A 72,089-nucleotide genomic window follows, 5' to 3' on the forward strand; every position below is an offset into this window, starting at 1 on the left:
TGCTATTGGAATTTGAAAATATCCGAAAAATCCATCTACAAAACAATAGTAACTATTTCCGGCTAATCTTTCCAACATTTGATCAATGAAAGGTAAGGGAAAGTGATCTTTTCTGGTGGCGTCATTTAATTTTCTATAATCAATACATACACGCCATCCTGTTACAGTCCTAGTAGGAATAAGCTCATTTTTCTCATTTGTAATGACAGTCATGCCACCCTTCTTAGGCACGCATTGAACTGGGCTTACCCATGGACTATCAGAAATTGGATAAATTAAACCTGCATCTAGCAGTTTAATAATCTCTTTCTTAACTACATCTTGCATATTAGGATTTAGTCTTCGTTGGCGTTACACATACGTTTTATGACCTTCTTCCATAAGGATTTTATGTGTGCAATACGAAGGACTTATTCCTTTAATATCATGAATCTTCCATGCAATGGCTGGTTTATGAGCTTTCAACACAGAAATGAGTTGTGATTTCTCATTTTCAGTAAGAGAAGACGATATTATTACAGGTAATTCAGATTCACCATGTAAATAAGCGTATTCCAAATGGTTTGGAAGTGGCTTTAACTCTAATTTCGGTGGTTCTTCTATCGATGATTTTTATCGATATCTGTCTTCTTCTTTTAGCATTTGAATTTCTTCTGTTGTTGGTTCATATCCATTAGCTATAAGTGTAGCTAACATTTCAACTTCATCAATTGGTTCATTACCTTCTCCTAAAGAACATTCTCCTGTTCCTTGTAATTTTGGAAATTCTTCTAATAATTCTGCATGTGAATCTATAGTTTGAATATAATAGCATGTATCATCTGCAGATTGAGGTTGTTGCATTGCTCTATCAACTGAAAAGGTAACACTCTCATCCTCTATACTTAGGGTCAATTTCTTACCGAACACGTCTATCATTGCTTTATCCGTGTTTAAGAATGGTCTTCCTAATATGAGAGGAACTTGAGAATCTTCTTCCATGTCCAGAACAACAAAATCTACTGGAAATACTAAAGTACCAACTTTAACTAGCATGTTCTCCATTATCCCTCTAGGATATTTTATTGATCTATCGGCTAGTTGTATGCTTATTCTGGTTGGTTTCAATTCTCCAAGGTCTAGTTTAGCGTATAGTGAATATGGCATTAGATTTATACTAGCACCTAAATCTGCCAATGCTTCTATTGAACTAAGACTACCCAGAAAACATGGAATTGTGAAACTTCCTGGATCAGATAGTTTTTCTGGTATCTTATTCAACAGCACTGCTGAACAATTAGCATTCATGGTAACAGCCGAGAGTTCTTTCATTTTCTTTCTATTTGAGATTAGATCTTTCAAGAATTTAGCATATCTAGGCATTCCTGAAATCACATCAATGAAAGGAAGATTTACATTTATCTGTTTAAACATATCCAAGAATTTGGATTGCTCGGCTTCAAGTTTCTCTTTCTTCATTTTACTCGGGTAAGGAAGTGGTGGTTGGTATGGTTTAACATAAGGTTTAGCCTTAACTGTGTTATCTTCATTAACCTTTTCAACTACCAGTTCTTTTTCCTTATCTTTATTAGGTTGTGGTTCTTGTGGAGTAGGAATAGCTTCATCAGAAGTTACAAGTATTTCAGGTGGTTTAAGTGTTGTACCACTTCTTGTGGTAATTTCTTTAGCTGTTTCATTCCGGGGGTTAGCATTTGTATCACTAGGTAGACTTCCCGGTTTTCTTTCACCTATTAACCTTGCTAGGTTACTTACTTCTTGTTCCAGATTTTGAATAGAAGCTTGTTGATTTCTAAATGCTTGAGCATTTTGTTCATTGGTTTGTTTTTGAGATGTGAAAAACTGCGTTTGAGTTTCAACTAGCTTCGTCATCATATCTTCTAAATTCGGCTTTTTATCATCAGTTTGTTGTGGTGGTTTGTTTTGAAAATTAGGTCTTTGCTGATTGTAATTATTATTGGATACTTGTTGATTGCTAGGACCTTGTTGGTTGTTGTATGGAATATTTCGGTCATAATTCTGGTTTTGATTGTAAATATGTCTTGGCGGTTGATAATTATTCTGATAATTATTTCCAGGCCTTTGGTTTATGTATGAAATATTCTCTCTTTGTTCCATTGTTAATTCAATACTGAGACAATCTTTTGTCAAATGTGGTCCTCCACACTGCTCACAACTAATTCGTATTGAGTGAATATCCTTAGTCATCTTTTCCATTCGTCTCTCCACAGCATCTATCTTTGCGGAAATGGAATCTAAGTCATGGCTAGAATCGGCTCTAGCTGTTTTAGATGATCTAACAATATCTTTTTCTTGGTGCCACTCATGTGAGTGGGAAGCAGTGTTATCAATAATTTTGTAAGCATCAGTTTCATTTTTCTTCATAATAGAACCACCAGCTGCTATATCTATGTCTTTCCTTGTAGTGATGTCGCATCCTTGGTAGAATATTTGTACTATTTGATAGGTATCTAAACCATGTTGCGGACATCCTCTCAATAACTTTCCAAATCTAGTCCACGCCTCATATAGAGTTTCATTCGGCTTCTGTGTGAATGTAACAATTTCTCCTTGAAGTCTTACGGCTTTAGATGCAGAAAAGAATTGTTTAAGAAATTTTTCAACTAAAACGTCCCATGTATCAATCGCCCCTTCAGGTAACGATTCCAACCAATCTTTGGCTTCTCCCTTTAAAGTCCTGGGAAATAACATGAGATATATCTGTTCATCCTCTACTTCTCGGATTTTAAATAGTGTGCAGATCCTATTAAAGGTACGTAAATGTTCATTTGGATCTTCCTTCGGCGCACCACTAAATTGGCATTGATTAGTCACCATGTGTAGAATTTGTCCTTTGATTTCATAATCTGGCGCATTAATGTCTGGATGAGTAATTGCGTGACCTTGGCCAGTGCGTTTAGCTCTCATTCGGTCTTCCATACTTAATGGTTCTGTTACTTCCATAATTGAATTTGTTGAATCGGAATCACTAGAGGATTCTGATTTAATGGTTCGTTCCTCAACAATCTCTGTTTGAATGATTGGTGGTTCCGGAGGAAAGTTTAGTGGTTCAGGATCTACGAATCGTCCCTGAATATTCTCCGGATTCTCAATTGTGAGGTCGGGTTCAAAAAATGGATTATCGAAAATTTGAACTGGAGTACTTGGTCGACTGGATGACGATTCTAAAGAAAAATCAACGGCGGTAATATTTGCTAAATGTCTTGATCTAGTTACAGGTGGTGAACGTACAAAAGGTGGTGAACGTCTTGCTCGGTGCATTCACTGAATATCCTATTAGTTTTTAAAAGGAAAGAAAAATTATAATAAGTTATCCAATCAATAGACTTTTCTGATTTTGCCCACGTTTCGAATAGCCAAAAGATGCAGCAGAGGGGCAGGATTCATTTGGTCTCAATATAATTGAGGACTGTTTGGCTCCAATAACCCGATCCACGTACAAATCCAACTATTACTACGAACCAGAAAATTTTGATGTCTATCAATTTAACCACTTAAAATAAATTTTCGTAATTTTAAGAAATTTAGATAAGAAGTAGAATAAAAACCTATGTCCTAAAAACTAGAATAGCGAGAAATAAGAAAGAAAAAGAGCGTCGAAAAAGGTCGAAAAATAAAAATAAGAAAGAAAAAGAGTGACTTATAGAACTTAAAAACACTAGACTAACCCAACCTTATTACTACCACTAACTTAAAATTATAATCGCAAATTGAGATTACTAATTGGAATGATAATTGATACATAGTAAAAGGTGTCTAAAAATATTAAAGCTTACAAGAAAAACTATATCCCAAATGGCAATAACTTAAAAAGAAACTAAAACTTAAAAAGGTGTCGCAAAATTCTAAAGTACCTAAATCTTAGTCTAAAGAAAAACACTTAAGGGATTTGATGGCAAAGCCTAGAAATCTATAAATAAAAATAACTATGGCAAAAACTATGAATTAAAACTAAATACGAGCGAAAAATACAAATATTACGCTAAAACGATTAAAAAGGGACAAAATATAAAAATATACAAAAAGTTGTAAAAAGTACAATTTTTATAAAAATATTATTTTTATATTAATTATTTATTAAAACTATTAATTTTATATTTTATTAAACTAATTAAAACAAAATAAACTAATAAAAACTAAATATTATAATAAATATACCCTAATTAGGGTTTAAGATTAAATATAATTAATAAAAACCCGTAATTAATGCTGCTACGGCTTCTGTGTACCCGTGTCAGACTGTCTCCGCGAGTCGCGGTATTCGAGGCTGCAAACTCCGCGAGTCGCGGGGTTCCAAAATTCAACTCTGGTACAGTTTTTTAATTCGACATTTTTTTTTCTTTTTTTTCTTTTTAATCTGTTTTCTGTTTTAAAATCTAAAATATTTATATAATAAAAACTTATATTTTTATAAAATAAAAAGAAAGAAACTTTATAAAACTTAAATATTTAATAAAATCTTTAAAATATATAAATTTTTTTTGTTTTTCTTTTTATATTTTCGAATAACTAAAAACGTATTTTTACAAAAGTGAATTTTAATAAAAGTAAACTAAAAATAAAAATCTTTTTTTTTATATATTAGCGTTGCGCTTCCGGCTTTTAAGCAAATCCCCGGCAGCGGCGCCAAAAATACTTGATAGTTATGCGAGGGGTATATAAAATACTATTAATTTTTAGCATAAAATACTATTAAATACGATACAATTTTACACAAGATATTTATTTATTTAGAGAATGAATATACTTAAACCTTGCTACAACACTTATAGGCAGTGTACCTAATCGTACAGTAGTGTAGTTTTTAGTAAGTCCGGTTCGTTCCACAGGGAAAATCTTTAAACAAAGCTTAACGCTAGATTATTTTACTTTTATAAAAATACAAATATATATATAAGTAATATTATTATTATAAAGGGGGGTTTTTACCGTTTAATGACCGGTTTGTCGATTTTAAAACTTTAGTCGCAGTTAAAACCAAATGTAAAATAATAAATGAATACAAGACTTTATTTAAAGCGTAAAGTAAATAACGATAATAAAATTGCGAATAATAAAAGTGCGATAAAATAAACTTGCGATAATTAAAAAGTACGATAATTAAAAGTGCAATTAAATACAATAACAATAAAAATGCGATAATTAGAAGTGCAATTAAGTATAAAATAAAGGAAATTAAATATGAAATAAAAGAATTATGCTTACTTAAACTTCCGTAACCATGATGTTTGACGTGTTGATTTTAGTTTTATGCTCATGGGTTAATTGTCCTTTGTCCTGAATTATTTAATATGTCCGTCTGGTTTTTGTCCATAACAGTCCATCAGTCATAAATATAAAGTGCGAGTGTCCTCATCAAATTATCCTTATACCCGAAGTTAAATATTCCAACTAATTGGGGACTTAAACTGTAACAAGATTTTAATACTTTGTTTAATAATTACACCAGGATGTCGACTGAGTGTAACCCAAGGTTTTAATATTTTGTTATCAATTATACCAAGTGTCCTTGTACATAATTTCACCCCTGTTTTAATTATTCTAGTGGCTATTAATCCATTCCCGTGTCCGGTTAAATGAACGATTATTCGTACATATAAATACCCCGCCCATCGTGTCCGATCGAGTGTATATGGTAATTTATAGGGACGCCTAATTGTAAATCTTTATATTAACATTAACAAACTATCATTTAGTTTAACAAATATAAAGCCCATTAATAGCCCATAGTCTAATTTCCACAAGTGTCGTTCTTTTGTCCAAACCCCAATTATGGTACAAAGCCCAATTACCCAATTTTAGTAATTAGCCTAACATCATGATTACTTCGGATTAAATAAGCATAATAATAACTTAGCTACGAGACATTAAATTAAAAAGGTTGAACATAACTTACAATGATTAAAAATAGCGTAGCGTTACACGGACAGAATTTCGACTTACACCCTTACAACATTTGCTAACATACCCTTATTATTAGAATTTAAAATTAAAATTAAAATTAAAATATAAATTATATATATATATATTTACGTATATATTGAGAGAGAGATAGATTATGGATTATGAAAATGATCAGAATTCGTTTGCTTTTATAGGAATTTTCGTCCAGGTAATCTCCGCGACTCGCGGTACATTTGGCCTTCGAACTCCGCGAGTCGCGGAGTTCGTTTTTACAGCTCATTCATCCTTGGATCTTTGTTTGCCGACGATTTTAAATATTAATATAATATATATATAATTTTTAAGAATTATTTATATATTATATTATATTCATGTGCATAGTTTGAAATGTCCCGTTCTTATTGATTAAAAACGTTCCATATTAATTGATTTCGTTGCGAGGTTTTGACCTCTATATGAGACGTTTTTCAAAGACTGCATTCATTTTAAAACAAACCATAACCTTTATTTCATCAATAAAGGTTTAAAAAGCTTTACGTAGATTATCAAATAATGATAATCTAAAATATCCTGTTTGCACACGACCATTACATAATGGTTTACAATACAAATATGTTACAACAAAATAAGTTTCTTGAATGCAGTTTTTACACAATATCATACAAGCATGGACTCCAAATCTCGTCCTTATTTAAGTATGCGACAGAGGATGCTCTTAATAATCACCTGAGAATAAACATGCTTAAAACGTCAACAAAAATGTTGGTGAGTTATAGGTTTAACCTATATATATCAAATCATAATAATAGACCACAAGATTTCATATTTCAATACACATCCCATACATAGAGATAAAAATCATTCATATGGTGAACACCTGGTAACCGACATTAACAAGATGCATATATAAGAATATCCCCATCATTCCGGGACACCCTTCGGATATGATATAAATTTCGAAGTACTAAAGCATCCGGTACTTTGAATGGGGTTTGTTAGGCCCAATAGATCTATCTTTAGGATTCGCGTCAATTAGGGTGTCTGTTCCCTAATTCTTAGATTACCAGACTTAATAAAAAGGGGCATATTCGATTTCGATAATTCAACCATAGAATTTAGTTTCACGTACTTGTGTCTATTTTGTAAATCATTTATAAAACCTGCATGTATTCTCATCCCAAAAATATTAGATTTTAAAAGTGGGACTATAACTCACTTTCACAGATTTTTACTTCGTCGGGAAGTAAGACTTGGCCACTGGTTGATTCACGAACCTATAACAATATATACATATATATCAAAGTATGTTCAAAATATATTTACAACACTTTTAATATATTTTGATGTTTTAAGTTTATTAAGTCAGCTGTCCTCGTTAGTAACCAGTGGCCAACTAGTTGTAGGTTACTAACGAGGACAGCTGACTTAATAAACTTAAAACATCAAAATATATTAAAAGTGTTGTAAATATATTTTGAACATACTTTGATATACATGTATATATTGTTATAGGTTCGTGAATCAACCAGTGGCCAAGTCTTACTTCCCGACGAAGTAAAACTCTGTGAAAGTGAGTTATAGTCCCACTTTTAAAATCTAATATTTTTGGGATGAGAATACATGCAGGTTTTATAAATGATTTACAAAATAGACACAAGTACGTGAAACTACATTCTATGGTTGAATTATCGAAATCGAATATGCCCCTTTTTATTAAGTCTGGTAATCTAAGAATTAGGGAACAGACACCCTAATTGACGCGAATCCTAAAGATAGATCTATTGGGCCTAACAAACCCCATCCAAAGTACCGGATGCTTTAGTACTTCGAAATTTATATCATATCCGAAGGGTGTCCCGGAATGATGGGGATATTCTTATATATGCATCTTGTTAATGTCGGTTACCAGGTTTTCACCATATGAATGATTTTTATCTCTATGTATGGGATGTGTATTGAAATATGAAATCTTGTGGTCTATTATTATGATTTGATATATATAGGTTAAACCTATAACTCACCAACATTTTTGTTGACGTTTTAAGCATGTTTATTCTCAAGTGATTATTAAGAGCTTCCGCTGTCGCATACTTAAATAAGGACGAGATTTGGAGTCCATACTTGTATGATATTGTGTAAAAACTGCATTCAAGAAACTTATTTTGTTGTAACATATTTGTATTGTAAACCATTATGTAATGGTCGTGTGTAAACAGGATATTTTAGATTATCATTATTTGATAATCTACGTAAAGCTTTTTAAAACCTTTATCTATGAAATAAAGGTTATGGTTTGTTTTAAAAATGAATGCAGTCTTTGAAAAACGTCTCATATAGAGGTCAAAACCTCGCAACGAAATAAATTAATATGGAACGTTTTTAATCAATAAGAACGGGACATTTCAGGTGGTATCCGAGCGTTGGTCTTAGAGAACCAGAATTTTTCATTAGTGTGTCTTATCGAGTTTGTTAGGATGCATTAGTGAGTCTGGACTTCGACCGTGTTTACTTGAAAAATGATTGCTTAACAAATTTTGTTGGAAACTATATATTTTTAACATGTGAATATTATGTGATATATTAATCTCTTAACGCGTTTGATATTATGTGATAGATGTCTACCTCTAGAACAAGTCCCATTGACTCACCTAATAATAATGAAGAGTCAAATGTAAATTGGAATGATTCGTGGACTGATTCACAAGTTCCCGAAGAGGAACCGGAAGAAGAGTCGGAACCGGAAGAAGAATCGGAACCGGAAGAAGAATCGGAACCGGATGAAGAAATAGAACCGGTGGGGGAAATAATAAAACGGTTAAGTAAAAGAAAATCCTCAACCAACCGACCAAGGTTAATTATGGTCAATGGTGTTTCCGCCAAGGAAGCAAAATATTGGGAGGATTACCAATTCTCCGATGAATCGGATTCCGACGAGAATTCCGATGATGTTATAGAAATTACCCCAACTGAATTTAAAAAGGCAAAAGAAAATAATAAGGGAAATGGCATAAAAATAGAGAAATCTAATTCCAACCCCGATGAACTTTATATGTATCGTCAACCCCCGAAGTCCTTAAGTTGTAACAATGACCCGGGAACCTCTAAACCACCAGGTTTTTCTAAACCAATGTGGATCACGACGGCTCGTATTAGAGGAACATCATATATCCCTAGAAACTTGGCAAAACGAACCAAAACCGAAGAAGAAGAAACAAGCGAGTCGGAATAAGATAGTTGTATTCGTGTGGTGTAATATATGTAATATAGTGTGCTTATGCTTTATGATATATGTAAAAATTGCTTGTATTAATAAGTATTTTTTTTTATGAATCTAACTCTTGTCTATTTTACAGTATAAAAACACAAAATGGATAGACAACCCAATATTTTAAGAGACCTACCCGGAGACATGATTGATGAAATCTTGTCTAGAGTCGGTCAGAATTCTTCGGCACAACTATTTAAGGCAAGATCAGTTTGTAAGACATTCGAAGAACGTTCCAAGAATGCCTTGGTTTATAAAAGGCTTTCGTTCGAAAGATGGGGGATATCACATTGGGAAATCCATAAGTTACGATGTGTTTACTTTGACGCATATATTGCGGGGAACCCAAATGCTATTTTACGCAATGGGTTAAGAAATTATTTTGACTCAATTTATCCGAATATTGGACTTCGTGATTTAGAAAAAGCGGCTAACATGCAACATAAAGAAGCATGTTATGCTTACGGATTAGTAATGTTCGCTTCTCACCAAAGTGAGAACAAGAACATCGGGCTACAACTATTAAACAAAACGTTCCCACAAGTGACGGAGTCGGTAATTGGGGTAAGAAATGAGGTATTTAGATTGTTACGGGACTGTTGGACATTACGTAACCCTCGTCCCTTTGACGACGTTACAACACGCTGTCTTATCAACGGCCATAACGGTTATGTTCCACAAGACCAAGGATGGGAAGTAATCCTAGTAAAACAAGAATGCATGACTTGTTTCTGGACGTATGAATTACGTGTCTTTATTGCCTTTGCTGAACGACTTGTGTACTAGCTAGAATTATCTTCACAACCATCTTGTATCAAATTTATTGTGTGATATATTTCATGCTATATGTAAAATAAGCGGTATTGTAAGTTTGTAAAATATTGTGTAAAAGTTTGAACGCGAAATATTATTATAATCAGTTTTTCATATAGAATTGTAGTAGTTGAATTGTATATTAGCTACTAAGTATGAACTTAACGGGTAGGTACTACCCGAATTTAAACTTATAAAACGCTAATATGAAGAAAAAGCTTTTATAAATGAGTTCATATTATGCTACGAAATACTATTAACTACTCTTAATATTCTGTATGATTAACTTGTTCCATTTAACTATTTTGAAGGAAATGGCACCGACTACTCGACACACCATGAATATGAATGAAGAGGAATTCCGTACTTTTCTAGCTTCAAACATAGCCGCAGTACAGGCTGCGCTACATACCAACAATAACCTTGGATCTAGCAGTACAGGAAATCGTGTAGGATACACCTACAAAGAATTCACTGCCTGCAAACCTTTGGAATTTGATGGAACCGAAGGACCGATCGGAATGAAACGGTGGACCGAGAAGGTCGAATCGGTGTTTGCCATAAGTAAGTGTACTGAAGAGGACAAAGTAAAGTACGCTATGCATACCTTCACAGGTTCTGCGTTAACATGGTGGAATACCTATCTAGAGCAAGTGGGACAAGACGATGCGTACGCACTACCGTGGTCAGCATTCAAGCACTTGATGAACGAGAAGTACCGTCCCAGAACCGAGGTCAATAAGCTCAAGACAGAACTTAGAGGGTTACGAACCCAAGGATTTGATATTACCACGTACGAAAGACGATTCACAGAATTGTGCCTATTGTGTCCGGGAGCATTCGAAGATGAGGAAGAGAAGATCGACGCGTTTGTGAAAGGATTACCGGAAAGAATCCAAGAAGATATAAGTTCACACGAGCCCGCCTCCATACAACAGGCATGTAGAATGGCTCACAAACTCGTGAACCAGATTGAAGAAAGAATTAAAGAACAGACTGCTGAAGAGGCCAATGTGAAGCAAGTTAAAAGAAAGTGGGAGGAAAACAGTGATAAGAATCACCAATACAACAACAACAGCAATTACAACAATAATCGCAAAAATTATCCCAACAATCGCAACATCAATCGCAACTACAACAAACGGCCCAACAACAACAACAACAACAACAACAACAACAACAACAACAACAACAACAGCAACTACAACAATCATCCCAACAATAATAATAACCGCAACAACAACAACAACAATCAGAAGCAGCTATGCCAAAGGTGTGAAAAGAATCACTCGGGGTTCTGCACCAAATTTTGCAACAAGTGTAAAAGAAATGGTCATAGCGCGGCGAAGTGTGAGGTCTACGGACCAGGGGTTAATAGAACGAAAGGAACAAATGGTGTCGGAACGAGTAATGGCGGAGCAAGTAGTGTCGGAGCAAGTTATGCCAATGTAGTTTGTTATAAATGTGGAAAACCGGGCCACATTATTAGAAATTGCCCGAACCAGGAGAACACGAATGGACAAGGCCGTGGAAGAGTTTTCAATATTAATGCGGCAGAGGCACAGGAAGACCCAGAGCTTGTTACGGGTACGTTTCTTATTGACAATAAATCTGCTTACGTTTTATTTGATTCGGGTGCGGATAGAAGCTATATGAGTAGAGATTTTTGTGCTAAATTAAGTTGTCCATTGACGCCTTTGGATAGTAAATTTTTACTCGAATTAGCAAATGGTAAATTAATTTCAGCAGATAATATATGTCGGAATCGAGAAATTAAACTGGTTAGCGAAACATTTAAGATTGATTTGATACCAGTAGAGTTAGGGAGTTTTGATGTGATAATCGGTATGGACTGGTTGAAAGAAGTGAAAGCGGAGATCGTTTGTTACAAAAATGCAATTCGCATTATACGAGAAAAAGGAAAACCCTTAATGGTGTACGGAGAAAAGGGCAACACGAAGCTACATCTTATTAGTAATTTGAAGGCACAAAAACTAATAAGAAAAGGTTGCTATGCTGTTCTAGCACACGTCGAGAAAGTACAAACTGAAGAAAAGAGCATCAATGATGTTCCCGTCGCAAAAGAATTTCCTGATGTATTTCCGAAAGAATTACCGGGATTACCCCCACATCGATCCGTTGAATTTCAAATAGATCTTGTACCAGGAGCTGCACCAATAGCTCGTGCTCCTTACAGACTCGCACCCAGCTAGATGAAAGAACTACAAAGCCAATTACAAGAACTTTTAGAGCGTGGTTTCATTCGACCAAGCACATCACCGTGGGGAGCTCCTGTTTTGTTTGTCAAGAAGAAAGATGGTACATTCAGGTTGTGTATCGACTACCGAGAGTTGAACAAACTTACCATCAAGAACCGCTACCCACTACCGAGAATCGATGACTTATTTGATCAACTACAAGGCTCGTCTGTTTATTCAAAGATTGACTTACGTTCCGGGTATCATCAAATGAGGGTGAAAGAAGATGATATTCCAAAGACTGCTTTCAGAACACGTTACGGTCATTACGAGTTTATGGTCATGCCGTTTGGTTTAACTAATGCACCAGCTGTGTTCATGGACCTTATGAACCGAGTGTGTGGACCATACCTTGACAATTTTGTCATTGTTTTCATTGATGACATACTTATTTACTCAAAGAATGACCAAGAACACGGTGAACATTTGAGAAAGGTGTTAGAAGTATTGAGGAAGGAAAAATTGTACGCTAAGTTTTCAAAGTGTGCATTTTGGTTGGAAGAAGTTCAATTCCTCGGTCACATAGTGAACAAAGAAGGTATTAAGGTGGATCCGGCAAAGATAGAAACTGTTGAAAAGTGGGAAACCCCAAAAAAACTCCGAAACACATACGCCAGTTTTTAGGACTAGCTGGTTACTACAGAAGGTTCATCCAAGACTTTTCCAGAATAGCAAAACCCTTGACTGCATTAACGCATAAAGGGAAGAAATTTGAATGGAATGATGAACAAGAGAAAGCGTTTCAGTTATTGAAGAAAAAGCTAACTACGGCACCTATATTGTCATTGCCTGAAGGGAATAATGATTTTGTGATTTATTGTGATGTATCAAAGCAAGGTCTCAGTTGTGTATTAATGCAACGAACGAAGGTGATTGCTTATGCGTCTAGACAATTGAAGATTCATGAACAAAATTATACGACGCATGATTTGGAATTAGGCGCGGTTGTTTTTGCATTAAAGACTTGGAGGCACTACTTATATGGGGTCAAAAGTATTATATATACCGACCACAAAAGTCTTCAACACATATTTAATCAGAAACAACTGAATATGAGGCAGCGTAGGTGGATTGAATTATTGAATGATTACGACTTTGAGATTCGTTACCACCCGGGGAAGGCAAATGTGGTAGCCGATGCCTTGAGCAGGAAGGACAGAGAACCCATTCGAGTAAAATCTATGAATATAATGATTCATAATAACATTACTACTCAAATAAAGGAGGCGCAACAAGGAGTTTTAAAAGAGGGAAATTTAAAGGATGAAATACCCAAAGGATCGGAGAAGCATCTTAATATTCGGGAAGACGGAACCCGGTATAGGGCTGAAAGGATTTGGGTACCAAAATTTGGAGATATGAGAGAAATGGTACTTAGAGAAGCTCATAAAACCAGATACTCAATACATCCTGGAACGGGGAAGATGTACAAGGATCTCAAGAAACATTTTTGGTGGCCGGGTATGAAAGCCGATGTTGCTAAATATGTAGGAGAATGTTTGACGTGTTCTAAGGTCAAAGCTGAGCATCAGAAACCATCAGGTCTACTTCAACAACCCGAAATCCCGGAATGGAAATGGGAAAACATTACCATGGATTTCATCACTAAATTGCCAAGGACTGCAAGTGGTTTTGATACTATTTGGGTAATAGTTGATCGTCTCACCAAATCAGCACACTTCCTACCAATAAGAGAAGATGACAAGATGGAGAAGTTAGCAAGACTGTATTTGAAGGAAGTCGTCTCCAGACATGGAATACCAATCTCTATTATCTCTGATAGGGATGGCAGATTTATTTCAAGATTCTGGCAGACATTACAGCAAGCATTAGGAACACGTCTAGACATGAGTACTGCCTATCATCCACAAACTGATGGGCAGAGCGAAAGGACGATACAAACACTTGAAGACATGCTACGAGCATGTGTTATTGATTTCGGAAACAGTTGGGATCGACATCTACCGTTAGCAGAATTTTCCTACAACAACAGCTACCATTCAAGCATTGAGATGGCGCCGTTTGAAGCACTTTATGGTAGAAAGTGCAGGTCTTCGATTTGTTGGAGTGAAGTGGGGGATAGACAGATTACGGGTCCGGAGATTATACAAGAAACTACCGAGAAGATCATCCAAATTCAACAACGGTTGAAAACCGCCCAAAGTCGACAAAAGAGCTACGCTGACATTAAAAGAAAAGATATAGAATTTGAAATTGGAGAGATGGTCATGCTTAAAGTTGCACCTTGGAAAGGTGTTGTTCGATTTGGTAAACGAGGGAAATTAAATCCAAGGTATATTGGACCATTCAAGATTATTGATCGTGTCGGACCAGTAGCTTACCGACTAGAGTTACCTCAATAACTCGCGGCTGTACATAACACTTTCCACGTCTCGAATTTGAAGAAATGTTTTGCTAAAGAAGATCTCACTATTTCGTTAGATGAAATCCAAATCAACGAAAAACTTCAATTCATCGAAGAACCCATCGAAATAATGGATCGTGAGGTTAAAAGACTTAAGCAAAACAAGATACCAATTGTTAAGGTTCAATGGAATGCTCGTAGAGGACCCGAGTTCACCTGGGAGCGTGAAGATCAGATGAAGAAGAAATACCCGCATCTATTTCTAGAAGATTCGTCAACACCTTCAACAGCTTAAAATTTCGGGATGAAATTTATTTAACGGGTAGGTACTGTAGTGACCCGAACTTTTCCATGTTTATATATATTAATTGAGATTGATATTTACATGATTAAACGTTTCCAACATGTTAAGCAATCAAACTTATTAAGACTTGATTAATTGAAATATGTTTCATATAGACAATTGACCACCCAAGTTGACCGGTGATTCACGAACGTTAAAACTTGTAAAAACTATATGATGACATATATATGGATATATATATAGTTAACATGATACTATGATAAGTAAACATATCATTAAGTATATTAACAATGAACTACATATGTAAAAACAAGACTACTAACTTAATGATTTTTAAACGAGACATATATGTAACGATTATCATTGTAAAGACATTTAATGTATATATATCATATTAAGAGATATTCATACATGATAATATCATGATAATATAATAATTTAAAATCTCATTTGATATTATAAACATTGGGTTAACAACATTTAACAAGATCGTTAACCTAAAGGTTTGAAAACAACACTTACATGTAACGACTAACGATGACTTAACGACTCAGTTAAAATGTATATACATGTAGTGTTTTAATATGTATTTATACACTTTTGAAAGACTTCAATACACTTATCAAAATACTTCTACTTAACAAAAATGCTTACAATTACATCCTCGTTCAGTTTCATCAACAATTCTACTCGTATGCACCCGTATTCGTACTCGTACAATACACAGCTTTTAGATGTATGTACTATTGGTATATACACTCCAATGATCAGCTCTTAGCAGCCCATGTGAGTCACCTAACACATGTGGGAACCATCATTTGGCAACTAGCATGAAATATCTCATAAAATTACAAAAATATGAGTAATCATTCATGACTTATTTACATGAAAACAAAATTACATATCCTTTATATCTAATCCATACACCAACGACCAAAAACACCTACAAACACTTTCATTCTTCAATTTTCTTCATCTAATTGATCTCTCTCAAGTTCTATCTTCAAGTTCTAAGTGTTCTTCATAAATTCCAAAAGTTCTAGTTTCATAAAATCAAGAATACTTTCAAGTTTGCTAGCTCACTTCCAATCTTGTAAGGTAATCATCCAACCTCAAGAAATCTTTGTTTCTTACAGTAGGTTATCATTATAATACAAGGTAATAATCATATTCAAACTTTGGTTCAATTTCTATAACTATAACAATCTTATTTCAAGTGATGATCTTACTTGAACTTGTTTTCGTGTCATGATTCTGCTTCAAGAACTTCGAGCCATCCAAGGATCCATTGAAGCTAGATCCATTTTTATCTTTTCCAGTAGGTTTATCCATGGAACTTAAGGTAGTAATTATGTTCATAACATCATTCGATTCATACATATAAAGCTATCTTATTCGAAGGTTTAAACTTGTAATCACTAGAACATAGTTTAGTTAATTCTAAACTTGTTCGCAAACAAAAGTTAATCCTTCTAACTTGACTTTTAAAATCAACTAAACACATGTTCTATATCTATATGATATGCTAACTTAATGATTTAAAACCTGGAAACACGAAAAACACCGTAAAACCGGATTTACGCCGTCGTAGTAACACCGCGGGCTGTTTTGGGTTAGTTAATTAAAAACTATGATAAAATTTGATTTAAAAGTTGTTATTCTGAGTAAATGATTTTTATTATGAACATGAAACTATATCCAAAAATTATGGTTAAACTCAAAGTGGAAGTATGTTTTCTAAAATGGTCATCTAGACGTCGTTCTTTCGACTGAAATGACTACCTTTACAAAAACGACAAGTAACTTATTTTTCCGACTATAAACCTATACTTTTTCTGTTTAGATTCATAAAATAGAGTTCAATATGAAACCATAGCAATTGGATTCACTCAAAACGGATTTAAAATGAAGAAGTTATGGGTAAAACAAGATTGGATAATTTTTCTCATTTTAGCTACGTGAAAATTGGTAACAAATCTATTCCAACCATAACTTAATCAACTTGTATTGTATATTATGTAATCTTGAGATACCATAGACACGTATACAATGTTTCGACCTATCATGTCGACACATCTATATATATTTCGGAACAACCATAGACACTCTATATGTGAATGTTGGAGTTAGCTATACAGGGTTGAGGTTGATTCCAAAATATATATAGTTTGAGTTGTGATCAATACTGAGATACGTATACACTGGGTCGTGGATTGATTCAAGATAATATTTATCGATTTATTTCTGTACATCTAACTGTGGACAACTAGTTGTAGGTTACTAACGAGGACAGCTGACTTAATAAACTTAAAACATCAAAATATATTAAAAGTGTTGTAAATATATTTTGAACATACTTTGATATACATGTATATATTGTTATAGGTTCGTGAATCAACCAGTGGCCAAGTCTTACTTCCCGACGAAGTAAAACTCTGTGAAAGTGAGTTATAGTCCCACTTTTAAAATCTAATATTTTTGGGATGAGAATACATGCAGGTTTTATAAATGATTTACAAAATAGACACAAGTACGTGAAACTACATTCTATGGTTGAATTATCGAAATCGAATATGCCCCTTTTTATTAAGTCTGGTAATCTAAGAATTAGGGAACAGACACCCTAATTGACGCGAATCCTAAAGATAGATCTATTGGGCCTAACAAACCCCATCCAAAGTACCGGATGCTTTAGTACTTCGAAATTTATATCATATCCGAAGGGTGTCCCGGAATGATGGGGATATTCTTATATATGCATCTTGTTAATGTCGGTTACCAGGTTTTCACCATATGAATGATTTTTATCTCTATGTATGGGATGTGTATTGAAATATGAAATCTTGTGGTCTATTATTATGATTTGATATATATAGGTTAAACCTATAACTCACCAACATTTTTGTTGACGTTTTAAGCATGTTTATTCTCAGGTGATTATTAAGAGCTTCCGCTGTCGCATACTTAAATAAGGACGAGATTTGGAGTCCATACTTTTATGATATTGTGTAAAAACTGCATTCAAGAAACTTATTTTGTTGTAACATATTTGTATTGTAAACCATTATGTAATGGTCGTGTGTAAACAGGATATTTTAGATTATCATTATTTGATAATCTACGTAAAGCTTTTTAAAACCTTTATCTATGAAATAAAGGTTATGGTTTGTTTTAAAAATGAATGCAGTCTTTGAAAAACGTCTCATATAGAGGTCAAAACCTCGCAACGAAATAAATTAATATGGAACATTTTTAATCAATAAGAACGGGACATTTCAGCTGGTGAATTAGTTAAACCAAACGGCATGACCATAAACTCGTAATGACCGTAACGTGTTCTGAAAGCAGTCTTTGGAATATCATCTTCTTTCACCCGCATTTGATGATACCCGGAACGTAAGTCAATCTTTGAATAAACAGACGAGCCTTGTAGTTGATCAAATAAGTCGTCGATTCTCGGTAGTGGGTAGCGGTTCTTGATGGTAAGTTTGTTCAACTCTCGGTAGTCGATACACAACCTGAATGTACCATCTTTCTTCTTGACAAACAAAACAGGAGCTCCCCACGGTGATGTGCTTGGTCGAATGAAACCACGCTCTAAAAGTTCTTGTAATTGGCTTTGCAGTTCTTTCATCTCGCTGGGTGCGAGTCTGTAAGGAGCACGAGCTATTGGTGCAGCTCCTGGTACAAGATCTATTTGAAATTCAACGGATCGATGTGGGGGTAATCCCGGTAATTCTTTCGGAAATACATCGGGAAATTCTTTTGCAATGGGAACATCATTGATGCTCTTTTCTTCAGTTTGTACTTTCTCGACGTGTGCTAGAACAGCATAGCAACCTTTTCTTATTAGTTTTTGTGCCTTCAAATTACTAATAAGATGTAGCTTCGTGTTGCCCTTTTCTCCGTACACCATTAAGGGTTTTCCTTTTTCTCGTATAATGCGAATTGCATTTTTGTAACAAACGATCTCTACTTTCACTTCTTTCAACCAGTCCATACCGATTATCACATCAAAACTCCCTAACTCTACTGGTATCAAATCAATCTTAAATGTTTCGCTAGCCAGTTTAATTTCTCGATTCCGACATATATTATCTGCTGAAATTAATTTACCATTTGCTAATTCGAGTAAAAATTTACTATCCAAAGGCGTCAATGGACAACTTAATTTAGCACAAAAATCTCTACTCATATAGCTTCTATCCGCACCCGAATCAAATAAAACGTAAGCAGATTTATTGTCAATAAGAAACGTACCCGTAACAAGCTCCGGGTCTTCCTGTGCCTCTGCCGCATTAATATTGAAAACTCTTCCGCGGCCTTGTCCATTCGTGTTCTCCTGGTTCTGGCAATTTCTAATAATGTGGCCCGGTTTTCCACATTTATAACAAACTACATTGGCATAACTTGCTCCGACACTACTTGCTCCGCCATTACTCGTTCTGACACCATTTGTTCCTTTCGTTCTATTAACCCCTGGTCCGTAGACCTCACACTTCGCTGCGCTATGACCATTTCTTTTACACTTGTTGCAAAATTTGGTACAGAACCCCGAGTGATACTTTTCACACCTTTGGCATAGCTGCTTCTGATTGTTGTTGTTGTTGCAGTTATTATTGTTGTTGGGATGATTGTTGTAGTTGCTGCTGTTGTTGTTGTTGTTGTTGTTGTTGTTGTTGTTGTTGTTGTTGTTGTTGGGCCATTTGTTGTAGTTGCGATTGATGTTGCGATTGTTGGGATAATTGTTGCGATTATTGTTGTAATTGCTGTTGTTGTTGTATTGGTGATTCTTATCACCGTTTTCCTCCCACTTTCTTTTGACTTGCTTCACATTGGCCTCTTCAGCAGTCTGTTCTTTAATTCTTTCTTCAATCTAGTTCACTAGTTTGTGAGCCATTCTACATGCCTGTTGTATGGAGGCGGGCTCGTGTGAACTTATATCTTCTTGGATTCTTTCCGGTAATCCTTTCACAAACGTGTCGATCTTTTCTTCCTCATCTTCGAATGCTCCCGGACACAATAGGCACAATTCTGTGAATCGTCTTTCGTACGTGGTAATATCAAATCCTTGGGTTCGTAACCCTCTAAGTTCTGTCTTGAGCTTATTGACCTCTGTTCTGGGATGGTACTTCTCGTTCATCAAGTGCTTGAATGCTGACCACGGTAGTGCGTACGCATCGTCTTGTCCCACTTGCTCTAGATAGGTATTCCACCATGTTAACGCAGAACCTGTGAAGGTATGCGTAGCGTACTTCACTTTGTCCTCTTCAGTACACTTACTTATGGCAAACACCGATTCGACCTTCTCAGTCCACCGTTTCAATCCGATCGGTCCTTCGGTTCCATCAAATTCCAAAGGTTTGCAGGCAGTGAATTCTTTGTAGGTGCATCCTACACGATTTCCTGTTCTGCTAGATCCAAGGTTATTGTTGGTATGTAGCGCAGCCTGTACTGCGGCTATGTTTGAAGCTAGAAAAGTACGGAATTCCTCTTCATTCATATTCACGGTGTGTCGAGTAGTCGGTGCCATTTCCTTCAAAATAGTCAAATGGAACAAGTTAATCATACAGAATATTAAGAGTAGTTAATAGTATTTCGTAGCATAATATGAACTCATTTATAAAATCTTTTTCTTCATATTAGCGTTTTATAAGTTTAAATTCGGGTAGTACCTACCCGTTAAGTTCATACTTAGTAGCTAATATACAATTCAACTACTACAATTCTATATGAAAAACTGATTATAATAATATTTCGCGTTCAAACTTTTACACAATATTTTACAAACTTATAATACCACTTATTTTACATATAGCATGAAATATAGCACACAATAAATTTAATACAAGATGGTTGTGAAGATAATTCTAGCTAGTACACAAGTCGTTCAGCAAAGGCAATAAAGACACGTAATTCATACGTCCAGAAACAAGTCATGCATTCTGGTTTTACTAGGATTACTTCCCATCCTTGGTCTTGTGGAACATAACCGTTATGGCCGTTGATAAGACAGCGTGTTGTAACGTCGTCAAAGGGACGAGGGTTACGTAATGTCCAACAGTCCCGTAACAATATAAAAACCTCATTTCTTACCCCAATTACCGACTCCGTCACTTGTGGGAACGTTTTGTTTAATAGTTGTAGCCCGATGTTCTTGTTCTCACTTTGGTGAGAAGCGAACATTACTAATCCGTAAGCATAACATGCTTCTTTATGTTGCATGTTAGCCGCTTTTTCTAAATCACGAAGTCCAATATTCGGATATATTGACTCAAAATAATTTCTTAACCCATTGCGTAAAATAGCATTTGGGTTCCCCGCAATATATGCGTCAAAGTAAACACATCATAACTTATGGATTTCCCAATGTGATATCCCCCATCTTTCGAACGAAAGCCTTTTATAAACCAAGGCATTCTTGGAACGTTCTTCGAATGTCTTACAAACTGATCTCGCCTTAAATAGTTGTGCCGAAGAATTCTGACCGACTCTAGACAAGATTTTATCAATCATGTCTCCGGGTAGGTCTCTTAAAATATTGGGTTGTCTATCCATTTTGTGTTTTTATACTGTAAAATAGACAAGAGTTAGATTCATAAAAAAAATACTTATTAATACAAGCAATTTTTACATATATCATAAAGCATAAGCACACTATATTACATATATTACACCACACGAATACAACTATCTTATTCCGACTCGCTTGTTTCTTCTTCTTCGGTTTTGGTTCGTTTTGCCAAGTTTCTAGGGATATATGATGTTCCCCTAATACGAGCCGTCATTTTCCACATTGGTTTAGAAAAACCTGGTGGTTTAGAGGTTCCCGGGTCATTGTTACAACTTAAGGACTTCGGGGGTTGATGATACATATAAAGTTCATCGGGGTTGGAATTAGATTTTTCTATTTTTATGCCATTTCCCTTATTATTTTCTTTTGACTTTTTAAATTCAGTTGGGGTAATTCCTATAACATCATCGGAATTCTCGTCGGAATCCGATTCATCGGAGAATTGGTAATCCTCCCAATATTTTGCTTCCTTGGCGGAAACACCATTGACCATAATTAACCTTGGTCAGTTGGTTGAGGATTTTCTTTTACTTAACCGTTTTATTATTTCCCCCACCGGTTCTATTTCTTCATCCGGTTCCGATTCTTCTTCCGGTTCCGATTCTTCTTCCGGTTCCGACTCTTCTTCCGGTTCCTCTTCGGGAACTTGTGAATCAGTCCACGAATCATTCCAATTTACATTTGACTCTTTATTATTATTAGGTGAGTCAATGGGACTTGTTCTAGAGGTAGACATCTATCACATAATATCAAACGCGTTAAGAGATTAATATATCACATAATATTCACATGTTAAAAATATATAGTTTCCAACAAAATTTGTTAAGCAATCATTTTTCAAGTAAACACGGTCGAAGTCCAGACTCACTAATGCATCCTAACAAACTCGATAAGACACACTAATGCAAAATTCTGGTTCTCTAAGACCAACGCTCTGATACCAACTGAAATGTCCCGTTCTTATTGATTAAAAATGTTCCATATTAATTGATTTCGTTGCGAGGTTTTGACCTCTATATGAGATGTTTTTCAAAGACTGCATTCATTTTAAAACAAACCATAACCTTTATTTCATCAATAAAGGTTTAAAAAGCTTTACGTAGATTATCAAATAATGATAATCTAAAATATCCTGTTTACACACGACCATTACATAATGGTTTACAATATAAATATGTTACAACAAAATAAGTTTCTTGAATGCAGTTTTTACACAATATCATACAAGCATGGACTCCAAATCTCGTCCTTATTTAAGTATGCGATAGCGGAAGCTCTTAATATAGATCTATCTTTAGGATTCGCATCAATTAGGGTGTCTGTTCCCTAATTCTTAGATTACCAGACTTAATAAAAAGGGGCATATTCGATTTCGATAATTCAACCATAGAATGTAGTTTCACGTACTTGTGTCTATTTTGTAAATCATTTATAAAACCTGCATGTATTCTCATCCCAAAAATATTAGATTTTAAAAGTGGGACTATAACTCACTTTCACAGATTTTTACTTCGTCGGGAAGTAAGACTTGGCCACTGGTTGATTCACGAACCTATTACAATATATACATATATATCAAAGTATGTTCAAAATATATTTACAACACTTTTAATATATTTTGATGTTTTAAGTTTATTAAGTCAGCTGTCCTCGTTAGTAACCTACAACTAGTTGTCCACAGTTAGATGTACAGAAATAAATCGATAAATATTATCTTGAATCAATCCACGACCCAGTGTATACGTATCTCAGTATTGATCACAACTCAAACTATATATATTTTGGAATCAACCTCAACCCTGTATAGCTAACTCCAACATTCACATATAGAGTGTCTATGGTTGTTCCGAAATATATATAGATGTGTCGACATGATAGGTCGAAACATTGTATACGTGTCTATGGTATCTCAAGATTACATAATATACAATACAAGTTGATTAAGTTATGGTTGGAATAGATTAGTTACCAATTTTCACGTAGCTAAAATGAGAAAAATTATCCAATCTTGTTTTACCCATAACTTCTTCATTTTAAATCCGTTTTGAGTGAATCAAATTGCTATGGTTTCATATTGAACTCTATTTTATGAATCTAAACAGAAAAAGTATAGGTTTATAGTCGGAAAAATAAGTTACAAGTCATTTTTGTAAAGGTAGTCATTTCAGTCGAAAGAACGACGTCTAGATGACCATTTTAGAAAACATACTTCCACTTTGAGTTTAACCATAATTTTTGGATATAGTTTCATGTTCATAATAAAAATAATTTTCTCAGAATAACAACTTTTAAATCAAAGTTTATCATAGTTTTTAATTAACTAACCCAAAACAGCCCGCGGTGTTACTACGACGGCGTAAATCCGGTTTTACGGTGTTTTTCGTGTTTCCAGGTTTTAAATCATTAAGTTAGAATATCATATAGATATAGAACATGTGTTTAGTTGATTTTAAAAGTCAAGTTATAAGGATTAACTTTTGTTTGCGAACAAGTTTAGAATTAACTAAACTATGTTCTAGTGATTACAAGTTTAAACCTTCGAATAAGTTAGCTTTATATGTATGAATCGAATGATGTTATGAACATCATTACTACCTTAAGATCCTTGGATAAACCTACTGGAAAAGAGAAAAATGGATCTAGCTTCAACGGATCCTTGGATGTCTCAAAGTTCTTGAAGCAGAATCATGACACGAAAACAAGTTCAAGTAAGATCATCACTTGAAATAAGATTGTTATAGTTATAGAAATTGAACCAAAGTTCGAATATGATTATTACCTTGTATTAGAATGATAACCTACTGTAATAAACAAAGATTTCTTGTGGTTGGATGATCACCTTACAAGATTGGAAGTGAGCTAGCAAACTTGAAAGTATTCTTGATTTTATGTAACTAGAACTTGTAGAATTTATGAAGAACACTTAGAACTTAAAGATAGAACTTGAGAGAGATCAATTAGATGAAGAAAATTGAAGAATGAAAGCGTTTGTAGGTGTTTTTGATCGTTGGTGTATGGATTAGATATAAAGGATATGTAATTTTGTTTTCATGTAAATAAGTCATGAATGATTACTCATATTTTTGTAATTTTATGAGATATTTCATGCTAGTTGCCAAATGATGGTTCCTACATGTGTTAGGTGACTCACATGGGCTGCTAAGAGCTGATCATTGGAGTGTATATACCAATAGTACATACATCTAAAAGCTGTGTATTGTACGAGTACGAATACGGGTGCATACGAGTAGAATTGTTGATGAAACTGAACGAGGATGTAATTGTAAGCATTTTTGTTAAGTAGAAGTATTTTGATAATTGTATTGAAGTCTTTCAAAAGTGAATAAATACATATTAAAACACTACATGTATATACATTTTAACTGAGTCGTTAAGTCATCGTTAGTCGTTACATGTAAGTGTTGTTTTGAAACCTTTAGGTTAACGATCTTGTTAAATGTTGTTAACCCAATGTTTATAATATCAAATGAGATTTTAAATTATTATATTATCATGATATTATCATGTATGAATATCTCTTAATATGATATATATACATTAAATGTCTTTACAACGATAATCGTTACATATATGTCTCGTTTAAAAATCATTAAGTTAGTAGTCTTGTTTTTACATATGTAGTTCATTGTTAATATACTTAATGATATGTTTACTTATCATAGTATCATGTTAACTATATATATATCCATATATATGTCATCATATAGTTTTTACAAGTTTTAACGTTCGTGAATCACCGGTCAACTTGGGTGGTCAATTGTCTATATGAAACATATTTCAATTAATCAAGTCTTAACAAGTTTGATTGCTTAACATGTTGGAAACATTTAATCATGTAAATATCAATCTCAATTAATATATATAAACATGGAAAAGTTCGGGTCACTACATAGTTGACTTGTAATTTTTAGTCCGTTGCGTCGAGCGTTGAGAGTTGACTCTGGTCCCGGTTCCGGATTTTCGAACGTCCTTGCGTACAATTTAATATCTTGTACTTTGAATTTTGAATCTTGTACTCTTGTAATTTCGAGACGTTTCTTATCAATAATTGGAACCTCTTTGATTGTATTTTGTACTTTTGAGCTTTTTGGTCGTTTGCGTCTTCAATTCGTCGAATCTGTCTTTTGTCTTTACCTTTTAATATTTAAATGAATATCACTTGTAAATAGAACAATTGCAACTAAAAGCTTGTCTTTCTTGAGGAATAATGCTATGAAATATATGTTCGTTTTTAGAATTATCAGAGGTGTATACGCTTGATAAACGATTTATACTAAACCTTGTGATACAAATATACTTTATGCATACAACTATGATTTCACCAACGTTTTCGTTGACAGATTCTTTTATGTTTTCTCAGGTCCTTGAATGCTTAATGATACATGCTTCCGCTCATTCTTTTTGATACTTGCATTGAATGTCGAGTATACTTACATACGTGGAGCGTCTTTTGACTATTTTCAAATTGTGTCGCATATGTTTCATTGTACTTTAAACTTTGTTATGTAACTAGTTGTCGAACTACTTTGTAAACCTTGAAACATCCATACTTATGAAATGAATGCGACATGTTTTTCGGTCAAAAGTTATCTTAAAGACTTATGACCATGTAATGGGACCTACGTAGACGGCGCCGTCAAACATGATTTGGTCGGGTCGCTACAGATGGTATCAGAGCATTGGTTGTAGGGATTTAGAGTTTATTGGTGTCGACCCCGAGTCATAGGGTACGTTTGTGAGTCTAGACTACAACCGACATATAGACTTGACGTAGGAATTACTTGACTATTTGTGCATTTATACTCGAACTCTCCTACTCATATCTATCCTTATTCTACCTTAATCTCACGTTGACTAATTTAATTGACCCGCCACCTTGACTTAGTGAAATAATGTCGAATGCACATATGAATTAGGGTAATATAATTTCCGGGATTATATTACGGTGACTCATATGAACGTTCCGATATTATGGCATAAAGAATTTAAGGTGAGTCAAGGAAAATTTTCTCTCTATCTTTATTCCATATCATGATTAGTATTATTGAAAATACTAATAAACGGTATTCTTGTGTTTTGAAGGAACAATGCCTTCTCGTCGCGTGCCACGCCATGAGACATACGAACAAGCACTACAACGAATGGTGGCCACTGCCATAGAGGCGGCAATGGCCGGTCACTCCTCCAACAACAACGATAACAACAACCAAAGGGCCGGTAACTCTAGCGAAGGGTGCTCCTACAATGCTTTTATGGGGTGCAAACCTCACACTTATGATGGAACCGGGGGACCGGTTACTCTCACTCGATGGTTCAAACAAACGGAGGCCGTCTTTAGCATAAGCGGTTGTCGGGACTAAGACAAGGTCAAATACTCCACTCACACTTTCACCGGTGTCGCCCTCACGTGGTGGAACACCTATGTTCAATCGGTGGGTACCGATGAAGCTCATGCCCTCTCTTGGGCCGACTTAAGGGAGAAGATTATTGTTGAATACTTCCCTCGTGAAGAAACCCGAAAGCTCGAACAAGAGCTAAGAACTTTGAAGGCGGTCGGAAACGATCTCAAGGTCTATAACCAACGCTTCGCCGAGCTATCCTTGATGTGTCCTAATCTCGTGAACCCCGAATCTCAAAGGGTTGAACTCTATATGGATGGTCTTCCAAAGAGCATCAAACAAGGTGTGATGTCCTCCAAACCCGCTAATCATCAAGCCGCTTTGAACATGGCCTACCAATTGATAGAAACAGTGGATGAAGTAGTAGTGCCAGCTCCTAAGGCCGAGGATAAAACGGGCAGCAAAAAAAGAAAGTGGGAACCCTCTCAATCAAGCAACTACATCAACAATCCCGTCAAGAAGCCTTTCACTCCCGACGGTAAGAAAGGTTATGCCGAAACTTTACCGTTTTCAACAAGTGCCACAAACATCATTTGGGTGAATGTGGAAGGCCGTATTGCATCAAGTGTCAAAAGAGTGGCCATTTAGCCCACGAATGTAGAAACGCCGCTCCCGTTGCTCAAAAGGGGCCTAATGCACCAAGACCGGGTGTTTTCTATGAATGTGGCCAACCGGGTCACTATAGAAATGCATGCCTGAAGAAGAAAGCCAACCCCAACACACACGACCGAACTTTCAACATCAACACCGAGGAAGCCCGAGATGACAATGAATTAGTCACGGGTACGTTTCTTCTCAACAACACTTATGTTACTTGTTTATTCGATTCGGGTGCTGATAAATGTTTTGTATCCAAGACTTTGATTCATTCTTTTAGCACTCCACCACTCCCACTAGATACCACTTATACCATTGAAGTGGCCAATGGGAAACTATTGAGTGCCGACACATATTACCGGGGGTATACGTTAAACATTTTGGGTAATGAGTTTGAAATTGACTTGATACCCATGGAACTAGGAAGCTTCGATGTAATAATCGGTATGAATTGGCTAGCCAAAACGAACTCTCACATTCTTTGTGATCTTAACGCAATCCGAATTCCTATCGAGAATGGTGAACCTTTGATTGTTTATGGCGATAAGAGTTGCACCGGACTTAACCTCGTTTCGTGCATTAAAGTTATAAAACTACTCCGTAAGGGTTGTTTTGCGATCCTTGCTCACCTTAAGAAAGTCGAGTCCGATGAGAAGCACATCGATGATGTGCCAATTGTTAGTGACTATTCTGATGTATTTCCTGACGAATTGCCGGGTCTTCCACCTCATCGACCGGTTGAATTCCAAATCGATCTTATTCCGGGAGCCGCACCCGTAGCACGTGCACCATATAGACTCGCTCCATCCAAAATGCAAGAATTACAAAGTCAACTCCAAGAACTACTTGATCGTGGTTTTATCCAACCTAGTCATTCACCTTGGAGCGCTCCGATTTTGTTTGTTAAAAAGAAAGACGGATCCCTACGAATGTGCATCGATTATCATGAACTAAACAAATTAACGGTTAAGAACCGATATCCTCTTCCTCGCATCGATGACCTCTTTGATCAACTACAAGGGTCTTGTGTATATTCAAAAATCGATCTCCGCTCGGGATATCATCAATTAAGGGTTAAGGGGGAAGATATCTCCAAAACCGCTTTCCGGACTCGTTATGGTAGTTATGAATTTCTTGTAATGCCATTTGGTCTCACTAACACACCGGCGGTGTTCATGGACCTTATGAACTGCGTGTGCAAACCGTATCTCGATAAGTTCGTTATTGTATTCATCGATGACATCTTGGTCTATTCTAAAAGCGAAGAAGAACACGAACAACATCTCTGACTTGTGCTTGAACTATTGAGACAAGAACGACTCTATGCCAAATTCTCCAAGTGTGAATTTTGGTTGAAGGAAGGTCAATTTCTTGGTCATGTTGTAAGTGATCAAGGTATTAAAGTCGATCCATTAAAAATCGAAGCCATTAGTAAATGGGAGACTCCTACTACTCCTACTCACATTCGTCAATTTTTGGGTCTCGCCGGATACTACCGTAGATTCATCAAGGATTTCTCTTTGGTTGCTCGTCCTCTAACCGCGTTAACTCACAAGGGAAAGAAATTCATTTGGGCGACCGAACAAGAATCCGCATTTCAAATCTTGAAAACAAAGCTAACCACCGCTCCTATCTTGTCACTTCCCGAAGGCAATGACGATTTTGTTGTATATTGCGATGCCTCGAAACATGGTTTTGGGTGTGTATTGATGCAATGAAAGAAAGTCATTGCTTATGCTTCTCGACAACTCAAAATTCATGAACGAAACTACACGACACATGATCTCGAACTCAGAGCCGTTGTCTTTGCACTTAAAATGTGGAGACACTATCTTTATGGAACCAAGAGTACTATCTTTACCGATCACAAAAGTCTCCAACACATCTTCGATCAAAAGCAACTAAACATGAGACAACGAAGGTGGATTGAAACCTTAAACGATTACGATTGCGAGCTTTGTTACCATCCCGGAAAGGCAAATGTAGTAGCCGATGCTTTAAGTCAAAAAGAAAGAGCGGTGCCTCTTCGTGTACGAGCTTTAAACATTACCATCCACACAAACCTTAATAGACAAATTCGGGTAGCCCAAGATGAGGCTCTCAAAGATGAAAACGTTTCACACGAGCTCTTGAATATTCTCGTCTCTCGATTCGAAGTTAGGGAGACCGGACTTCGATATTTCGCCGGAAGGATTTGGGTGCCTAGATATGGGACCTACGAAGTCTTATTTTAGATGAAGCCCATAAGTCACAATACTCGATTCACCCCGGTGCCAATAAGATGTACCACGACCTTAAACAACAATATTGGTGGCCGAACATCAAAAGGGACATAGCTACTTATGTTTCCAAGTGTTTGACATGTTCCAAAGTCAAATCCGAACACCAAAGACCGTCCGGGTTACTTCAACAACCCGAAATCCCGCAATGGAAGTGGGAAAGGATAACGATGGATTTTATCACCAAACTACCAAAAACGACGGGCAGTTATGATACCATTTGGGTTATTGTTGACTGTCTCACCAAATCCGCACACTTTCTCACCATGAAGGAGACCGGAAAAATGGAGAAACTTGCACAACTTTACATTAAGGAGATTGTAGCCCGACACGGTGTACCTTTATCGATTATCTCCGACCGAGATGGCCATTTCGTTTCTAGATTTTGGCGTACATTACAAGAAGTGTTGGGAACGTTTTTAGACATGAGCACCGCATATCATCCCCAAATCGATGGACAAAGCGAACGCACAATTCAAACCTTGGAGGACATGTTACGAGCTTGCGTGGTTGATTTTGGAAAAGTTTGGGACAAGCACTTACCTCTCGCCGAGTTCTCTTACAACAATAGTTATCACGCGAGTATTAAAGCCGCACCTTTAGAAGCGCTATAAGGCTGAAAATGTCGTTCACCTCTTTGTTGGGCCGAGGTAGGTGACGTACAAATCACCGGACCCGAACTCATCCACGAAACCACCGAGAAGATCGTACAAATCCGAGATAGGCTTCGGACGGCCTGGGGTCGTCAAAAGTGCTATACCAACAAAAGACGCAATGACCTCGAATTTCAAGTCGGTGACCGAGTAATGTTAAAACTCGAGCCTTGGAAAGGTGTAATTCGTTTTGGAAAACGTGGGAAATTAAATCCGCGGTATATTGGTCCTTTCGAAATCTTGGAGCGTATTGGAATCGTTTCTTATCATTTAGATCTTCCGCCTCAATTGAACTCCGTTCATCCTACCTTCCATGTATCTAACTTGAAAAAGTATCTTGCCGAACCCGATATCGTCATCCCTCTCGAGGAACTTACAATTGATGACAAACTTCATTTTGTGGAGGAACCGGTTGAAATTGTGGACACCTCCGTCAAGACATTGAAACAAAGCCAAATTCCGATTGTTAAAGTCCGTTGGAACGCCAAAAGGGGACCCAAGTTTACTTGGGAAAGGCAAGACCAAATGCAAAAGAAATACCCTCACTTGTTCCCGGTTCCGAAAACGTAAGATCCCGAGGAGGAAACAACGATTACTACGCCTGCTTAAATTTCGGGACGAAATTTCTTTTAAGGAGTAGGTAATGTAACATCCCGCCTTTTTCCGTTTACCTTTCCGTCATACTATTTTAAATTCCGTTATGTAATTATAACATCTCCCGTTGATACGCGTTTTAAATTATCTCGTTTAGGTAATTCACGCACCCGAATGAAACTAGAGGGACCAAGCTTGCCAAAGTGCCAAACCTTTGACTAGGTCAAAGGGTCAACACCCTTTTTCATCCATTCATTCTATCCATTTCATTTTTCCTTTTCATTTAATACTTTCAAGTATTCTCTCAAATCTTCAAACAAAGAACTCATCATCCATCCAAGATCTAGCAAGTGTTTCACAAAACAAATTACATATTTGGAATCCTTGCAACTTCCTCTTCGATTCCATACCGATTTCGTTTCATTTGGGTAACTTTCTAAAATCACTAGATTTTGTGTTCTTGATGTTTTTAAGTTATAAAGTTATTAATTAGTGTCTATGGCTCAAGTCTAACATGAATATATGATTTATATGTTCGATTTTGTTATTTGAAGTAACTAGCATGAACATAAACTTTGGTGTGTTTGATTTGGTGATTTGGTTGCTGAATGATGTTAAAATGTTATAAATGCAAGTATTAAATGTGTTCCTAACATCAATAGTTTCAATTTGATGTGTAGGTTGTTTTAGAAAACTTCATAAACATGATTAGTGATTTTGATATTGTTGGTTAGGGTTTGATAGAATTGAATGTGAACATTAAATGCTTTGAATGACATGAAATGTTATTTGTAAGTGTTAGGTTGTATGGTATGCTTGATCACCTTCGAAACGGCATATCATTCATGTAAATTTGTTGCCGAATCATCGAATTTCATTTATGAACTTGAATGCATTTAAGGAGGAGCTTTGAATGTGATTTTTGTTGTTGTAAAAGTAAATGTAATTGATGAAATGTGTTTAGTTGTTTTCCTTGTCAAAATACCTTTCCGATGATATAAGATACATGCTTTGGTTGTTTGCGGGTCATAAATGGTGATTGTTTGAAGTTAGGTTCGTGCATAAAACTTAAAAACTGCCAGAATTCTCTGCACATGAAATGGCGCGGCGCGCCATATACCCACGCGGCGCGCCAAAGTGGGCTGTCCAACTTTGCCAATTTTCGAAAAATGTTTGCTATGCTACGCACCTCCGATTCACATGTAACTTGTTTAAACATGCTAATATATGATTAAACACCTCAGAAAAATAGCTCGGGACCCGACCCGAACGTGTTGACTTTTTCATTGACTTTGACCGACCAAAGTTTGACTTTTTGTGAACTTAACCAAATGTTTATGCAATCTTTCTAATTTGTTTCTATACTTTTATCTTGCATGAAACTTGACAATTTGATTCACATGCTACATAATCGAGTCGTATTGAGCCATAGGACTAATTAAACATCTTTGACCAATCGTGACTATCGTTATTGATACAACCTAATTGTTTAGGTCGAGACTAGCATTGTTCTTGCACACGTTACTTGTTGGAGTAAATTTACGTTCCTACACTCAAGCTGAGATCATAGCCCCACTTCTCAAATACTTTTATACTTTTAAAATCGTGGGATGAGAAAACATATACATTACATACTTATATATACTTTTCACATGTATATATATACTTTTCATACTTTGATACCTTGAATACTATACGAAAGCAAAGATACATACTAGTTAGAACGAAAATCCTCAAGTCCAATTATCATTAGTTACACTTGCAGAGTGTAAGCGAGAAATTATATTGTGTGGCCATGCGGGTTTGACGAACCCTCATTCAGATGAATGAAACGTACTTTCGATGTATAGTGTAGGTTCTAACACTATTATACAGAGGCAAGATTCAGTTAAGTTTGATAATTGGATGCTCGTGATGCAAACACATCTTTTGAGATGTATACGCTTGATAAACGATTTATACTAAACCTTGTGATACAAATATACTTTATGCATACAACTATGATTTCACCAACGTTTTCGTTGACAGATTCTTTTATGTTTTCTCAGGTCCTTGAATGCTTAATGATACATGCTTCCGCTCATTCTTTTTGATACTTGCATTGGATGTCGAGTATACTTGCATACGTGGAGCGTCTTTTGACTACTTTCAAATTGTGTCGCATATGTTTCATTGTACTTTAAACTTTGTTATGTAACTAGTTGTCGAACTACTTTGTAAACCTTGAAACATCCATACTTATGAAATGAATGCGACATGTTTTTCGGTCAAACGTTATCTTAAAGACTTATTACAATGTAATGGGACCTACGTAGACGGCGCCGTCAAACATGATTTGGTCGGGTCGCTACAGATGGTATCAGAGCATTGGTTGTAGGGATATAGAGTTCATTGGTGTCGACCCCGAGTCATAGGGTACGTTGGTGAGTCTAGACTACAACCGGCATATAGACTTGACGTAGGAATTACTTGACTACTTGTACATTTATACTCGAACTCTCCTACTCATATCTATCCTTATTCTACCTTAATCTCACGTTGACTAATTTAATTGACACGCCACCTTGACTTAGTGAAATAATGTCGAATGCACATATGAATTAGGGTAATATAATTTCTGGGATTATATTACGGTGACTCATATGAACGTTCCGATATTATGGCATAAAGAATTTAAGGCGAGTCAAGGAAAATTTTCTCTCTATCTTTATTCCATATCATGATTAGTATTATTGAAAATACTAATCAATGATATTCTTGTGTTTTGAAGGAACAATGCCTCCTCGTCGCGTGCCACGCCATGAGACTCCCGAATAAGCACTACAACGAATGGTGGCCACCTCCGTAGAGGCGGCAATGGCCGGTCACTCCTCCAACAACAACGATAACAACAACCAAGGGTCCGGTAACTCTAGCGAAGGGTGCTCCTACAAAGCTTTTATGGGGTGTAAACCTCACACTTATGATGGAACCGGGGGACCGGTTACTCTCACTCGATGGTTCGAACAAACGGAGGCCGTCTTTAGCATAAGCGGTTGTCGGGACCAAGACAAGGTCAAATACTCCACTCACACTTTCGCCGGTGTTGCCCTCACGTGGTGGAACACCTATGTTCAATCGGTGGGTACCGATGAAGCTCATGCCCTCTCTTGGGCCGACTTAAGGGAGAAGATGATTGTTGAATACTTCCCTTGAAGAAACCTGAAAGCTCGAACAAGAGCTAAGAACTTTGAAGGCGGTCGGAAACGATCTCAAGGCCTATAACCAATGCTTCGCCGAGCTATCCTTGATGTGTCCTAATCTCATGAACCCCGAATCTCAAAGGGTTGAACTCTATATGGATGGTCTTCCAAAGAGCATCAAACAAGGTGTGATGTCCTCCAAACCCGCTAATCATCAAGCCGCTTTGAACATGGCCCGCCAATTGATAGAAACGGTGGGTGAAGTAGTAGTGCCGGCTCCTAAGGCCGAGGATAAAACGGGCGGCAACAAAAGAAAGTGGGAACCCTCTCAATCAATCAACTACATCAACAACCCCGCCAAGAAGCCTTTCACTCCCGACGATAAGAAAGGTTATGCCGGAACTTTACCGTTTTGCAACAAGTGCCACAAACATCATTTGGGTGAATGTGGAAGGCCGTATTGCATCAAGTGTCAAAAGAGTGGCCATTTGTCCCACGAATGTAGAAACACCACTCCCGTTGCTCAAAAGGGGCCCAATGCACCAAGACCGGGTGTTTGCTATGAATGTGGCCAACCCGGGTCACTATAGAAATGCATGCCCGAAGAAGAAAGCCAACTCCAACACACGTGGCCAAGCTTTCAACATCAACACCAGGGAAGCCCGAGATGAAAATGAGTTAGTCACGGGTACGTTTCTTCTCAACAACACTTATGTTACTTGTTTATTCGATTCGGGTGCTGATAAATGTTTTGTATCCAAGACTTTGATTAATTCTTTTAGCACTCCACCACTCCCACTAGATACCACTTATACCATTGAAGTGGCCAATGGAAAACTATTGAGTGCCGACACATATTACCGGGGGTATACGTTAAACATTTTGGGTAATGAGTTTGAAATTGACTTGATACCCATGGAACTAGGAAGCTTCGATGTAATAATCGGTATGAATTGGCTAGCCAAAACGAACTCTCACATTATTTGTGATCTTAACGCAATCCGAATTCCTATCGAGAATGGTGAACCTTTGATTGTTTATGGCGATAAGAGTTGCACTGGACTTAACCTCGTTTCGTGCATTAAAGTTAAAAAACTACTCCGTAAGGGTTGTTTTGCGATCCTTGCTCACCTTAAGAAAGTCGAGTCCGATGAGAAGCACATCGATGATGTGCCAATTGTTAGTGACTATTCTGATGTATTTCCCGATGAATTGCCGGGTCTTCCACCTCATCGACCAGTTGAATTCCAAATCGATCTTATTCCGGGAGCCGCACCCGTAGCACGTGCACCATATAGACTCGCTCCATCCGAAATGCAAGAATTACAAAGTCAACTCCAAGAACTACTTGATCGTGGTTTTATCCAACCTAGTCATTCACCTTGGGGCGCTCCGATTTTGTTTGTTAAAAAGAAAGATGGATCCCTACGAATGTGCATCGATTATCATGAACTAAACAAATTGATGGTTAAGAACCGATATCCTCTTCCTCATATCGATGACCTCTTTGATCAACTACAAGGGTCTTGTGTATATTCAAAAATCGATCTCCGCTCGGGATATCATCAATTAAGGGTTAAGGGGAAAGATATCTCCAAAACCGCTTTACGGACTCGTTATGGTAGTTATGAATTTCTTGTAATGCCATTTAGTCTCACTAACGCACCGGCGGTGTTCATGGATCTTATGAACTGCGTGTGCAAACCGTATCTCGATAAGTTCGTTATTGTATTCATCAATGACATCTTGGTCTATTCTAAAAGCGAAGAAGAACACGAACAACATCTCTGACTTGTGCTTGAACTATCGAGACAAGAACGACTCTATACCAAATTCTCCAAGTGTGAATTTTGGTTGAAGGAAGTTCAATTTCTTGGTCATGTTGTAAGTGATCAAGGTATTAAAGTCGATTCATCAAAAATCGAAGCCATTAGTAAATGGGAGACTCCTACTACTCCTACTCACATTTGTCAATTTTTGGGTCTCGCCGGATACTACCGTAGATTCATCAAGGATTTCTCTTTGGTTGCTCGTCCTCTAACCGCGTTAACTCACAAGGGAAAGAAATTCATTTGGTCGACCGAACAAGAATTCGCATTTCAAATCTTGAAAACAAAGCTAACCACCGCTCCTATCTTGTCACTTTCCGAAGGCAATGACGATTTTGTTGTATATTGCGATGCCTCGAAACATGGTTTTGGGTGTGTATTGATGCAACGAAAGAAAGTCATCGCTTATGCTTCTCGACAACTCAAAATTCATGAACGAAACCACACGACACATGATCTCGAACTCGGAGCCGTTGTCTTTGCACTTAAAATGTGGAGACACTATCTTTATGGAACCAAGAGTACTATCTTTACCGATCACAAAAGTCTCCAACACATCTTCGATCAAAAGCAACTAAACATGAGACAATGAAGGTGGATTGAAACCTTAAACGATTACGATTGCGAGCTTCGTTACCATCCCAGAAAGGCAAATGTAGTAGCCGATGCTTTAAGTCAAAAAGAAACAGCAGTGCCTCTTCGTGTACGAGCTTTAAACATTACCATCCATATAAACCTTAATAGCCAAATTCGGGTAGCCCAATATGAGGCTCTCAAAGATGAAAATGTTTCACACGAGCTCTTGAATATTCTCGTCTCTCGATTCGAAGTTAGGGAGACCGGACTTCGATATTTTGCCGGAAGGATTTGGGTGCCTAGATATGGGGACCTACGAAATCTTATTTTAGATGAAGCCCATAAGTCACGATACTCGATTCACCCCGGTGCCAATAAGATGTACCACGACCTTAAACAACAATATTGGTGGTCGAACATCAAAAGGGACGTAGCTACTTATGTTTCCAAGTGTTTGACATGTTCCAAAGTCAAAGCCAAACACCAAAGACCGTCAGGGTTACTTCAACAACCCGAAATCCCGCAATGGAAGTGGGAAAGGATAACGATGGATTTTATCACCAAACTGAAAGGACCCGTTCATATACATTATAAACGATTCACAATAGTTGATTACATCGCGAGGTATTTGACCTCTATATGATACGTTTTACAAACATTGCATTCGTTTTTAAAAGACAAACTTTCTTTACATCAAAAATTAACGGCATGCATACCATTTCATATTACATCCAACTATAATTGACTTAATATTAATCTTGATGAACTCAATGACTCGAATGCAATGTATTTCAAAGTATGTCATGAATGACTCCAGGTAATATCCTTAAAATGAGCTAATGCACAGCGGAAGATTTCTTTAATACCTGAGAATAAACATGCTTTAAAGTGTCAACCAAAAGTTTGGTGAGTTTATTAGTTTATCATAATCAATCATTTCCGTAATAGTAATAGACCACAAGATTTCAGTTTCCATAAATTTCTGTACACTCGCAAGTGTATAAAAGTATTCTATAAGTTGTTGAGCGCTTCAGTAACCATACTTAACAATTAATGTAGCATATTCCCTTTATTATGAAATCTCCCTACACTGTACCAAGTGTAGTAAAAACGAAGTACTATGCAACCGTTTACGATACTAGAGCGACTAGCCCGGTTAGGGTTGTCAAACCCCATAGATCTATCAATAGGATTCGCACTTACATGCTCTTACAACATGTAAATATTAGTTACCAAGCTGTTAGGGAAAAATATGCAAAGTGGTACAACTCAACGTATAATATGTTTTTAGTACTTGTGTCCATTTCGTAAAACAGTTATAAAACAGTGCATGTATTCTCAGCCCAAAAATATATATAAAAAGGGAGTAATGAAACTCACAATACTGTATTTCGTAGCAATTATGTATATGACGGCACTGAACAAGTGCAGGGTTTGTCTCGGATTCACGAACGTATCAATATTGTGATTCAATATTGCAGGAAAGTACGTAGACGCAACGAAAATGATAAACGTTAGGTTGACCTCATGAGCAATACCCTCGATCAATACCCATAACCTCCATAGCTATAACCCATAATTTCCTTAGCTCTATCCCGTTTGAAAACTTATTTTGAAATCGTCTGAATATAACTCCGTCGTAGTATTTTATGTATACTAATAATATCTTGAAATAATACAAAGAAAATATATATATGTAATTCGATTGAGAGAGTTTAGAGAAATATATATTCAAGTTTCTATGAAATAATGAAACCTATTGAATTCTATTTATAATAGATTTTGAATTATTAAAGTGAATTATTAAAGTGTGAATTATTAAAGTATGAATTATTAAAGTGAATTATTAAAGTATGAATTATTAAAGTGAATTATTAAAGTATGAATTATTAGAGTGAATTATTAAAGTGAATTATTAAAGTAAATTATTAAAGTATGAATTATTAAAGTGAATTATTAAAGTATAGATTATTAAAGTGAATTATTAAAGTATGAATTATTAAAGTGAATTATTAAAGTGAATTATTAAAGTATGAATTATTAAAGTGAATTATTAAAGTATGAATTATTAAAGTTAAAGTAAAGTAAAAGTAAAGTAAAGGTAAAGTTAAAGTATAGTAAAAGTATAAAACTATGTACGTATACTACGCGTATAAATATATATAATATTAATTTAAATCGTTATATATATTTAATAAAATAAAATATAAATATCGTTATCTTTATCATACTGGTTAAGTAATGAGTTGTCAAAAGTGATTCTAGATATTTATAAAAGATATATACGTTTTAATAATAAAGTTCTTTTTAAACTGAAAACGTTTTTTGTACTTTTGAAACTAAATCAAATAAATATGATAATTTTGTTTTCCAAAACTAAATATATTTAAGAATCATTTTGTTAAAAGGTTAAAATAATGGAAATCGTTATATCATAAAACATTTTAGAAAAGTAGAATTATATATATTCATAATAGGTTTCAAGTTTTTAAATTACAGTCTGTTGGTGAAGCATGAGATAAAGTCCAAAGGTTAAATAAACATATGAAATCATCTTAATGAAAAATGTCGAGTAACTTAACTTGTCGATATCCAACATCTAAGTTATTTACACTCCACGTTCTTATTTTCATATTAAATAAAATGAAAGTTTACATAGTTATCTTATCAAGGTCAAGAGGAAAATATTATAAAACATGCCTTGGAAATTAAACAGGAATTTTCACTAACCCTTATCTATTTCCCATTAATTGACACATTTGTTCTTACTTATAAATCACTTTACCATTTTCCGAATGTTGTCAAAAAGAATAGATTTCTTAAATCACAGTGGACCTCATAACATAGGCCCGTAATCATATCATAATGTATCTGATAATTCAATCATTTGATATTATCTCTTAATTCTGTCGATAAATATATCGAAACAAATACGTTCATGTAAAGTATCATATAACTAATACTTTGTTAATGTTTTCAGTTAATATTATATATTATATATACATATCTATATACTCATAATTGTTCGTGAATCGTCGAACAAGGTCAAAGGGTAATTGATTACATGAATGCAGTTCCAAACTTTTTGAGATTCAACATTACAAATTCTGCTTATCGTGTAGGAAACATATAATGGTTAAGTTTAAATTTGGTCGGAAATTTCCGGGTCGTCACAGTACCTACCCGTTAAAGAAATTTCGTCCCGAAATTTGATCGAGGTCGTCATGGCTAACTATAAAAATGTTTTCATGACGAATATGAGTTGATAAATAGAGTTTTATCATCATTGAGTAATATAGATAAAACTATTTGATTACGCTGATAATGTTAAAAACGAACATATATTTCATAGCATTATTCCTCAAGAAAGACAAGTTTTTAGTTGCAATTGTTCTATTTACAAGTGATATTCGTTTGTATAATAAAAGGTGAAGACAAAAGACAGATTCGACTAATTTTAGACGCAAACGACCAAAAAGCTCAAAAGTACAAAAGACAATCAAAAAGGTTCCAATTATTGATAAGAAACGTCTCGAAATTACAAAAGTACAAGATTCAAAACGCAAAGTACAAGATATTAAATTGTACGCGAGGACGTTCGAAAATCCGGAACCGGGACCAGAGTCAACTCTCAACGCTCGACACAACGGACTAAAAATTACAAGTTAACTATGTATATAAATATAATATAATATATAATTAATTATATTAATTATATATATTATATTTATATATAAAAAACCGTCGGCAGAGAAAGACTCCAAGATGTGAGCTGGAATTTCAAACTCCGCGACTCGCGGAGTTTGAAGGCCAAAATGGCCGCGAGTCGCGGAGACCCAAAATGAAAAAATGCCTATAAAGCCAACCGAATTCTGAACGCAAAAATCATCTTTTTCTTCTCTTATCATACGTAAAATTTATATTTATATATATAATTTATATTTTAATTTTAATTTTAATTCTAATAATAAGGGTATGTTAGCGAATGTTGTAAGGGTGTAAGTCGAAATTCTGTCTGTGTAACGCTACGCTATTTTTAATCATTGTAAGTTATGTTCAACCTTTTTACATTAATGTCTCGTAGCTAAGTTATTATTATGCTTATTTAAAACGAAGTAATCATGATGTTGGGCTAATTACTAAAATTGGGTAATTGGGCTTTGTACCATAATTGGGGTTTGGACAAAAGAACGACACTTGTGGAAATTAGACTATGGGCTATTAATGGGCTTTATATTTGTTTAACTAAATGAAAGTTTGTTAATGTTAATATAAAGATTTACAATTGGGCGTCCCTATAAATTACCATATACACTCGATCGGACACGATGGGCGGGGTATTTATATGTACGAATAATCGTTCATTTAACCGGACACGGGAATGGATTAATAGCCACTAGAATAATTAAAACAGGGGTGAATTTACATTCAAGGGTAATTGGTGTAATTGTTAACAAAGTAGTAAAACCTTGGTTTACACGCAGTCGATAACCTGGTGTATTCATTAAACAAAGTATTAAAACCTTGTTACAATTCGAATCCCCAATTAGTTGGAATATTTAACTTCGGGTATAAGAATAATTTGACGAGGACACTCGCACTTTATATTTATGACTGATGGACTGTTATGGACAAAAACCAGACGGACAGATTAAATAATCCAGGACAAAGGACAATTAACCCATGGGCATAAAACTAAAATCAACACGTCAAACATCATGATTACGGAAGTTTAAATAAGCATAATTCTTTTATTTCATATTTAATTTCCTTTATTTTATATTTAATTGCACTTCTAATTATCGCACTTTTATTTATTGTTATTTAATCGCACTTTTAATTATCGTACTTTTTAATTATCGTAAGTTTATTTTATCGCACTTTTATTATTCGCAATTTCATTATCGTTATTTACTTTACGCTTTAATTTAAGTCTTGTATTTATTTTATATTTTACATTAGGTTTTAACTGCGACTAAAGTCTTAAAATCGACAAACCGGTCATTAAACGGTAAAAACCCCCCTTTATAATAATAATATTACTTATATATATATTTGTATTTTTATAAAAGTAAACTAATATAGCGTTGAGCTTTGTTTAAAGATTTCCCTGTGGAACGAACCGGACTTACTAAAAACTACACTACTGTACGATTAGGTACACTGCCTATAAGTGTTGTAGCAAGGTTTAAGTATATCCATTCTATAAATAAATAAATATCTTGTGTAAAATTGTATCGTATTTAATAGTTTTTCCTAGTAAAATATAAACTATTTTATATACACCTCGCATAACATCAAGTATTTTTGGCGCCGCTGCCGGGGAAATTTATCTTAAAAGCCGGAAACGCAACGCTAAAATATATAAAAAAAAAAAAAGATTTTTAGTTAACTTTTATTAAAATTCGTTTTTGTAAAAATACGTTTTAATTATTCAAAAATATAAAAAGAAAAACAAAAATATATGTATTTTTAAGATTTTGTTAAATATTTAAGTTTTATAAGTTTCTTTATTTTTATTTTAGTTTATAAAAAATATAAGTTTTATTTTTCTAAAAACAGAAAACAGAAAATAAAAAAAAATAATAAAGAAAAACGCGTAAAAATTCAAACCTGTCAGCTGAATTCTGGAACCCCGCGACTCGCGGGGTTTGATGCAATAAATGCCGCGACTCGCGGAGCCTTTCTGACAGGCGACAAAAAACCCTAAACCAGCATTAATTACGGGTTTTAATTAATTATTATTATTATTTAAACCTAATTATTATTATTATTATTATTAATTTTCTTTTAAGATTTACTTTTTATTTAATTTGTTTTATTTAGTATTAATTAGTTTAATTAACTTGTAAAATTAGTAGTTTTATTAAATAAATAATATAAAAATAATATTTTTATAAAAATTGTACTTATTACAACTTTTTGTATATTTTTATATTTTGTCCCTTTTTAATCGTTGTAGCGTAATATTTGTATTTTTAGCTCATATTTAATTTTAAACTTAGTTTTTGCTATAGTTATTTTTACTCCTAGATTTTTAGGCTTTGCCGTAGAATTCCTTAAGTGCTTTTTCTTTAGACTAAGATTTAGGTACTTTAGAATTTTGCGACGCCTTTTTAAGTTTTAGTTTCTTTTTAAGTTATTTCCATTTGGGATTTAGTTTTTCCTTGTAAGCTTTAATAATTTTAGACCTTTTACTATGTATCAATTATCATTCCAATTAGTAATCTCAATTTGCGATTATAATTTTAAGTTAGTTGTAGTAATAAGGTTAGGTTAGTCAAGTATTTTTAAGTTTTTATAATTTTCTTTTATTTTTCCGTCACCTTTTATTTTTCAACCATTTTTTTTCTTTTTCTACCTTTTTCGACGAACTCTTTTTCTCTCTTATTTCTCGCTATTCTAGTTTTTAGGACTTAGAATTTTTTCTACTTCTTATCTAAATTTCTTAAAATTACGAAAATTTATTTTGAGTGGTTAAATTGATAGACATCAAAATTTTCTGGTTCGTAGTAATAGTTGGATTTGTACGTGGACCGGGTTATTGGAGCCAAACAGTCCTCAATTATATTGAGACCAAACGAATCCTGCCCCTCTGCTGCATCTTTTGGCTATTCGAAACGTGGGCAAAATCAGAAAAGTCTATTGATTGGATAACTTATTATAATTTTTCTTTCCTTTTAAAAACTAATAGGATATTCAGTGAATGCACCGAGCAAGACGTTCACCACCTTTTGTACGTTCACCACCTGTAACTAGATCAAGACATTTAGCAAATATAACCGCCGTTGATTTTTCTTTAGAATCGTCATCCAGTCGACCAAGTACTTCAGTTCAAATTTCCGATAATCCATTTTTTGAACCCGACATCACAATTGAGAATCCGGAGAATATTCAGGAACGGTTCGTAGATCCTGAACCATTAAACTTTCCTCCGGAACCACCAATCATTCAAACAGAGATTGTTGAGGAACGAACCATTAAATCAGAATCATCTAGTGATACCGATTCAACAAATTCAATTATGGAGAATCTGGAACCTTTAAGTATGGAAGACCGAATGAGAGCTAAACGCACTGGCCAAGGTCACGCAATTACTCATCCAGACATTAATGCGCCAGATTATGAAATCAAAGGACAAATTCTACACATGGTGACTAATCAATGCCAATTTAGTGGTGCGCCGAAGGAAGATCCAAATGAACATCTACGTACCTTTAATAGAATCTGCACACTATTTAAAATACGAGAAGTGGAGGATGAACAGATATATCTCATGTTATTTCCCTGGACTTTAAAGGGAGAAGCCAAAGATTGGTTGGAATCGTTACCTGAAGGGGCGATCGATACATGGGACGTTTTAATTGACAAATTTCTTAAACAATTCTTTCCTGCATCTAAAGCTGTAAGACTTCAAGCAGAAATTGTTACGTTCACACAGAAACCAATTGAAACTCTATATGAGGCGTGGACAAGATATGGAAAGTTATTAAGAGGATGTCCGCAACATGGTTTAGACACCTGTCAAATAGTACAAATATTCTACCAAGGATGCGACATCACTACAAGAAAAGACATAGATATAGCAGCTGGTGGTTCTATTATGAAGAAAACCGAAACTGATGCTTACAAAATTATTGATAACACTGCTTCCCACTCACATGAGTGGCACCAAGAAAAAGACATCATTAGATCATCTAAAGCAGCTAGAGCCGATTCTAGTCATGACTTAGATTCCATTTCCGCAAAGATAGATGCTGTGGAGAGACGAATGGAAAAGATGACTAAGGATATTCACTCAATACGAATTAGTTGTGAGCAGTGTGGAGGACCACATTTGACAAAAGATTGTCTCAGTATTGAATTAACAATGGAACAAAGAGAGAATATTTCATACATAAACCAAAGGCCTGGAAATAATTATCAGAATAATTATCAACCGCCAAGACCGATTTACAATCAAAACCAGAATTATAACCGAAATATTCCATACAACAACCAACAAGGTCCTAGCAATCAACAAGTATCCAATAATACTTATAATCAACAAAGACCGAATTTTCAAAACAAACCACCACAACAAACCGATGATAAAAAGCCAAATTTAGAAGATATGATGACAAAGCTAGTTGAAAGTCAAACACAGTTTTTCACATCTCAGAAACAAACTAATGAACAAAATGCTCAAGCATTTAGAAATCAACAAGCTTCTATTCAAAATCTGGAACAAGAAGTGAGTAACCTAGCAAGGTTAATAGGTGAAAGAAAACCGGGAAGTCTACCTAGTGATACAAATGCTAACCCCCGGAATGAAACAGCTAAAGCCATTACCACAAGAAGTGGTACAACACTTAAACCACCTGAAATACCTGTAACTTCTGATGAAACCATTCCTACTCCACAAGAACCACAACCTGATCAAGATAAGGAAAAAGAACCGGTAGTTGAGAAGGTTAATGAAGATAACACAGTTAAGGATAAACCTTATGTTAAACCATACCAACCACCACTTCCTTACCCGAGTAAAATGAAGAAAGAAAAACTTGAAGCCGAGCAATCCAAATTCTTGGATATGTTTAAACAGATAAATGTAAATCTTCCTTTCATTGATGTGATTTCAGGAATGCCAAGATATGCTAAATTCTTGAAAGATCTAATCTCCAATAGAAAGAAAATGGAAGAACTCTCGGCTGTTACTATGAATGCTAATTATTCAGCAGTGCTGTTGAATAAGATACCAGAAAAACTATCTGATCCAGGAAGTTTCACAATTCCATGTTTTCTGGGTAGTCTTAGTTCAATAGAAGCATTAGCAGATTTAGGTGCTAGTATAAATCTAATGCCGTATTCATTATACACTAAACTAGACCTTGGAGAATTGAAACCAACCAGAATAAGCATACAACTAGCCGATAGATCAATAAAATATCCTAGAAGGATAATGGAGAACATGCTAGTTAAAGTTGGTACTTTAGTATTTCCAGTAGATTTTGTTGTTTTGGACATGGAAGAAGATTCTCAAGTTCCTCTCATATTAGGAAGACCATTCTTAAACACGGCTAAAGCAATGATAGACGTGTTCGGTAAGAAACTGACCCTAAGTATAGAGGATGAGAGTGTTACCTTTTCAGTTGATAGAGCAATGCAACAACCACAATCTGCAGATGATACATGTTATTATATTCAAACTATAGATGCACATGCAGAATTATTAGAAGAATTTCCAGAATTACAAGGAACAGGAGAATGTTCTTTAGGAGAAGGTAATGAACCAATTGATGAAGCTGAAATGTTAGCTACACTTATAGCTAATGGATATGAACCAACAACAGAAGAAATTCAAATGTTAAAAGAAGAAGACAGATATCGATATAAATCATCGATAGAAGAACCTCCGAAATTAGAGTTAAATCCACTTCCAAACCATTTGGAATACGCTTATTTACATGGTGAATCTGAATTACCGGTAATAATATCGTCTTCTCTTACTGAAAATGAGAAATCACAACTCATTTCTGTGTTGAAAGCTCATAAACCAGCCATTGCATGGAAGATTCATGATATTAAAGGAATAAGTCCTTCGTATTGCACACATAAAATCCTTATGGAAGAAGGTCATAAAACGTATGTGCAACGCCAACGAAGACTAAATCCTAATATGCAAGATGTAGTTAAGAAAGAGATTATTAAACTGCTAGATGCAGGTTTGATATATCCAATTTCTGATAGTCCATGGGTAAGCCCAGTTCAATGCGTACCTAAGAAGGGTGGCATGACTGTCATTACAAATGAGAAAAATGAGCTTATTCCTACTAGGACTGTAACAGGATGGCGTGTATGTATTGATTATAGAAAATTAAATGACGCCACCAGAAAAGATCACTTTCCCTTACCTTTCATAGATCAAATGTTGGAAAGATTAGCCGGAAATAGTTACTATTGTTTTCTAGATGGATTTTCCGGATATTTTCAAATTCCAATAGCACCCGAGGACCAAGAGAAAACCACTTTCACGTGCCCTTATGATACTTTTGCTTACAAACGCATGCCATTTGGACTTTGTAACGCCCCTGCAACCTTTCAAAGGTGTATGATGGCGATTTTTCACGACATGATAGAAGAATGCATGGAAGTTTTCATGGATGACTTTTCAGTCTTTGGTGATACATTTAAATCATGTCTAGTTAATCTGGAACGAATGCTAATTAGATGCGAAAAATCAAATCTAGTACTTAATTGGGAGAAATGCCATTTCATGGTTAAAGAAGGCATCGTTCTTGGACATAAAATTTCAAAAGAAGGAATTGAAGTGGATAGAGCTAAAGTAGATGTAATTGCTAAACTTCCACATCCCACAAATGTTAGAGGAGTTAGGAGTTTTCTAGGGCATGCCGGTTTTTACCGACGTTTTATAAAAGATTTTTCTAAAATTGCCACTCCTATGAATAAACTCCTAGAAAAGGATGCTCCATTCATCTTTTCAGATGAATGTATCAAATCTTTTAATATTCTTAAAGAAAAACTCACTAATGCACCAATCATGATAACACCAAATTGGAATCTACCATTTGAACTAATGTGCGATGCAAGTGATTTTGCAATGGGAGCCGTTTTAGGACAAAGGATTGAAAAACGATTTCAACCTATATATTATGCTAGTAAGACATTACAAGGAGCATAAACGAACTATACAGCTACTGAAAAAGAACTCCTTGCTATTGTCTTTGCTTTTGACAAATTTCGATCATATCTCGTTCTAGCAAAAACGGTGGTCTATACCGACCATTCTGCTCTTAGATACCTATTTTCAAAACAAGATGCTAAACCAAGATTAATCCGTTGGATCTTACTCTTACAAGAGTTTGATATTGAAATCCGAGATAAAAGAGGAGCAGAAAATCTCGCCGCTGATCATCTTTCTCGTCTTGAAAATCCCGAATTAGAAGTTCTGAATGAATCGGCCATACAAGACAACTTTCCTGATGAATATCTATTGAAGATAGATTATAAAGAAATCCCATGGTTTGCAGACTATGCAAACTACTTAGTTTGTGGATTCCTTGAAAAAGGTTTAACGTACCAAAGACGAAAGAAATTCTTCAGTGATATAAAACACTATTTCTGGGAAGATCCACATCTGTTTAAAAGTTGTCCCGATGGAATAATACGCCGATGTGTATTTGGAGATGAAGCTAGTAAAATTTTAAACCATTGTCACACAGGACCAACAGGAGGGCATTATGGGCCTCAACTAACAGCAAGAAAAGTTTATGAAGCTGGATTCTATTGGCCTACAATTTACAAAGACGCACACCTTCTTTGCAAATCCTGTGATGCATGTCAAAGGGCCGGAAAAATAAGTCAACGTGATGAAATGCCACAAAATGTCATCCAAGTATGTGAAGTATTTGACATTTGGGGTATTGACTTTATGGGTCCATTTCCAAAATCTCATAATAATCTATATATACTCGTAGCCATTGATTATGTATCTAAATGGGCGGAAGCACAAGCTCTCCCAACTAACGATGCACGAGTTGTAGTCAACTTTTTAAAACGTCTTTTTGCAAGGTTTGGAACACCGAAAGCTTTAATAAGTGATCGGGGTACTCATTTCTGTAATAATCAACTTGAGAAAGTTCTTAAAAGATATGGAGTAACTCATAAAATCTCCACCGCATATCATCCACAAACAAGTGGACAAGATGAAAATACCAACCGAGCTTTAAAACGTATTCTAGAGAAAACCGTAGGATCAAATCCGAAGGAATGGTCCATTAAATTGGAGGATGCACTCTGGGCTTTTAGAACAGCCTACAAAACTCCAATTGGAACCACACCTTTTAGACTTGTTTATGGAAAAACATGTCATCTTCCAGTAGAAATTGAACACAAAGCATTTTGGGCTTTGAAGACATGTAATCTTGATTTACATGAAGCCGGACGTCTACGATTAAGTCAACTAAATGAATTAGAAGAATTAAGACATGAAGCATACGAAAATTCGTTAATCTATAAAGAAAGAACGAAGAAATGGCATTATAAAAGAATCAGAAGTTCAAAAGAATTTAAAGAAGGAGACAGAGTTCTTCTTTTCAATTCACGATTCAAGCTATTTCCTGGAAAATTGAAATCAAGATGGTCTGGACCATTCATAGTCAAAAGAGTTTTCCCATACGGAACGATAGAATTGATAAATTCAAATGGGATTGAATTTAAAGTTAATGGTCACAGAGTTAAACATTACATACATGGTCCGATGGAAGTCGACAACGAAGTTAATCACAATTTCGACACCACAGCTAACTAAGTGTGGGGAGAATCAAGTCTTTAAAGGATAATATGTATTTCTGTTAGAGTTAGATTGTCTGTTTTCGTGTAGTTCTCGAAAATGGAACCCGAATGGTGTTTCCCTAGCAGACCCTAAAGAACTAGTCTTCTCCCCCCATTCTGAATTTTTATGTTTTTTTAGGTTTTTACAAAATGAAGACTGCCTGTGAACTAAACCATGGTCTAATGCTACACGCTTTGATCACTAAAAGAAATAATGATATACTCCCTAGTGAAATAGTATCAGTAATCAGAGAAAGAATGGACGGAGTTAGAAAAGAATCCAGATGCGAAGATAATAAGTTACAATTTGGTAAAGGAAAATCAAAATCCGCAGCGAAAAGAAGAGCACGACACCTAGAAAGATGTCACAAATGCGAAAAATGGTCACATGGAGGTAAATGTTCAAATAATCAAACCTATTCAAATACCGAATTTGTTACTTTATGCAGAGACGGACCGTTCATATGTTTAGAAGAAAAGATACTGAATGCTCGAGGTTACGCCTATGTAGCCATGGAAAACCAATTAAACCGACTATCTTATGAATGGGATAGATCATATAACTAAGAAATCTATTTCACAGGTATGTCTGTACAGTTTTTATTTTTATTTTTATTTTTAACCTTTTGATAATAAACGCTAATTTGTTCGCTAAAAAGTATTAAATTGGTATTGAATAAAATTAGGTTTGGCGACCGAAATTATTGATATCATTCAAAAATTTATTACATCACTGCGAAATTTAACGTTTATTCTTAAGGTATAAATATCTTTAAACAATCAACCCAAAATATTTCAAAAATTCGTCATGAGTTAAATTAGGTCTTGGAACCGAAATTACTTTACCGAAAAAAGGGGCGCATATTTTTGATAATATTTGATTGATTAAAGTGGGATAAAAAGACAAAAAGATTTTTAATTTTATTTTTACCATTAATATTTAAATCTTAAATTAATATTGTAAACTTTGTAAAAACAATATATTTAAAATTGTAAATATTTGAAAAATTAATATAAGTTTGATATGAATTTATAAATTTTTAAATTAAGTTTGGTGTGAATTTTTAATTTTTAAAATATAAAATTTTAATTTTATGCATTTTAAATTTTGAGTTTGGTGTGAATTTTTAATATTAATTTTGAATTTTATATTTAAGTTGTGTGAATTTAAAAACAAAAATTTACTTTATCTCATTAAGTTAAGAATATGATTTTTAAAATTCGTCGTAAGTTGAAGACTAGGTCTTTGAACCGAAATTGCTTTACCCAAGGGAGGGACGAGAACTTTTATTATCATTATTTTTAATCTTATTAATTTAAAGTATGCCAAAAACATTGAAAAAAAAAAAAATCTTAGCTTTTAAAACAATCGCTACAAAAAGATAAATTTTAAAATTTTGTCGAGGGACGGACTAGGACATCGATCCGAAACGACCTCGTCCTAAATAACAAGGGAAACAAAATTTTAAAATTAATTTCTTAATTGTTTTCAAAAGTTAATGATTAAAAAAAAAAAAAAAAAAAACTCCGCGAGTCGCGGAGTTTGAAGTGTATTTTGCCGCGACTCGCGGAGGTACCGAAAATCAGAAAAAAAAAAAATTAAAAGAGCTGAACGATCAGTACACTCCACAACTCAAAAACACAGCGAATTTCACAGCGAAAAAACCCGGAAAAACCCGAGAAAAAACCCCAAAAATCACAATTTTTAACCGTTAATCACCAAATCTTTTGCTAAAATCATGTTGAGAAGGATGCTATCTAAGAATTACTCAAGAAAAACGGTAAATTTCTACACCTAAACACCATTTAATTCGAAATTTGGTGTTCTTGAGCTATTTTTTCCCCAATTTGATTTTGATGCTTTTTAGTGTAATTAGACTTAAATTGTTTATGTATTATGCTTGTATAACCTAGATTGATGCTGTTTAACATGATTAGAAGCCTTAAACTTCAAATTTTGAATAATCTAGGGTTTGTGTTCTTGAGCAAATTTGGGGCTTTTTGATATAAACAGGTTATGGCCGATTTTTGTCATGAATTGTTGCTAAATTGAGTAGTGTAACATGTCTAGGTAGTTAAATGATCCAAACTTTGAGCCTAAACATGATTTTGAGAATTAAAGTGGACTTTTTCAAGTCCAAAATTCATGAACTTGATTTTTGAAAGATAATGCCATTTGAGACTTGTTTGATTGCTAGTAATGATTATTTTGACATGTTATTTGAGTTGAATGCTTATGAACTTGGCAAAAATTTTCGTATATGCTTATTTGAAAAAGTGTAGATTTGATAAAAATGTGAAAATAAGCTTAAGTTTGATATAAATTGATAATGTCATTGTAATTATTTTGATTGATGATTTTGCTGACACTAATGCATATTTGGATGCACAAAATTTGTGTTTGATGTGTTTTGCAGAATGAAAGGGGTGAATCTTCATCCCAAGCCCGCAATGCTCCTGCTGAGAATTTGGAACAACAGGAGGTAGATAACTACTACAAGCAGGATATACCTCATCCAGTCATGACCTTTTCCGATATGCACTTGGAAGAGTTGCACCCGAACCTGAGATTTGACAGACTTTGGATAGATTATCCAAAATATCAACGGGGTTTGCATACTCTTCACTCTAAGGTTGTTGAGGTACCGAGGGTCATAGAATGGGGACCCTTAGAAGCTGTAGAATTGGCCGGGCCAATTAGGGAATTACTTGTACAGAGGTATGGTAATTCTTCTTTTAATGACTGGATATGTTTATTCACCATACGTAGACCTGTATATAAAGTATGGTGTGAAGAATTGTTATGTAGTATAGAGTTGAATGATCGGGTAGCTAGTTTAACCGATCGTTCTTTTATTAGATTTTTGTTAGGCGGTTCGATGCGCCACATGTCTTTACGGGACATGGCTCAGGCTTTACGTATATATACGCCTGAGGAGTTAGCGTCTGCCGATTGTAGAGGATTGATACTAAACGGTAGAAAGATAGATGAGAATTTTGATACACACGGTGTGTGGAGTCAAATGACAAGCCATCACCGTTTCAAAGGGGGAAATTACTCTTATTTGGATATAGATAGAGCCGAATTAAGAGTGATACATAGGTTTTTAGCTAATTCGATTACACAAAGGGGTAAAAACAAGGAAAAAGTAAATGAACAGGATTTGTTTTACCATATGTGTATTCGAGACCCACAAAGCGCTGTAAGTATACCATATTGTGTGGGTTATTATTTATCAGCTATGGTTCGGGGGATGCGACCACATAGCATAATAGGAGGTGGTATTTTTATTACTTTGATTGGTGAATATCTCGGTGTGGATATAAGTCGGGGGGGATTATTACTAGAAGAGCCGGAACCCCGCGATACTATAGGTTTAAATGTATATCATGGTGCGAAAGTTTTGAAGAGGCGAAATAACGCCGCAGTACGATACCATGGTAGACATCCACAGGTGGAGAGAAACCAGCAGCAAGGTAATGTAGGAGGGGGGAATGAGATGCAAGAAATGCATAGGTTTATAGCTTCTCAGGAATACGAAAATGCTAGACAGAGAGCATTTGAAGATTGGCAAGTTCATCAGAACCAGATCATAGCTCATTGCCAACATATAGGTAGAAACTATATTCCTACACCGAAACCGTCTTCCCTCCTTGGTCTATAGAGATGCAGCCACCATATCCTACGTATGACCCTGCCGAAGCATTCTATAGCACTTATGGTTATGCCTGGAACCCCTATTGGTACCAATATCATCCTTAGTTTACTTATTATTTTTTTTTATTTTGTAATTTGTAATTATTGATACGTTTAATACTTTTGTTAATATTGTAATCATTTTTATAATTATCTAACTTTTATTCTTAGATTTTAATAATTTTTGAATGTGGGGTAATATACCAAACTTCAAAAATATGTATATATGTTTGCAGTTTATCTTATGTACACAACAGGGTAAAACAACGCATTTTCAAAGACTGGCATTAAGTTCAGCAAAAGCAACTAATTTTGACGACAAGATGCAAAATATATGTGAAATAACAACAAGACGGAATGAACAAATGATGTGCACCATTTATCATTCAGCAAACAAACGCCAATATATTTGGAAACTTTGGTAAAAATTTAATCATTTTCACACAAATCACCCTCAATAATTTAAATTGTTACTGATTTCTTGTAAATGAGGGCATTGCAAGATCTTAAGTGTGGGAAGGGGATAAATTCTTTCGGATTTTAAAATTTTTTACTTTATACACTTGGTTACCATTAAAAATACTAGTAAAGCAGTAGTTGTATTAGAATCTAGTGCTCTCTGATAAAAAAGAACAGCCCTAGTCTTATATACTGACTACCCAATTCTAGTAAAATTTTTCAATTAAATGAATTCAAATCATGTTTATACATATTTATGAACGATAAAACTAGGTTTTAACACCGAAATTATTGTTATCTCAGAAAGAACATAAATTAAGAAACAAACTAAAATGTCAAAATTCATTTAAAATGGAATAGAGGACGATAAAAAGGAAAATAAAAGCCAAGTGTGGGAGAATTTACCAAGTTATTTTAAACATATGTCACATATATCTGTAACAAATAACTGAAAATACTTTTGCTTTGGACTAAACTAAACTGTTTTACCCGATGAAAGAAAAGAAGAGATGGATCTACACGATGAATCAATTCCATCATTAAAAGGAAGTAAAGTCTTCCGAAAAAGACACGCGCTTCTTGATTTAGGTCATGAAGTTGTCGTCCAGACCAGCTGTAGGTTGACGAAAAATCTAGAAAAGTCATCACTAAAATCAGCAGGAAATCCACGGACCTCAGCATTAAACAGGGTCGCCAAGTGGTCAGATTTATCCTAACCATGAGAAGGATTTATCTCGTACAATGGGGGGGCACCATGCAAATTAGCTGGATAAGACTAATGAATCAGATCCCCAGAAAGGATAATCTCCTTAAAGATTAAAAATCAGCTTTTAAGACTGATATTACTCAATCCTAGAGATTGACCTTAAAGATTGAGAATTACAAACTCATGGAATTCAATGATATCTAAACTCGAGCTTGAACGAGAAAATATTTTGATCAAAATTACAAACCGATTTGTTTTCTGAAAACCCATTTTCAATGCGTTCATTACCATTGAACGTAAAATCCTAGGAATTCACCTGGAATTCATTAGGTCACCTGAACTAAATCGGGTGTCAACCGTAAGAACGGTGGTTGCATAGTGGTCAAAGACAGGACCTTGTGCCAGGCCGAAAAATTATAAGGGTGAGCTTTACTATTGCTCCTACCAAGGATAGTAATTGCGTCCGACACGTTATAGACCATAATCAAAAGCATGTCACGGGACATTGCCTTAAACAGTTGCTTGTTCAACGCTTTCCTTTACAACCGGACGGTAGTTTACCGAAAGGTAATATACGGGACAAGTAAACTGGACGTGTTGCTTTCCAAATACAAGGGTAGCAAGTGGGTGACACAAAACCATAAGTTTTGAGCTAAAATTTTCAAATCTGAAACCCACCAAACCCACAAAAATATTTTGCAAACACCGGTAAAGGGTTATCCCGGAAAACTTATCTAGGGTAAAAACTAGATTTAATTTTCAAAAGATCAAATGTTTTCATAAAGATCCAATTTTCTTAATGGATCTAATTTTTTATAGTCATATGGGACTGTAAACCATATCGTTACTACCATTGTTTATACCGCCATATAGAAATCACTGATGTACAAAGTGTGAAGAATAAAGAAGTGATTCTAGTATTTCAAGACAATATTGCTTGAGGACAAGCAACGCTCAAGTGTGGGAATATTTGATAATGCTAGAAACGAACATATATTTCATAGCATTATTCCTCAAGAAAGACAAGTTTTTAGTTGCAATTGTTCTATTTACAAGTGATATTCGTTTGTATAATAAAAGGTGAAGACAAAAGACAGATTCGACGAATTTTAGACGCAAACGACCAAAAAGCTCAAAAGTACAAAAGACAATCAAAAAGGTTCCAATTATTGATAAGAAACGTCTCGAAATTACAAAATTACAAGATTCAAAATGCAAAGTACAAGATATTAAATTGTACGCGAGGACGTTCGAAAATCCGGAACCGGGACCAGAGTCAACTCTCAACGCTCGACGCAACGGACTAAAAATTACAAGTTAACTATGTATATAAATATAATATAATATATAATTAATTATATTAATTATATATATATTATATTTATATATAAAAAACCGTCGGCAGAGAAAGACTCCAAGATGTGAGCTGGAATTTCAAACTCCGCGACTCGCGGAGTTTGAAGGCCGAAATGGCCGCGAGTCGCGGAGACCCAAAATGAAAAAATGCCTATAAAGCCAACCGAATTCTGAACGCAAAAATCATCTTTTTCTTCTCTTATCATACGTAAAATTTATATATATATATATATAATTTATATTTTAATTTTAATTTTAATTCTAATAATAAGGGTATGTTAGCGAATGTTGTAAGGGTGTAAGTCGAAATTCTGTCCGTGTAACGCTACGCTATTTTTAATCATTGTAAGTTATGTTCAACCTTTTTACATTAATGTCTCGTAGCTAAGTTATTATTATGCTTATTTAAAATGAAGTAATCATGATGTTGGGCTAATTACTAAAATTGGGTAATTGGGCTTTGTACCATAATTGGGGTTTGGACAAAAGAACGACACTTGTGGAAATTAGACTATGGGCTATTAATGGGCTTTATATTTGTTTAACTAAATGAAAGTTTGTTAATGTTAATATAAAGATTTACAATTGGGCGTCCCTATAAATTACCATATACACTCGATCGGACACGATGGGCGGGGTATTTATATGTACGAATAATCGTTCATTTAACCGGACACGGGAATGGATTAATAGCCACTAGAATAATTAAAACAGGGGTGAAATTACATTCAAGGGTAATTGGTGTAATTGTTAACAAAGTAGTAAAACCTTGGTTTACACGCAGTCGATAACCTGGTGTATTCATTAAACAAAGTATTAAAACCTTGTTACAATTTGAATCCCCAATTAGTTGGAATATTTAACTTCGGGTATAAGAATAATTTGACGAGGACACTCGCACTTTATATTTATGACTGATGGACTGTTATGGACAAAAACCAGACGGACAGATTAAATAATCCAGGACAAAGGACAATTAACCCATGGGCATAAAACTAAAATCAACACGTCAAACATCATGATTACGGAAGTTTAAATAAGCATAATTCTTTTATTTCATATTTAATTTCCTTTATTTTATATTTAATTGCACTTCTAATTATCGCACTTTTATTTATTGTTATTTAATCGCACTTTTAATTATCGTACTTTTTAATTATCGTAAGTTTATTTTATCGCACTTTTATTATTCGCAATTTCATTATCGTTATTTACTTTACGCTTTAATTTAAGTCTTGTATTTATTTTATATTTTACATTAGGTTTTAACTGCGACTAAAGTCTTAAAATCGACAAACCGGTCATTAAACGGTAAAAACCCCCCTTTATAATAATAATATTACTTATATATATATTTGTATTTTTATAAAAGTAAACTAATATAGCGTTGAGCTTTGTTTAAAGATTTCCCTGTGGAACGAACCGGACTTACTAAAAACTACACTACTGTACGATTAGGTACACTGCCTATAAGTGTTGTAGCAAGGTTTAAGTATATCCATTCTATAAATAAATAAATATCTTGTGTAAAATTGTATCGTATTTAATAGTTTTTCCTAGTAAAATATAAACTATTTTATATACACCTCGCATAACATCATACGCGAAGAGTATAAGTGAAGCTATCGCAAGAGAGTGAAATGAGTAAACGTATATTTGTTTTAACCGATGACGTAGTTATGATTGATTTTCGGAATTCATGGGATTTAAAGAAAATCTTTGCAATAAGATTTGGTTCTTCGGCAATTAAGGAAATCATGATCTTCTTTGATTAAATGCGATAATCTATCTCGATTTCTCTGTCTGATATTTTACTATAAATCCACCCCCTTCGTTTCTTTATTTCCACAGCTCACACCTTCTAGTCTTTCTCCCTAATTCATACTTTAAAGCATTCGTTAATATGCTTCATCCAGTATTGATTCTTGATATACTCTTAACTTTCATATGTGTCATTCTTCATTTTCATCTACCACCGGAGGAAGTTATTTTCTTCTACCATTACCTTGGAGTTATTGTGTTTTTCATTCTCCCGTGTCTTTATATTGCTATACGCATTGATATACACGGTTTGTAAATTTCGGGGTTGTTATCGGGCTTTATATTCTCCATTATATTTCGGAGCTTCATGCTTTCGTTTTCTCTTCCCGGTCTTAAGTCAAGTGGATAATGGTCCAGAATTCGTAGATATGAATTTTTGGATGAACATAGTTAATGTTTCAAGAAGAAAATTGTAATGGCACGATCTTGATTTGGCAAATTACCAGAATATCCGAAAATATAGAGCTATCAAGATGATATGTTCTTAATATGTTTGGAAATTGGGTAGAATGTACGTGTAAATAGTACATGATGACGGTATGTTCTGTGAATCATCACGTTCCATTAGAAACTCAGCATGACTTACTGTAATATAATCACGTTGATCAAGTGTCATTATATTATACTAACTCATGCTTCAGTTCCCAACACTACTTTAAAAACATTCCTATTTTAAATTCGAATTTTTTTTTCAGAATTTAGAAACTAACACAGTTTCTTTTTATGTTTTAACGTAGATATTGCGAAGAGATAAAAGATTTCGGATAAGGATAGTTGTGAAATTATCTTCAGGAATATCGAAGATATTTATAATAAAAGATACGATAATATCTTAGAATTCTTAACATAGATGGATGATGAAGAAGATTTGTCTGTGAAGGTTTAGAATAAGAAGTAAGGTGTTTGCTAACTATTTCAGTAGACACTGAATCATTTGGATCCTTTGAAGGCAGGTTTAGTCTTTGTGATTTGTTCATAGCCTCCTTCATGGTCTGCTCAATCCGTTTTCCAGTTTCAAACCTTCTCTTTTTCTCAGCTTTACCACCATACTATTCTTTATCATCAAACTTTTGACTGTTAAAGTCGTTTACAGTTTTTGCTACTTCATCAGCGTTTTTCCAATTTCGAAGAACTAGTTCATAGTTTGGGATGTTTTTCAGAAAATTCACATTCGAAGTATGTAAGTCTAGGAGATAGACGTTATATGTATACATATAACTTTTGATGTAAAATTGTCGCGAAATTCAAAATACTGATTGCTAATTCCCAGTAGTTGGTGTGACAATTATTGTTACAGGATGTAGGTGAGTACATGATGGGGTTTTAATGAATAAGTATAGTGGCTTTTCGGAGAGGCTTAAGTCGAAGGTTAATGAAGTTGTTGATAAGTTTACTGCTAATGTGGCGAGATATGAAAGGTTCCCCGGTAACCATGATGAAGGGTTTATTCGTATAAACAAATGAAGGTGATTTGCTGGAGCTGTGACAAAACTGTCTATTTTGGAAAGAGATTGAAAAATTATATTTGGTAATAAATATCAAAGGATCTGAGACGGATACGTGTTAAACTATAACTTTGGTTTTGAGAGCTTTTCAGGTGCATGACAGTGGGTAGTGTGTGGTTGGATCATCATCTCGCATGTCTTTAGGAATTTTGAAGTGTTTGAACACATATTGTAATTGTTAATATACATATAATGTTCTAAGATTTTGAATGATACAAATATTTTTGTGAGTTCCATGAATAGAAATGAGGTTCTAGGACAGTTTTGAAGTCAAAGTATAGTTTTGAAAGATGTAGGAATCTAGGAGTGATGATTTCGGTTATATCTTGAATCGAATTCTGAGATTTCAAAATCAGAATATGTAATTAGATTTTGAATGAGCATGGTTATTTTAATTTCTATAAAAGAATGTATATTGTTGTGAAAGTAGGGAGTATAATGGATGACTTGCTGATTCAGATTCGAAGAATGTAACATATTAATTGTGAATTTATATATCTCTCGGGTATTACCTACCCGTAAAAAAAAAATTCACAATTAATATTTTGTACAAAAGAATTTTATTACAGTCTTTATGGAAATATATATGTGTATATTTCTTCAGATGTAATATAGATTTAATGAGTTAATATTAAATTAAACTCATTTGATTTATGGTTAAGGCTAGGATAGATAATTTCTAAACTTTAGAAATTACATAATCGTCGTAGAATATTTCTCCAATGAAGTTATGAATCAATACTTCATCGTTGTGGTATTCCTTGGTATCTACATGGCGTATGACGTCGATGCTCGTGGGACAGATTGTGAAGTTGAGGTTTGCGATGCGGTTGTTGTTGGTGGTGGTAATGGTACTGTTGATGTTGTTGATGGTGATACTGGTTATACTGCTGGTGCTGCTGCTGGTGTTTGTAACCTTTCACCATATTCTCCAAAGCCACTACCCGAGCGCGAAGCTCGTTGACTTCTTCTATTTGTCGGTTCGGACGAGCGGATAAATAAGATCTAGAATTTGGTGTAGTATATAATCATGACGAGATACTCTGGAAATGGGAGAGAAAATGGTGTTTCGGACAGGTTCGCCGGTAAGTGCTTCAGGTTCATTACCAAGAGGGCAATGTGGTGGATGAAAGGGATCACCTTCTTCTTGTCTCCAATGGTTAAGTACATTACGAACCCATCCCCAATTCATCCAGAATAGATGATGGCTAATTGGTTGATCCATTCCAGTCACGCTACTTTTGGAGCTCATGTGGAAATCCATATCGGCATAGCTGTCGGAATCCGAGGAACTCGAAGTGGTTGAGGGATCCATCTTGTATGATCAGGGAAAGAATTTTTTTGTATGAAATAGATTGTAGAATTTAGATTTGGTATTCTTCAATACATAATTTACATATGTATATATAATACCAAAATCCCATAAATTACGAAGAAATCTTTGAAAGATGTCAGTCAAAGTTCACAGTAACAGATATGCTAAGATAAGAATTCGTCTATACACTATTTTACAATAAATGTAGGAAAACGCGTCTAGACTTAAGAATGATAAGCAGGTAATTTCCTAAGGATGGTAAGTAGGTGATTTCCGACTAAAAATGATAAGCAAAACTTTTGACATGCAGACACGGTCGAAATCCAGACTCACTAATGCATCTTAACAACTATTAGTTAGACACACTAATGCAAGAGCTGGTTCGCTAAGACCACCGCTCTGATACCAACTGAAAGGACCCGTTCATATACATTATAAACGATTCACAATAATTGATTACATCGCGAGGTATTTGACCTCTATATGATACGTTTTACAAACATTGCATTCGTTTTTAAAAGACAAACTTTCTTTACATCAAAAATTGACGGCATGCATACCATTTCATATTACATCCAACTATAATTGACTTAACATTAATCTTGATGAACACAACGACTCGAATGCAACGTATTTCAAAGTATGTCATGAATGACTCCAGGTAATATCCTTAAAATGAGCTAATGCACAGCGGAAGATTTCTTTAATACCTGAGAATAAACCTGCTTTAAAGTGTCAACCAAAAGGTTGGTGAGTTTATTAGTTTATCATAATCAATCATTTCCGTAATATTAATAAACCACAAGATTTCAGTTTCCATAAATTTCTGTACACTCGCAAGTGTATAAAAGTATTCTATAAGTTGTTGAGCGCTTCGGTAACCATACTTAACAATTAATGTGGCATATTCCCTTTATTATGAAATCTCCCTACACTGTACCAAGTGTAGTAAAAACGAAGTACTATGCAACCGTTTACGATACTAGAGCGACTAGCCCGGTTGGGGTTGTCAAACCCGATAGATCTATCAATAGGATTCGCGCTTTCATGCTCTTACAACATGTAAATATTAGTTACCAAGCTATTAGGGAAAAATATGCAAAGTGGTATAACTCAACGTAGAATATGTTTTTAGTACTTGTGTCCATTTCGTAAAACAGTTATAAAACAGTGCATGTATTCTCAGCCCAAAAATATATATAAAAAGGGAGTAATGAAACTCACAATACTGTATTTTGTAGCAATTATGTATATGACGGCACTGAACAAGTGCAGGGTTTGTCTCGGATTCACGAACGTATCAATATTGTGATTCAATATTGCAGGAAAGTACGTAGACGCAACGAAAATGATAAATGTTAGGTTGACCTCACGAGCAATACCCTCGATCAATACCCATAACCTCCATAGCTATAACCCATAATTTCCTTAGCTCTATCCCGTTTGAAAACTTATTTTGAAATCGTCTAAATATAACTCCGTCGTAGTATTTTATATATACTAATAATATCTTGAAATAATACAAAGAAAATATATATATGTAATTCGATTGAGAGAGTTTAGAGAAATATATTTTCAAGTTTCTATGAAATAATGAAACCTATTGAATTCTATTTATAATAGATTTTTGAATTATTAAAGTGAATTATTAAAGTGAATTATTAAAGTGTGAATTATTAAATTGAATTATTAAAGTATGAATTATTAAAGTGAATTATTAAAGTATAAATTATTAAAGTGAATTATTAAAGTAAATTATTAAAGTATGAATTATTAAAGTGAATTATTAAAGTATAAATTATTAAAGTGAATTATTAAAGTATGAATTATTAAAGTGAATTATTAAAGTGAATTATTAAAGTATGAATTATTAAAGTGAATTATTAAAGTATGAATTATTAAAGTGAATTATTAAAGTGTGAATTATTAAAGTTAAAGTAAAGTAAAAGTAAAGTAAAGGTAAAGTTAAAGTATAGTAAAAGTATAAAACTATGTACGTATACTACGCGTATAAATATATATAATATTAATTTAAATCGTTATATATATTTAATAAAATAAAATATAAATATCGTTATCTTTATCATACTGGTTAAGTAATGAGTTGTCAAAAGTGGTTCTAGATATTTATAAAAGATATATACGTTTTAATAATAAAGTTCTTTTTAAACTGAAAACGTTTTTTGTACTTTTGAAACTAAATCAAATAAATATGATAATTTTGTTTTCCAAAACTAAATATATTTAAGAATCATTTTGTTAAAAGGTTAAAATAATGGAAATCGTTATATCATAAAACATTTTAGAAAAGTAGAATTATATATATTCATAATAGGTTTCAAGTTTTTAAATTACAGTCTGTTGGAGAAGCATGGGATAAAGTCCAAAGGTTAAATAAACATATGAAATCATCTTAATGAAAAATGTCGAGTTACTTAACTTGTCGATATACAACATCTAAGTTAGTTACACTCCACGTTCTTATTTTCATATTAAATAAAATGAAAGTTTACATAGTTATCTTATCAAGGTTACGAGGAAAATATTATAAAACATGCCTTGGAAATTAAACGGGAATTTCCACTAACCCTTGTCTAGTTCCCGTTAATTGACACATTTGTTCTTACTTATAAATCACTTTACCATTTTTCGAATGTTGTCAAAAAGAATAGATTTCTTAAATCACAGTGGACCTCATAACATAGGCCCGTAATCATATCATAATGTATCTGATAATTCAATCATTTGATATTATCTCTTAATTCTGTCGATAAATATATCGAAACAAATACGTTCATGTAAAGTATCATATATCTAATACTTTGTTAATGTTTTCAGTTAATATTATATATTATATATACATATCTATATACTCATAATTGTTCGTGAATCGTCGAACACGGTCAAAGGGTAATTGATTACATGAATGTAGTTCCAAACTTTTTGAGATTCAACATTACAAATTCTGCTTATCGTGTAGGAAACATAAAAAGGTTAAGTTTAAATTTGGTCAGAAATTTCCGGGTCGTCACACAAACTACCAAAAACGACGGGCGGTTATGATACCATTTGGGTTATTGTTGACCGTCTCACCAAAAACGACGACGGGCGGTTACTCCTTTACCCTTTAAGCTCCTAGAGTTTTCTTCTCCTTGAGAGCATAGTGAATCCCAACATTCTTTTGTACTTTCACATGAGATAATCTTTATTCTTTCTTCGTTAGGAAGAACTCCATGAATTAGTGAAATTGCATCAATTTTTTTTCAAAATATCATTGTTTTGAAATGTTGACTTCACTAGTCTTGAACTAGCTTGTGGAACAAAGTCTCTTACTTTGATTTTCCTCCACAAGTAGTATGTGACAACCCAAAAATTTCCGACCAAACTGTGCTCGACGATTCACGAACATTTATGTGTATATAGATATGTATATATAATATATAGTTATATTAATTAAAAATGTTAACAAAGTATTAGATGTATAATACTTTACATGAACGTATTTGTTTCAATATATGTTTAATATATTTATCGAAGAAATTAAAAGATAATATCAAAATATTGAATTACCAGATACATTGTGATATGATTACAGGTCTATGTTATGAGGTCCACTGTGATTTAAGAAATCTATTCTTTTTGATAATATTCGGAAAATGGTAAAGTGATTTTTAAGTAAGAACAAATATGTCAATTAACGGAAACTAGACAAGGGTTAGTAGAGATTCCTGTTTAATTTCCAATTCATGTTTTATAATATTTTCCTCGTGACTTTGATAAGATAACTATATTAACTTTCATTTTATTTAATATGAAAGTAAGAACGTGGAGTGTAAATAACTTAGATGTTGGATATCGACAAGTTAAGTAACTCGACATTTTTCATTAAGATGATTTCATACATTTATTTAACCTTTGGACTTTATCCCATGCTTCACCAACAGACTATAATTTAAAAACTTGAAACCTATTATGAATATATATAATTCTACTTTTCTAAAACGTTTTATGATATAACGATTTCCATTATTTTAACCTTTTAACAAAATGATTCTTAAATATATTTAGTTTTGGAAAACAAAATTATCATATTTATTTGATTTAGTTTCAGACGTACAAAAACGTTTTCAGTTTAAAAAGAACTTATTTATTATTAAAACGTATAAAACTTTTATACATATCTAGAACCACTTTTGACAACTCATTACTTAACCAGTATGATAAAGATAACGATATTTATATTTTATTTTATTAAATATATATAACGAATTAAATTAATATTATATATTGAATTCAATAGGTTTCATTATTTCATAGAAACTTGAAAATATATTTCTCTAAACTCGTTATTTCAAGATATTATTAGTATACATAAAATACTACGACGAGGTTCTGCTCGCATGTTTTCAAAATGGTTTTTGCGAGCGGGATAGGGCTAAGGAAATTATGGGTTATAGCTATGGAGGTTATGGATAATGTTCGGGAGTATGCTCATGAGGTCAAACTAGTGTTTATCATCTCCGTTGCGTCTACGTACTTTCCTGCAATATTGAATCACAATATTGATACGTGAGCACTCATAACTTAACTTTTATATATTAGTAATGTATCCCTGACTAGTGCTCAAGTATATATGATTATGCATGCTTGTATGTTTAATTTCATCGTTAAATAGTTTATGATAGATCATGAGTTTAATATACATACTACTGAGATAAGGTATATGATATGCATGTCGTTTAAAAGCTGGCGAAAAATCAATAACTTTTCATTTAGATATCGAATAGTTTCGATGAACGGATTAAAAGATGTAGTCAATTGAATTATCTATAATTTTAATTATTATTTTTAAAATAATTATTATTATTACTGTCGTCGTTATTATCGTCGTTATTATTATTAACTAATAATAATAATAATAATAATTATTATTATTATTATTATTATTATTATTATTATTATTATTATTATTATCATTATCGTTATAAATGTTATCATTAAAAATTGTCATTTACATTAGTATTACTATTGTTATTATCATCAAGATTATTAATAACATTATAATTATTATTATTATTATTATTTTATTTATTATCATTAAAATAGTTATTAGTATTATCATTAATGTTATTATAATATTTATTATTATTAGTATCATTATCATTAAAAATTAATATTAGTATCATCTAATTATTATGACTAATATTATTTTCATTATTATGAATGCGATTTAAAAGAGGACTAAAAGCTATTAAACAAATCGATTAGGAAATAACGAGTATAAGTATCATGATGAAATTAAAATATTGTATGATATTGATTTAAGAGAAAAATATCCTTTTTCATTATTTTTATCATTATTATTAAAAGTATCATTTATATTAAACTATCATTTTTATTAAAATTTTCATTTTTAATAGAAATGTCATTGTTATTATAAAATATCATTTTTATTATCATTTTAGTATATTAAAAATTATCATTTTGAATAGAATTATTACTATTATATAAGATATTATTATTATTACAGTTAATATTAAAAAGTATCGTTATAATTATCATGATTAGAATTATCATTTTATCATATTTAATATCATCATTTGTAAATATAAATATTGTTATTATTATTAGTAGAATAATAATAATAATTATTATTATTATTACAAAATAATACATCTGTTAGTTATTATTATTATTATCAATATTATTTTATCAAACAAATATGTGATACAAAGATATTTTTACCACACGTAATATAATTACATTAATAATACATATCACCATGTTTTTATAATATTGAGTGAACTGTATAAATTTTATTACTTAAGATATATAAAAGTATATTTTTATATATAAATTTTAATATAAATTTTTATTTATTAATAAATGACTTGTATTATTATTTACTCTAATAAAATTTGATAAATATATTTAAATATATATATATAACAACTATATTTAAGCTATATAATAAACACGTATGAATTTTTGGAAGTCATTTTGGGTCAAATTGATTTTTTGTTGACTTTTGCATGATAATCTCGAGCGTTAGGATTGTGATACACTACGACTTGACCTGAATTTGTTAGACAGATATTGACCAATATATAAATATATATACTTAATATAGGTTCATGAATTCGAGGCCAACCCTGCACTTGTTCAGTGCCGTCATACACATAATTGCTACGAAACACAGTATAGTGAGTTTCATTTGCTCCCTTTTTAAATGATTTTGCAATATACATTTTTGGGATTGAGAATACATGCACTTTTATAAATGTTTGACGAAATAGACACAAGTAATCGAAACTACATTCTATGGTAGAATTGTTATACCGGATATCGCCCTTGTTGAACTTGGTAGCCTAAGAATTGGTGTTTATTATAATTGCCACCAATTAACGTGAATCCTAAAGATAGATCTATGGGCTTTGACACGCCCCAATCAGAGAATTTGAACTGCTTTAGTACTTCAATTTTTATATGTTTGGGGATATTCTAGATGCATTTTGTTAATGTCGGTTACCAGGTGTTCAATCCATACGAATGAATTTTAAAAACTTGCGAGTGTATGATTATTGATTAAATGAAATCTTGTGATCTATTAAAATTATGGAAATGATTGAGTACGATAAACTAATGAACTCACCAACCTTTTGGTTGACACTTTAAAGCATGTTTATTCTCAGGTATTAAAGAAATCTTCCGCTGTGCATTAGCTCATTTTAAGGATATTACTTGGAGTCATTCATGGCATATTTCAAAGGACGTTGCATTCGAGTCATTGAGTTCATCAAGATTATTATTAAGTCAATTATAGTTGGATGTATTATGAAATGGTATGCATGCTGTCAACTTTCGATGTAAAGAAAATTTGTCTTTTAAAAACGAATGCAATGTTTGTAAAATGTATCATATAGAGGTCAAATACCTCGTGATGTAATCAACTATTGTGAATCGTTTATAATGTATATGAACGGGGCATTTCATAGTAACCCTTAGATTTGAGATAATCCTCAAATCTTGATTTCCACACATCAATATCTTCTTTATCAAATATTGGTGCTTCTTTCACCAATTCTTCCAAGTATCCCATAGTTTGAGTTGATCCGAGAATCTTTGACTCAAGTTTTTGCACGAAACGAATTTTGACACTTCCAAAAACGTTTATAGAGCAATGATTTGAGCAACTGCTCTGATACCAATTATAAGTAACTAGAGGGGGGGGTGAAGAGTTACTTAATGCGTTTTTAACACTTTTTCGATTGATCACTGATGTTATGCGAGGTGTATATAAAATAGTTTATATTTTACAAGGAAAATACTATTAAATACGATACAATTTTACACAAGTTATTTATTTATTTATAGAGTGGATATACCTAAACCTTGCTACAACACTTATAGGCAGTGTACACAATCGTACAGTAGTGTAGTTTTTAGTAATTCCGGTTCGTTCCACAGGGATCTAATAAACTAGTTTAACGCTATATTAGTTTTAACTTATAATTGTAAAAATACAAATATATATATAAGTAATATTATTATTATAAAAGGGGGGTTTTACCGTTTAATGACCGGTTTGTCGATTTTAAAACTTTAGTCGCAGTTAAAACCTAATGTAAAATATTAAAAATAAAAATAACTTAATTTAAAGCGGAAATTAAATAACGATAATGAAATTGCGATAAAATAAAATGATAATAAATAAAGTGCGATAATTAAAAAGTACGATAATTAAAAGTGCAATTAAATACAATGACAGTAAATAAAAGTGCGATAATTAAAAGTGCAATTAAATATTAAATATATAATTATGCTTATTTAAACTTCCGTAATCATGATGTTTGACGTGTTAATTTTAGTTTATTCCCATGGGTTAATTGTCATTTGTCCTGGATTATTCAATATTTCCGTCTGGTTTTTGTCCATAACAGTCCATCAGTCATAAATATAAAGTGCGAGTGTCTTCGTCAAATTATCCTTATATCTGAAGTCAAATATTCCAACTAATTGGGGACTTAAACTGTAACAAGGTCTTAATACTTTGTTTAATAATTACACCAGGATATCGACTGCGTGTAACCCAAGGTTTTAATACTTTGTTAACAATTACGCCAAGTGTCCTTGTACATAATTTACCCCTATTTTAATAAGTCCAATAACTATTAATCCATTCCCATGTCCGGTTAAATGAACGATTATTAGTACTTATAAATATCCCGCCCATCGTGTCCGATCGAGTGTATATGGTTATTTATAGGTACGTCCAATTGTAAATCTTTATATTAAATTAACAAACTATCATTTAATTAAACAAATATAAAGCCCATTAATAGCCCATAGTCTAATTTCCACAAGTGTCGTTCTTTTGTCCAAACCCCAATTATGGTACAAAGCCCAATTACCCAATTTTAAATATTTTAGCCCAACCTCACGATTACTTCGGCTTAAATAAGCATAATAATAACTTAGCTACGAGACATTAATTAAAAAAAATTGAACATAACTTACAATGATTAATAATAGCGTAGCGTTACACGGACAGAATTTCGACTTACACCCTTACAACATTCGCTAACATACCCTTATTATTATTAAAATTAAAAGTAAAATTAAAATTATAATATATATATATATATATATATATATATATATATATATATATATATATATATATATATATATATATATATATATATATATATACGTGAGAGAGGTAGAAGAGAAAGATGTGTTTTAGTTCGCTCAACAAACGGCTTTTTATAGGGATGTGGCCTGACTTTTTGGGTCATGCGACCGCATGAAGATTACACTTCCAGGCCATGCGATCGCATGGCCTGGGATTCCAGCTCAGGATCACTTGTTTTCTTGTTTGCCGACAGTTTAATTAAATATATATAATATATAAATAATTTTAAGAATTATTTAAATATTATATTATATTTATGTGCATAGTTGACTTGTAATTTTTAGTCCGTTGCGTCGAGCATTGAGAGTTGACTTTGGTCCCGGTTTCGGATTTTCGAACGTCCTTGCGTACAATTTAATATCTTGTATTTTGCGTTTTGCGTCTTCTACTCTTGTAATTTCGAGATGTTTCTCATCAATAATTAGAACCACTTTGATTGTAGTTTGTACTTTTGAGCTTTTTGGTCGTTTGCGTCTTTAATTCATCGAATCTGTCTTTTGCCTTCACCTTTTATTATTTAAACGAATATCACTTGTGAATAGAACAATTGCAACTAAAATGTAGTGACCCGAATTTTTCCATGTTTATATATATTAATTGAGATTGATATTTACATGACTAAATGTTTCCAACGTGTTAAGCAATCAAACTTGTTAAGACTTGATTAAATGAAATAAGTTTCATATAGACAATTGATCACCCAAGTTGACCGACGATTCACGAACGTTACAAATTTGTAAAAACTACATGTTGTGGTATATATAGACATATATATATGGTTGACATGAGATTATGATGAGTAAGTATCTCACCAAGTATATTAACAATGTGTGATATACATAAGAAATGAGATTACTAAGTTAAGAAACTCGAAATGATATATATAACGATTATCGTTATGATAACGTCTACTAAATACATATGTATCATATTAAGATATTGATACACTATATTTAACATGATAAAATGATATTTAAATATATCATTAAGTGTGTTAACAATGAACTACATATGTAAAAACAAGACTACTAACTCAAGAATTATGAAACGAGACTTATATGTAACGATTATCATTGTAACGATATTTTAATGTATATATCATATTAAGAGATATTCATACGTCATAATATCATGATAACATAATAATTTAACATCTAATTTGATATAATAAACATTGGGTTAACAACATTAATTGAGATCGTTAACTTAAAGGTTTCAAAACAACACTTACATGTAACGACTAACGAAGACTTAACGACTCCATTAGAATGTATATACATGTTGTGTTTTGATATGTATTCTTACACTTTTTAAAGACTTCAAGACACATATCAAAGTACTTTTACTTAACAAAAATGCTTACAATTACATCCTCGTTCAGTTTCATCAACAATTCTACTCGTATGCAACCGTATTCGTACTCATACAATACACAGCTTTTAGATGTATGTACTATTGGTATATACACTCCAATGATCAGCTCTTAGCAGCTCATGTGAGTCACCTAACATATGTTGGAACCATCATTTGGCAACTAGCATGAAATATCTCATAAAATTACAAAAATATTAGTAATCATTCATGACTTATTTACATGAAAACAAAATTACATATCCTTTATATCTAATCCATATACCAACGACCAAAAGCACCTACAAACACTTTCATTCTTAAATTTTCTTCATCTAATTGATCTCTCTCAAGTTCCATCTTCATGTTCTAAGTATTCTTCATAAATTCCATAAGTATAGTTTCATAAAAATCAAGAATACTTCCAAGTTTGCAAGTCTACTTCCAAGCTTTCTAATCCATTCCAAGTAATCATCTAAGATCAAGGAACCTTTGTTATTTACAGTAGGTTACCTTTCTAATTCAAGGTAATATTCATATTCAAACTTTGATTTAATTTCTACAACTATAACAATCTTATTTCGAGTGAAAATCTTACTTGAACTATTTTCGTGTCATGATTCAGCTTCAAGAACTTTCAAGCCATCCAAGGATCCTTTGAAGCTAGATCCATTTTTCTCATTTCCAGTAGTTTTATCCAGAAAACTTGATTTAGTAATGATGTTCATAACATCATTCGATTCATACATATAAAGCTATCTTATTCGAAGGTTTAAACTTGTAATCACTAGAACATAGTTTAGTTAATTCTAAACTTGTTCGCAAACAAAAGTTAGTCCTTCTAACTTGACTTTTAAAATCAACTAAACACATGTTCTATATCTATATGATATGCTAACTTAATGATTTAAAACCTGGAAACACGATGAACACCATAAAATCGAATATACGCCGTCGTAGTGAAACCGGGGGCTGTTTTGGTTTGGATAATTAAAAACTATGATAAACTATGATAAACTTTGATTTAAAAGTTTTTCTTCTTGGAAAATGATTTTTCATATGAACATGAAACTATATCCAAAAATCTTGGTTAAACTCAAAGTGAAAGTATGTTTTTCAAAATGGTCATCAAGATGTCGTTCTTTCGACGAAAATGACTACCTCTTTAGTAATTGACATGTAACTTAAATTTCTGACTATAAACCTATACTTTTTCTGTTTGGATTCTTAAATTAGAGTTCAATATGAAACCATAGCAATTTGATTCACTCAAAATGGATTTAAAATGAAGAAGTTATGGGTAAAACAAGATTGGATATTTTTGATCTTTTTAGCTACGGGAAATGTTTAACAAATCTATCCAAATCATATCCTAGCTAACTTATATTGTATTATACATGTATTCTAATATATTATATAATCTTGGGATACCATAGACACGTATGCAAATGTTTTGACATATCATATCGACCCATGTATATATATTATTTGGAACAACCATAGACACTCTATATGCAGTAATGTTGAAGTTAGCTATACAGTGTTGAGGTTGATTCCAAAAATATATATACTTTGAGTTGTGATCTAGCCTGAGACATGTATACACTGAGTTGTGGATTTATTCAAGATAATATATATCGATTTATTTCTGTACATCTAACTGTGGATAACTAGTTGTAGGTTATTAACGAGGACAGCTGCCTTAATACACTCAAATATTTAAAACATAATAAAAATGGTTGTAATTATATTTTGATCATACTTTGATATATATGTACATATTTGTATAGGTTCGTGAATCGATCCGTGGCCAAGTCTTATTTCTGAGGAAGGAAATATCTGTGAAAGTGAGTTATAGTCCCACTTTTGAAATCTAATATTTTTGGGATGAGAATACATGCAGGTTTTATAAATGATTTACAAAATAGACACAAATACGTGAAACTACATTCTATGGTTGAATTATCGAAATCGAATATGCCCCTTTTTTATTAAGTCTGGTAATCTAAGAATTAGGGAACAGACACCCTAATTGATGCGAATCCTAAAGATAGATCTATTGGGCCTAACAAACCCCATCCAAAGTATCGGATGCTTTAGTACTTCGAAATTTATATCATATCCGAAGGGTGTCCCGGAATGATGGGGATATTCTTATTATGCATCTTGTTAATGTCGGTTACCAGGTGTTCACCATATAAATGATTTTTATCTCTATGTA

Source organism: Rutidosis leptorrhynchoides, chromosome 7 (genome assembly GCF_046630445.1).
Source record: "Rutidosis leptorrhynchoides isolate AG116_Rl617_1_P2 chromosome 7, CSIRO_AGI_Rlap_v1, whole genome shotgun sequence".
Classification (NCBI taxonomy): Eukaryota; Viridiplantae; Streptophyta; class Magnoliopsida; order Asterales; family Asteraceae; genus Rutidosis; species Rutidosis leptorrhynchoides.